Source organism: Cajanus cajan, chromosome 5 (assembly GCF_000230855.2).
Source record: "Cajanus cajan strain Asha chromosome 5, NIPB_CcT2T_4, whole genome shotgun sequence".
Taxonomy (NCBI): domain Eukaryota; kingdom Viridiplantae; phylum Streptophyta; class Magnoliopsida; order Fabales; family Fabaceae; genus Cajanus; species Cajanus cajan.
This window is the reverse complement of record NC_138521.1, coordinates 3,155,022-3,226,433: the sequence shown is the minus strand read 5'-3', so window position 1 is coordinate 3,226,433 and position 71,412 is coordinate 3,155,022. Positions and strand designations below refer to the sequence as shown.

Sequence of the window (71,412 nt, the reverse complement as noted above, 5' to 3'; positions counted from 1 at the left end):
AAATATATTAATAAAATATATAATATAATATTTATTATTTATTTATAATATTATTTTATTTTAAAAATATTCAAGTCATAATTACTTGATTAAAATAAAATTATGATAATATTTGAAATTAAAGTGACATCAAATTAAAATTTTAAGAATTAAAATGATATTAAATTATAATTTTAGTGACTAAAATGACATAATATTACAAATTCAAGAATTAAATTAATATTATATTTTATAATCATATATCACATGAAACATATATATTATGTGATACACTTACCTGACACATAAAACTTTACATATATATCATGTATATATAATATAATATTATTAAGCTACATAGACACTTTTAATTATAAAAACAAAACTTATTTAATAGAAAGATTTAAATGAGAAACATATTAAATTTTAAATTTTAAATTTTATTAAAATTAGGAATTAAATTAATAACGACATAGAGTTTCAACGATTAATTTTACCACCTACTTAAAAAAAAATTGAAGAGTTCTTGAAGGGATTAGTTTATTATGCTAATCAATTAAAGTGTGTTACTTTCGTTATTTTTTATTTGTTTATTTTATAAAATATTTTTTTTTAATCTTTTAAAACGTTTTAAAAGCACTTATCATTATATTTTAAATAATTAAACATTTATGATAAATTAGAAGACAGAGGGGCTGAATCGCTTAATGATGAAGGCGATGAGCGTGAAATGGAATATGACACAAACACATTAACGGATATAATAATAGTTTAATGACAAATTGACAATTGCACATTTAAAAAGACTGAAAACAATAAAGTAAAACAACGGTTAAAGTTAAAATTGGTCACAACAACCAATTTGTCAATTATAATAAATTAATATTTTTATTTGTACAATACATAGAGTAAATGCTCATATTCGGCTAAAATTATAAATAAATTTTGTACATAAATAAATACTATATTTAAATATAAATTATTTTTTAAATTTATGATAAATAATTTAAATTATAGTACAAAATTATTTTTATTTATTTAATATTTATTTTTTAAATATTAAAATTTAATTTATAAATAAGTGTGATAAATAAAAATTAAATTAGATATAAAACTAAAAGGTTTCTAAAAAGTTTTTTGTCAAAAAAAATTCCTAAAAATATTTTCATACAAAATACTCATTTATAGTTTATATATAAGGGTTTATTTTTCTTAAATGATGGATTTATAATAATAAAAATATAAAATTAACTTAAGAGAAATGACAATGTCATTATATCAAATAAAGAGATGAAAAATAATCAAAATTTTCACATTTTTTATATTTGTATTTATTAATTAAATATTAAAATTTGATTTTTTATTTTGTTTGTAAGAAACTGTAATTGAAGATACTATTTTTCCTCTATCAAGATTGACTCATGAATACATTAATTACTACTTTATAAAAAGTTCATTTTAATAAAGAAAAGATTCATAGAATCACTATAAAAATAATAAATAAAATTGTTGAGATACATTCAATTTAGTCAATTTTCCCATCCATAATCATTAAATAATAATCCAATAAAAAACATGAAATGTTAGTGTAAACGAAAATAAAAAGGAAAGTTGAACCGCCATGAATTCTTTGGCATTTTTTTTTTTTTCGTCCCTGGAGTATTCACCGCCGACAGTAGTGACTAATCTCCTCGCTACGTTGGAAGCACCTCAAAGGGTGAGATAGCTGGCCCCAAGATTTAACGCGACTGCATACACAAAGCAGGATTCGAACCCCTGACCTTGCTTAAAGGTGGATCAACCCCTACCGCTGAACCACACGCTTGGAGCATTTTAGAAGGACGCATGGATGATGTGGCGACAAGTTGTCATCATAAATAAATCATGTATTGAATTGCTGTAGATCCTCTATGCTAAGATTAATTAATATTCGAACTTCCTTTGTCATGTTTAATTTAATTGTTTTGTAACTTGCCGCAGTACTATATTTATTAATTCCACTCATTACAGCTCCATCCTTTCTCTTCTAGGATCTCTCTGTCTTACATTCATGCTTCAGTCAATTTCTAGCATTCTTTTAATGGAAGGATTATTTACAGTTTAAGGGATTAATTCATACTCACTAATCATTTAATTTCTTTACTTGTTGTTATTTTTTCTACTATTATTGTTATTATTGATTCACTTACTCTAACAATATTATTCTAAGTAATGTTTACATACTTAATGAGTGAACGAAGCAAAATGAATGAGATAAAAAAAATTAAATAGAATCACCATATAATTATTGAAGTCATTTATGAAAAAAAATACTTTTTTTTATCTAATTATTTGAAAATTAATAGTCAGAACGCGTTAGAAGGGGCAAATGATGACCTATATAATACATTTTAATTTTCTGTATCTAATTAATAATTAATTTATAAACAAGTTTTACTATAAATATATGAATATGTGATGTTTTAAATTAAGAAAACATGACTTTACTAATGATCCGTTAGGATATTAATTAAGGAATAAAAAAGTTAATTCAGAAGTGAAAAACTTTTAAGTTCTTAAATTATAACTTTCCACTGTCTATCTATCCGTTGTTTTCTATGAGCGACAGTTAGCAAAATCATTTTAAGAAAATCAATAATTAATGTAAGAGTGCATTATACTTTTTAACCTCTATATATATATATATATTAAAGTAAGAGTATATAGTGCATTAATACATCCAGTGAAGCTTCCAAGCATTATAGCTTTATATACTACACTACGTACTACATCAATATCATATGTACAAGCACGGAGCCAAGGGGGGACCTACGGGTGCCACGGCCCCCCCAACAATTTTAATTTTTTTTTATATACATATATATTACTATATGGCACCCCCTATTTTTAATATAAACTCATATGTATAATTAAATGAATAACCCAAATTTATTTTTTTATTCAACTTTTGGACTTCTGGTACGGCCTGCTATGTGGTATCACTTTTGATACTTTAATTTTCATTTATTATAAATTATATATTATTTATTCTCGGCCCCCCAGTATTGAAATCCTGGCTCCGTCCCTGCATATGTATAACGTGTTTTTTAATCATAGTTTTTTTTAAAAAAATAAAAGTTTAGAGTAGGATAACTTTTTTTTTTTAATATAGTTGGTATCTTATTTATTATAGCGTAAACAAAAAAATAATCTTTAATAGGAAAACCAATTGAATTTGAGTAAGCATCAGAATAATTACTTAATTTGATAGGGGCATGTATATTTTGTTTTACTAGGAGTGTGATTTGAAATTCATTTTGCCTACGAGACTAGTATACTAATACTAGGTAGTGATATATATACATCAATTTAGTAAGAAATTGGGCCATTTAATTTGCTAACTTGTGTTTAATTAAGTTTTATGTTTTAGAAATTAGAAATTTCACAAGTATGCTAGAATCGTCGTAATTATAACAAAAATAAATTCTCAATTTAGTTTTTAAATATAAAACTTTATTAAATTAGCTACATATGTACACAAGTTTTTATTTAGTCCCACCATGACACCGTCTCTATAGATCTATATTAATGATTATTTCCTTACGTGATTTTAATTTAGTTTATATATATATATATATATATATATATATATATATATATATATATATTATTAAGGGAAGATTCATTTATTTTAAAAGTAAATTTGTTTATATTATCTTCACTTAATAACTTAAATTTTATATTAGATTGTAATGATTTAACTGTTAAATTAAAAGTTCTTAATATACAAATCTAATTTACAATTTTTTAAAAATTTAAAATTTTTTAATACTTCATTTCATTAATTTAAATTAAAATATAATTATAAAAATAATTATATGTTGATTTGAATTAATAAAATGGAGTATTATATAATTTTTGAATGTTTTAAAAATTTGTAAACTTAATCTATATATTAAGAATATTTACTTTAACAAATGAATCATTAAAATTTGATATAGAATTTAAATTATTGAATAAAATAAGTCTAAGTAAATTTATTTTTATAATTAGTGAATCTCTTGTCTATATTTTGACTTTATAACCTATTCTTAATTTGGTTTTTTATATTTAAAAATATATTGAATGGCTAAATTAACGATACAAGAACCAAATTAAATGTATGTGTTATATGTACATAAATTAAATTAAAAATGTGTAGAATTGGCGCGGAGCATAAGATATATAAATACAGCTTTAAAATAGTAGTGACTAATCGGTAATGTTTGCCTATTAAGAATCTATGACATGTACAATCGTCTGTCAAACTTAAAAAAAAAAGAAGTTTAGGGTGAAAATGTGAAAGTATAGTTGTGTAGAGAGAGTAAGTATTTTATTGGGCATTGAGATTTTGTATTTCTACTAGGTAGCAATAGCATAGAAGGAAGAAAGTAGAAAGGGATTAAAGAAGAGAAGTTGGTAAGGTAAGGGTGTGAAATAGAGAGGAGAGTAGAGAGTAGAGATTACAGGAAGTGAAATTGAGAGGAAAAGTGGAGTGAGTCAAATAGAATCCCAAATGCAAATGGGAATCTCCAACTCTATCTGTTGCGGAAACAAGATTCCCTCTGTCTCCGTCTCCGTCTCCGATGGAAAAACCCAACTGTCCACAACGTCAACAAACAGGAAGTCCGTGGCAGAGGAGTCAACGGTGTTGTCTTCGATGTTGGGAAGCTCAACAATCTGGCTCAGCTCCGAAGACTCCGAGTCCGAGGGTTCTGCGACGGGGTCCAATTTAACCATTGCGGCTGCGGCGGTTGCGGCCGCTTGGATGTCACGCGGGGAGCACGTCAGAGGCCGGGGGAGCATGTCCGCAATTTCTGGAAAGTTGAGAATGGCGGAGTGGCCCTTGATGGTCAGAGCCGCCACGTCATGGGCTCGCGCCGCCATTTCGGGAGTGGCGAAGGTTCCCAGCCAGATGCGTGACTTCTTGCGCGGCTCGCGGATTTCGGACACCCACTTCCCCCAGTTGCGCTTCCGCACGCCGTGGTACACCGGGTGCTTGCTGCTCTGCTTCTGGGCCTTTGAGGTTGTAGAATTGGAATGTGAGCCTGAGGATGAGGAGGAGGTTGTTTCAGAAGAGTTTGTTTCCCTAGAGGTTGTTGTTGTTTGTGTTTGTGTTTGTGTTTTTGTTTGTGTCATTGTAACTCCGAGTGGCGAATGTTTGCATATAGGCCAAGTGTCCAACGTATTCGGAGATAAGGGGGAATGGCCAATGCAGGAACACCGATTGTGCCCTCCTCCTTTTCTACTCAATTATATTACGCTCTCCTACAGCGACCCTTGACCTACCATTTTCTATTTTTCTTTATTTTTCACACCTCACTCTCCTTTTTTTTCAACCCTTTTAACTCTCCATCAATTCAACTCTCATCCAACGTGATTTGACTACCTCACATCAAACCCTTCACACTCTCTCACATAGTTTTAAAAACTGGACCGGTCATCGAATCAGTTAAGGTATTGGGTCAGTGGGTCAAAGGTTGAACCGGTGGGTCACTGGTTAAATCGCATGACTCGATTTTTATTTATTTTTATTAAAAAATATTCATATTAAATATATTTATACTTATAAATTTTAATAAATTCATATCTTATTTTAAATTTAAATTTTTCTATCTTATTTAAATTTATTTTTATTTTTATTTTGTAAAAAAATACATAAAAAAAATTACATGTTAAACGGTATATTAATACAAATTAAAAATATAAATAATATGTACATATATAATATGCTCGCAATTAATATCACAAAATAATATATGTAATATTTACATAGATATTGAATTATTAAATATATCATTTAAAATTAATAATTGTTCCGGCCAAGGGATGGACTAGGGTTTCTGCCTAGGTCTAGCCTCAAAGCCAGAGCATTCAAAAGTGTAATCTCCTTTCTCAACTCTAGGGTTTTGGGTTTTATGGTACGTCGTTCATGGGCCTCTTGGGCCCCGAGAATAAAGGGATTTCCCTAACCGTTCTTATCTTGATGGCGCGAGGTTAAAGGGGATAAGTCTAGTCGGGTTCTTACCGATTGGGTCCGCGCAGGGGACCCAGTCGGGTTAATGCCGAGTAGTCTCCTTAGTCCTTTTAGGCGAGAGGAATCGAGTCCCCCAGGTCGAGTCAAGTCATGACCGACTAGGTCTATGCTGAGCCCTCGATCGGGTTGGTGCCGAGTAGGCATGGTCGCCCCACTGCCGAATAGAGGTGCATGTTGGATTTCGACCTGGACGGCACACTTGCCTTCCAGCCCTGAGCCGAGAAGGCGAAAGGGCTTGTGGCCTGATACGATAGTCGGGAAATACCCGAGAAGAAAACCTAATCGGATTTTAACTTGGACAGTACACTTGCCTTCCAGCCTTGAGCCTGTAAGGCGAGAAGGCTTGTAACCGAGCGGCCTGGTCGGGTATTGTCCGAGCAGAAGGTCAAGTCGGATTTCGGCCTGGACGGTACACTTGCCTTCCAGCCTTGAGCTTGTAAGGCGAGAAGGCTTGTAGCCGGGTAACCTGGTCGGGTATTGTCCGAGCAAAAGATCAAGTCGGATTTTGATCTAGACGGTGCAGCCTCCACGACCATGGGCCGGGAATAGGTGTCGGGAGAACGCCGAGAATCAAGTCGTCACGTGGGACCGTGGTTTTCCGGAGCCCTAAAAGAGGTATCTTTTTCTTTCACATAACTTCATGGTTGGCTGTTCTTATATACTCGTTCTTACAAGTTATATATATAAATTGTAGTGTTGCAAAACGTGTCGTCCTAATTCCGACCCTAACGAACGGGGAATTTTTTATTTGTCTAAAAACTGAATCTCAATGTCACTAGTCGGCCGAATACCGACCAGAAATGTCACAATTTTTTCTAAGTTAAGAATTGAATTTCAAAGCATCTAGTCGCCCAAATACCGACTAGGAAAATGCCACAAATTTTCTAAGTTAAAAATTGAATCTCAATGTCACTAGTTGGCCAAAATTTTTCTAAGTTAACCTGAATATCAAATCATCTAGTCGTCCAAATACCGACTAGGAAAATAATTAATTTTTTATAAGTAAAAAGTTGAACGTGATAATAGTCGTCTAAATACCGACTAGGAAAATAATAAATACATGAAAATGATTGCTTCAAAGTTTCAAGCTTCAAAATCAACGGATCAATCGGCCAAATACCGACTGCAAAAGTGATAAATAAATGAGATTTTTTCTAACTTCTAACTTCAAAATCAATGGATCAGTCGGCCAAATTCCGACTGCAAAGATGATAAATGAATGAAATTCTTTCTAAGTTTTCAAACTTCAAAACCAGCGGATCAATCGGCCAAATACCGACTGCAAAAGTGATAAATAAATGAGATTTTTTCTAACTTCTAACTTCAAAATCAATGGATCAGTCGGCCAAATTCCGACTGCAAAGATGATAAATGAATGAAATTCTTTCTAAGTTTTCAAACTTCAAAACCAGCGGATCAATCGGCCAAATACCGACTGCAAAAGTGATAGATTAATGAAATTTTTTCTAAGTTCAAGCGCCATTTGACCATGCAATCGGCCCAATGCCGACTCAAAATAATGAATGAAAACTTCTCCAAGCTCAAGCGAAATTTAACCATGCAATCGGCCAAACGCCGACTCAAAATAGTGAATGAAAAATTTTCCAAGTTCAAGCGAAATTTAACCATACAATCGGCCCAACGCCGACTCAAAAACAATAAGTGAACCTTTCTTTAGATTTAAAATGAACTAGCAGAATTCAAATAATGGAATAGAACTGTCAGATCAACATTGAGCTGCAATTATATGCACGGGTCGTCCAAGCTCCGACTTGTGTGTCTGGAATCGTCAAAATTCTGATTAACACGGGTGAATAAAATGTGCTAAGTTAAAGAATTGCTTGTATCGTAATCTATGTCTTCGAGTTATTTATACTCGCCCATCCGGACTATTGCCGACAATCACGAGTTTTATCAATCGAGTTATTTATACCCGCCCAGCCGGACTTTTGCCAACAATCACGAGTTTTATCAATCGAGTTATTTATACTCGCCCAGCCGGACTATTGCCGACAATCACGAGTTTTATCGATCGAGTTATTTATACTCGCCCAGCCGGACTATTGCCGACAATCACGAGTTCTTCGAGTTATTTATACTCGCCCAGCCGGACTTTTGCCGACAATCACGAGTTTTATCAATCGAGTTATTTATACTCGCCCAGTCGGACTATTGCCGACAATCACAAGTTCTTCGAGTTATTTATACTCGCCCAGTCGGACTATTGCCGACAATCACGAGTTTTATCAATCGAGTTATTTATACTCGCCCAGCCGGACTATTGCCGACAATCACGAGTTCTTCGAGTTATTTATACTCGTCCAGCCGGACTTTTGCCGACAATCACGAGTTTTATCAATCGAGTTATTTATACTCGCCCAGCCGGACTATTGCCGACAATCACGAGTTCTTCGAGTTATTTATACTCGCCCATCCGGACTTTTGCCGACAATCACGAGTTCTTCGAGTTATTTATACTCGCCCAGCCGGACTTTTGCCGACAATCACGAGTTTTATCAATCGAGTTATTTATACTCGCCCAGCCGGACTATTGCCGACAATCACGAGTTCTTCAAGTTATTTATACTCGCTCAGCCGGACTATTGCCGACAATCACGAGTTTGCCTACAAGTCAGAATCAATTTGAAAATAATGATTTTATTATTTGATGGTACCTCATTAAAAACCTTTTTAGCATAACACCCTCGCAGCAGACTCCCATGCTTCCTCCACGAATTGACATCTGAGCACGAAAGTCCATTAGATGTTGACTAGGATCCTGTTTCGCGTCAAACGGTTCCACCTGCTGATACGAAGCTGTTCTTTGACAAACCAGTCCTCAGATTGACAATCCGAACGGTCAGAATGAAGACCCTCACTTCCTGAACCTATAGTCCAAAAATCAGGCCGATCCAACGGTGAACGACTTCACACCGATTAAAACACAGTACCAGCTCTGTTTTGTGCTGGAACACTTTCACCTACTGATATGAAGCTGGTTTCTCCCAAACCAGGCCTCCGGTTAATAATCCGAACGGTCAGAATGAAGAACCTCACTTCCTGAACCTATAGTCCAAAAATCAGCCCGATCCAACGGTGAACGACTTCACACCGATTAAAACACAGTACCAGCTCTGTTTTGTGCTGGAACACTTTCACCTACTGATATGAAGCTGTTTTCTCCCAAACCAGGCCTCCGGTTAATAATCCGAACGGTCAGAATGAAGAACCTCACTTCCTGAACCTATAGTCCAAAAATCAGCCTGATCCAACGGTGAACGACTTCACACCGATTAAAACACAATACCAGCTCTGTTTTGTGCTGGAACACTTTCACCTACTGATATGAAGCTGGTTTCTCCCAAACCAGGCCTCCGGTTAATAATCTGAACGGTCAGAATGAAGAACCACATTTCTGGAACCTACAGTCCAAAAATCAGCTCGATCCAACGGTGCAAGACCTTACACCGACGAAAACACAGAGCCCACTCTGTTTTTGTGCGGGAAACTTCCTCTCCTTCTCTCTCTCTGGGTCGCGCTCCTCTTTCAAGCCATTGATCAACGCCATCATCTCCTCCATGGTAGGGTGTTGTTGTCGTGGTTGGATGTGCCGCCTCTCGCCATAGTAGAGTGTAGGTTTTTTGTATTTGTTGGGGCGTTGGAAAAGTTTTACCGTAGCCCCACGGTGGGCGCCAAAATGTTCCGGCCAAGGGATGGACTAGGGTTTCTGCCTAGGTCTAGCCTCAAAGCCAGAGCATTCAAAAGTGTAATCTCCTTTCTCAATTCTAGGGTTTTGGGTTATATGGTACGTCGTTCATGGGCCTCTTGGGCCCCGAGAATAAAGGGATTTCCCTAACCGTTCTTATCTTGATGGCGCAAGGTTAAAGGGGATAAGTCTAGTCGGGTTCTTACCGACTGGGTCCGCGCAGGGGACCCAGTCGGGTTAATGCCGAGTAGTCTCCTTAGTCCTTTTAGGCGAGAGGAATCGAGTCCCCCAGGTCGAGTCGAGTCATGACCGACTAGGTCTATGCTGAGCCCTCGGTCGGGTTGGTGCCGAGTAGGCATGGTCGCCCCACTGCCGAATAGAGGTGCAGGTCGGATTTCGACATGGACGGCACACTTGCCTTCCAGCCCTGAGCCGAGAAGGCGAAAGGGCTTGTGGCCTGATACGATAGTCGGGAAATACCCGAGAAGAAAACCTAATCGGATTTTAACCTGGACAGTACAATAATATACTATAAAAGTTATTTAAGTTGTATATATTGCAAACAAATATATTAGAACAAGTAGTCATTGTTATATTTAATAAGATCCTTACTTTTTCATTAAGAGATTCAATTTTCATTATTATTTTTGTGATTTATGGTCCCTTAAAAAAATTAATAAAAAAAAGTGGTTGAACCGGTTTGACCCACCGATTCACCGGTTGAACCGGAAAATTGACCGGTTCAATCCGGTTTGAAACGGGTCAACTGCATAACCGATCCAACTTCAGATTTGGACCGGCTGGACCACCGGTTCCCGGTCCAAACGGTCCGACCGGCCGGGTCGGTCCGGGTTTTAAAACACTGCTCTCTCATATACCCTTTTTTTTTTTTTTTTTTTTAAATTTAATTCCTCCGAAAACTTGAGCCGAAAAAATAATAGTCGACTCATTTAAAAACTTACACCTGTCATTGCATTTGATTATAAATTAATTAATTTTAAATTTTAAAAACTTTTATCTTTGGTCGGAGGATGATTCGGCTTATTTGATTCGAAGGATATATTAATTTTCTTTTTTTTTTTCTTCTTAATTTTAAATTAAATTACTTCATGCATTTCGTTATTGTTAAATTACCTCATTACAAAATTAATCTTTACTGCTACTTTTTAAAATACATTTTAGCCAACTAGCCGAGTACAACTAATGCGGTCGACCCAATCGAGAACACTTAGTATGGTTGACCCGACCGACTCGGTAAGATCGGGATCGGCCGACTCGGTCAACAAGATCCACATATTCGACGATACATAATTAGGTCAGGTGAGTTAAGATGAGATTAATTTACATAATACGTCGGTTTAATTTCTTAATTTTTTAGGACTCATTTCCTAATCACGGCCCAACAACAACTAGTATAAATAGACCCTCAATAAGGCACATAATCGATTCTGAACTACCGCATTTAATACGCCAATCACTTATTGACTTGAACATCGAAGTGTTTTTTTGCAGGTACCCCCTCCTTTGACTACCTAGAACAAAATGCGAAGACTTCAACCGAGAATTAAGACTGTGGTAATTGAGTGATTTATAAGGTGTGTCTCCTAATATAAGAATACGTTCCATTATATATTGTTAGAACTTATAATCTTATTTTTCCATTTAATTATGATTGACACAAAAAAATTGATGTGCACTTCATCAACTACCTTGGGTAACCCTTTTATTAGCGAGAGACTAGTATAGAAACACGTTAATAACGTTTTACAAATATTTGGAGTAAAAATAGCGACTTTTTTCTACTTATTTTGTTTGTCGTTTTATAGTTACATTTTTTTTTTACTTTTCATTTAAAACAATGCATAAATATTAAGAAAATAATAAAGTAAACTAAATTTCGTAATAAAATAACTTTATTTGACTGGATGCTTTTATTTATTATTATACTATATAATAACAACGTATATCTATCAGTATATTTATTTCTTAACGGTATTATTGAAAAAGTAATTAATATTTTTCCAATGCTTTTAAAATAATGAATAACTTGAGATAAAATTATTCAAAAAATAACAGACAAAATATTTATTTGTCTCGGATAGACCAAGTCAACATGTTTAAGAGGGATTGTTGACTAAAACTGAACTAGATGAAGTATGAGATTCTTTCATGTGCCTAAAATAAATGCATGTATATATGATCATAAACACTTAACTAGAATCAAGCTATAGTAAATGATAAAGGGGTTTTCTTTAGAAAGTGGAAATAATATATTGAGTTATTGAAATTTTTTTATCTAAACTTAGATACTCCCACTTTTATTTAAACTATTTTTTTCTTTAACTATTAATCTATCTCTAGTGGTGATTTTGATAGATGAAAAAAAATCTAATAAATGAGTCCACTGGATAGATTGAGTTTTAAATCCAATCTAAAACAAATAAGAAATTAAAAAGAAATTGCAGCAATTTTTTCACTTCCACGTGTCTGGTTTTTACAATAATTTAAAAGGATGCAAGGAGAGTAGTTTAAAAATAACATTTTTGTCAGTGGAATATTAATTTTGACAAGTACTAGTGTCACATAGGTGTGGAGGATGGATTGGAGGAAGGTACAAGTGGCCCCACACAAACATTGTAGCGCCAACGTTCATTATATCATTTCTGGCTAAGTCTCGTAAAAGTCCACATCTCGTATTTCTTGTGCCCGTTGCTATTGCGATCAAATTGTCTCTTCTTTTGTCCAAACCCCATTCCTCACTCATCCAACAAATTTCACTAACCCATTGGTGTTTCTTTTCCACCTTCTTTTTTTATCTTATAGCCTTGGACAAAGTCTTGTGCACCATCACTTACTTTTTCCTTCTATCTCGTTTCGTTTCCTCCTCCTAGTTTTTCAATTATCGTGCATTGATTTGGGGACAATGACTCGGGATGAAAATCAAGGAATTTGAATCATAACCTTCCATCCTTTTGTGAGAAAAGAGGAACGACCATATCCACCCTAGCCCACACTAGGATTTGGGTTGTCTAATGCACCAAATTAGTGTCTTAATCATCCTTTCTAATAACGGAGGAAGAAACATATCTACCATCTGCATGTTTGGCTTCTATTGTTCCCCACTACATACCAATAGCATTACTCTAGGATTAATTTCAATGCCCTAGATGTTTAATTCATTATTAGATGTAACACAAAAATGCATGGTCAATAATTTGGAGCCAAGATTCTTACCGTGGAGGTTGAAAAGAAAAAAAAAATCATATCGATTTTCCATACAACTACTTGGGGTGTGTCTATTGTCTAATGGTAAATATATAAATAATAAAACGTGGAATTTCCACTTTGGTAAACAACACTAGGAAGGTTCAACCACTGATATAAACAGTAGTATTCAAATAAAGTCAGCTCTATTTTCACAGTTAAAATTGGCTCGTGGGATGGAATGGAAATCTTATTTTTGTTGCTAATTAATGAGCTAATGGCGACAAAAAACAAACTATATATACTAGTAATACAATCCTTTTAATGGTACGGGATAATAATATAATTATTACTATTAACTAGGTTCCATTATCATTCACATTTGTCTTTCATATATGTGATCATTATGGGGGCCTCGAAAACACAAAAAGGAAAAGGACAAAACATGGGAAAGAAAGGGTTGTATAGTTATTTATGCACAAGCATAAAATGATATTTATATTTATATTATTTTTGTGGTTCAGCACAGAAAGGTATTTCTAGAAACGATGGTCGCTAACACGAGTCATCAGAAAAACTTTCTTTTTAATTTGTGCTAAGTCTTACACGTTTGCTTGAGGAAGAAACGGATCTGGGTTACATAAATAGTCTTTTTCTATTTCATATTGCGGTTGGTTTGCATTATATTATCAGTAGTAGTACATATTAGTATACAATAATTGAGAGAATTCGTTGATGTAAGCCCTATTATTTTGCTGAATTCACATGCCGTTTTATAAATATAAATTACACCATAAATATCTTTCTCAAATTGTCATTAAAATTGTGTTAATACATGGCTAACATAGGTACGGACTGGATTTCAATATAGGATACCCGTGGGTGAGGCATTTCAAATAATATTCGAATGCACGAGCTTAAAGTAGAGTCACAATTCACAATAACCCTCACTGTCATGGTCTTAGAACTACGGATTTTAATAAAGACATTTTCAGAAATAAATTACTAATTTTAACTAAAATATTATAGTTTGTTCAGTGATGAAGTCTTAGTATAATACATACAATATTTTATACTCAAATATTTTTAATCGTAATTATCATTGTTATCGATAAAAAAAAATAGAATGAATTTTTTTATACATGACCAGTAATTTTTCATTTTTTTTAAAAAAAGATGAGTTATATTATTTGTATAATATATTTTTGCTATTATATATTACTTTTTATTATATCACTTATTTTATATGTGATTGATAAAATAAGAGCTCTCAACAAATAAATTATTAGTTCAAGTGAAATTGATCTCAATCTCATAAAGCATGATCTTTAGTTTGAGTCTTGTTGATAAAAAAAAAATGTTATGGTGGAGATGTTAGATGTAAAAGTCTCACATTGGTGAGAACTTCTAATTTGAGCCCCACTAAGCTATAAATAAAGCCTAGTGGTCCCCCTCTTAAAATCATCCCAAATCTTCCCCTTCTCTTTATCTACTTTGAGAGTTTTTTCTATGTAGTAGTATTCTCCTGTTTTAAGGAGTGAATTTTAGAGTGAGAAGTAATGTAATTTTCTCTTAAGTAAAGTTTTTCTATTGTGTCTAGTGTCTCTTTTTACTCTTATTTTCTCATATCTTATTTTAGTTGTGTTATTATTTAGTTATTCTAATACCCAACATTGGTATCAAAGCCATAGGTTGGTCTTATTCTACTGTGATGAACACTAATATAGTGTTGGAGAAAATTTTTAGTATGTTTCGCGATTGCATTATTGTTTGATATGCTACATTAGAAAAGAGTTATTCTTGTTACTGGATATAATGTGGGTAGTGTAAAAGTGCAAATTTGGAAAAAGTTTTGGCAAGGAAAGACTTGGTATTTAAGTGTGTCCATTAGTGACCCACCTCTCTTTCCTAGGAACTTACCTAGTGTGTACTAGTTTACAGTCTACCGTTGTTGAGACTACTCGAAAATCAGGGAAATCGAAAGATGTACTTATGAAGCTAATCGAAAGATGGAGGAGGATGAACACCTATCTGGAACGTTTTAGGAGTTGTATGTATTCGTGCTAGAAATATAGTCGAAAAGTTTGAAGCATACATAAAACTTCTCAAAAAATATTGAGATCAACTCCTACCAATAACAGCTGATTCGAGATCGAAGACAATTATTTCGAGTTGAACAATGTTCGAGATTTGGTGAAATTGTGTGGGTGCTTAGGATCATACAAAGACAGTTAGCGTCCAAGTCGAGAAGTTAGTATACGCGAAGAACGGTTATGAGAAGTTACACTTTAGAAGCCACATAATGAGCATAGTGGGTAGCGGTTATCTCATAGTGGCCTACGTGCACGAGCGTCTGAGTGAGTTAACCGTCATTGATTCACTCTATAAATTCAAGAAGCCTGCATTGTCACAAAGGTCGGAAAAACTCATACTTGAATAGAGCTCTGAAGTACTCTCCGCCTGCGCATATGGCTTTCGTGCATGGAATCGTGTTTGGGTATGGTTGCTTCTTGACCACTTTTCTTTTTTCCTTTCTAGGTTAGGATTAGTTTAGTCTTAATGTTTCTTGTAATTACTTAATTTTCATTCATGTAATTTCTGATAACGTTATAATGCTTGAAGACCATGAACTATGATTTGTCTAGGAATTATATCTATCGTTCATTTTGTTTATTTAAGCATCTATGTGCATGAACACTGTTTGTTGATAATCGTTGATGAATATCTGGAAACTAGTGATTATTGAACTTCATACCTAAATTGAAACTGTCGTAGTGCTAGTCCGAATATAAAGAATCCGTAAACAAATTCCACCGTAAACAACCGTCATTGTTCCAGTAAGCAATATTATTCATGATGAAAGTTGCATCAATCAATTTAATTGAGAGAAAAAAAATATAAAGAAATCATGGCAACAAAATATGAGATAAAGAAATTTAAAGGGAGTAACATCAACTCCAACTTGGTACATGACTCGACACCAAGACTATTTTGCACTAATGACTTAAAGAAAAATCTATTGTCCATTGGGCAATCGGATGACTTCAGGTTCAAGATCCACAATGAAGGTGGAATCTTGAAGGTATCTAGTGATGATGAAAGTATAGAACATCACAATCAATTTATACATGTTTTTAGAAGATACGCTGCAAGAAGCAAATGCATCAATTACAATAAGAAGTCAAGAGGAAGCAACGATGATGTGGCATCGTAGACTTAGTCATATGTTAAAGCAAGGCCTAAAAATTCTTGTAGAATGCAATCTTTTGTTAGGGTTCAAAACATAAATTTACCATTTTGTGAACACTATGTAACAAGCAAACATCATAGATTAAATTTTGCCAAAGTAATTATGAGAAACAAACATATACTTGACTTAATCTATTCTAATGTATGGAAATCGCCGAAAATATTTTTGAAAGGAGCAAAATACTTTGTATCATGCATTGATGATTACTCTAGGAGTTTATGGGTATTCCCAATCAAGAAGATGTTAGGTGTGTTTCCAGTATTCAAGGAATTTAAAACACAAATGGAACTTGAATTTGAGGAAAACATTAAGTGCTTGAGGATAAACAATGGAGGAGAATATGTAGATGGTGACTTTTTGACATTTTGCAAGCAAGGTGATATTTCAAGGCAATTCACAAAGTCACGTATTCCCTAGTAGAATGTTGTAATAGAGTAGATGAATATAACTCTTTTAGATAGAACAAAAGTTATGCTAAAAATAGCGAGAGTTGTTAAATCTTTCTAGGTAGAAATAGTTAAAATCCCATGTTATGTAATAAATCGATCACCATCAACAATAATCGGTTTGAAAACACCAATGATGATGTGGAGAGACAAACTAGCTGATTATTCTTCCTTACATGTGTTTGGATGTCATGTGTATGTGATGTACAACTCCCACAAAAGAACGAAGTTGGATCCAAAATCTAGAAAGTTTACATTATTGGATTATGTTGACAATGTTAAGAGGTATCATTGGTGGAATCCCATTGTCCACAAGGTTGTTGTTAACATGGATATAGTGTTTGTAGAGAATGAATTGCAAAGGGAGAAGAAAAATGAGAACACTACTAAAAATACTATTATAATGGTGATAGAAAAGAAGTTTAGAAAAGATAACACTTCTAAAGTAGAACAACAGTATGAAGAACAAGTACTAGATGAGACCAATAACGAAGAAGCTTAATAAACAAGATGTGAGATAAGGAGACCATCTTGGCACTCAGATTATGTCATGGCAATGCCATGATGTATATTATCTTCCAACTAAAAAAGGAGAACCATCAACCTTTCAAGAGGCTTTGAGGAGTTCAGATGCTTCTTTATGAATGACAACAATATAGAAAGAAATGGAGGTCTTACATAGAAATAAGACATGAGAACTTGTTGAGTTTCTAGAAGGTCGAAATGCCATTGGGTGTAAATGAGTCTACAAGATCAAATGAAGTGGCAATGATAAGTGGAACGGTATCATGCAAGATTGGTGGCTAAAAGGTGTGCTAAGAAAAAGTACATTGATTTCAACGAGATATTCTTGTCAATTGTTTGATTGACCACAATCAGAGTCGTTCTAGCTATGTGTGTTGCATTTGAATTACATCTTAAACAACTTAATTGATGTAAAGATTTCTTCATGAAAAACTTAAAGAAGAAATATATATGCTCCAATCATTAGTCCCCAGTTTTTTTTTATATAATTCTATAGAAGGTGATAGAAAGATGAGGTATTATAATACTATTAGATGAAAGATCAAAGATATGCTTCAACAGAAAAACAGAAAGTAAAGGTTTAGCTGAATAACAAGCATGAATCACAAATAATTTCATTCAATTTTAACTAGTCAACTAATCCTTAAGTATCTGAAATCATCTTAAAAGGGGCTGTTAAAAAAAAGTAATATTACTTATACATATTTTTCAAGTTGATTGTATCTCACATTACTCATTTAATCATTTTATCACATTTTTATTTTTATTATCTCTATTCTTTATATGAGATTTGTGCAAAATTAATCACAAGTACATTTTAATTCTTTAGCAACATTTTATTTCTTATATTTGTTAAAATGTTACTATATATTGAATAAATAGGTTATTTTACAATTTTTTTAAATGTTACTATAGATAGGATAACTTTTTTTATTTTAATATTATTCTTTCTAATTGTTTTCAAAATCAAAGTCTCATATCGAGTAAAAAAAATGTCACATTAGTTATTTTGCAACATTTTTTTTGAAAAATGTTACTACACATAAGTAACATTTTTTTTATTTTAACAATATTTTTTCTAATTGCTTTTAAAATCAAAATCTCAAGTAAAAAAATATATATTTATCTCATTTATAATTGTTACCCATAATTATAATCACATATCGAATAAATGAATGATTCATAAAGAATATATATAATTATATAGTTATACTTAAAATAAATGAACTTTGATATTTAATATATAATTATTGGTAACTAATTAAAAATGTCTTCAACCCTCTTTTAACTCCTAAGAGTTTAAGAAGCATAAAAATATAATAATTGATAACAATATCTAAATTAAAATTAATTATCATTTTATAAAGTTAACAAAAACTTTATAAAATATTGCCTAATTGTATAAAAATGTCATTAAAAGACTTTAATAACATGAACTATACAACATGAACTATATATAATATTTGATAATATGTTATAAAAATAAATTAGTAATATTTATATATAATTAAGTAATATTTTTTAAATATTGTTAAAAATTTATTGTATTGTAGTAGATGTACGATGAGTATTATTTTATATATGTGGGCAAGTATTATTAATAAAATAATATTTTTATTTTATCAGCACATGATAATACTATTATATGATGGCGCTCACGTGTCTTTCATATATATATATATATATATATATATATATATATATATATATATATATTTTACCTAAAATGATTTAAATTCGATTTGTTGGATGACTTGCGAATGATCTGTATTAAGAGTTTAGATACAGATTTAAAAAATATTTTCATTAAAAAAATCTTTATTCTTATAAAAAGAACTTTGAAAAATATTTGTTACTTATATGAAAACAAGTTGTCTTGTAAAACAAAAATGTGATGAACGTGGTAATACACTAGACTTCATGCTTGGCAGGTTGGGCACAAAATTAATGTCTTTAGTAGCTAACGTATGCATGATGGGTCCAAGCCATCTCCCACTGTGTCTTGCAACCATTAATTAAGCAAGTCCAATTTGTCCTCCAAGAACACAACAAACCTGCTACTGCTGCATACAATTCTGCAATGTAGTATAAGCAATTCTGCAATTTGTCCTCACCAACTCTTAGAATAGTGGATTATCGACGTAGGATTTGAATTTTTTCCAATATACTCCCCTCACGTCCAACATTTTCAATGGTAGGACTTGAATACACCCTCTCATGTCTATGGTACATGTATCAATGAATGGTGAGTGACCTATTTTTAATATCATCTTAGAATAGTGGATTAAGCTTAACTCAACCTTAAAAAATCGGCTTGTAAAGTGAAGGTTACTTTAGTACATATTCATTCTTCGAATTGCTCATCACTAACTATGATTCTAACATCTAAATATCAATGGATCCACACGAGGGCCGGTCACATATTATTATATTAAAACAAATAATAGTATAAATACTAAAAAATATATATATTTTTGGAAGACCTAAAATAAGGAGTTGTTTAGTTTTAAGGTTGGATCGATCCTATGCACACAAACAATATAAACATTATAATAGGATTCAAATAAGATCGCATATTATTTTAACTTTAACTACTAGGGTTTGATTTAGTGAAAAAAGTTAATCTGTCTTAATGACAAATCAAAATTGATTAGAATATTTTCTAAAAGATTTGTATATATTAGTATTCGATAGTGTTTTTTATATATTTTTTTAATAGACAAATATTAATAATTAGTTATTATGTTAATTCACTATATTCTTATTATTTAAGTCCTATGGCCCTCACCCAAACCATCAAATATCAATACATCTTATAACTTAAGATATCAAAACCAAGTATATATCTACTTATAACTTTAAAAATATCTTTTTATACACTTATGCGTGAAGGTGTGACTGTGGGCCAAATTATCAATGAATTTTCACGTGTTATGACCTTCTTTTCTTTTTAATTCTAAAGCTTCCAAATTGCCATGACTTGTTCTTGTTTTAAGTCATTAGTATTACTATTTTCTTTCGAGGCAGTTAGTGATTGAGGCTTTACGGAAACATTTTTCTTTCTAATTCATAGAAGAAAATTATAACAACAATAACAAAGGTTAACATGGAATTTTATTTATACTACTTCGACTTTCATACTAAGTCGATCTTAATTATTCGCAAAAATAACTACTTAATAGTTATTAAGCATAGTTGGCGAAGTTTGCTTATTAACTGATTTTTTTTAAAGTTTGTTCAATTTAAAATTTTAGAAAGTACAGTTCAAAGCATTTAAAAAGTTTTTACTTTTAACAAACTGTTCTATTTAAGTAAATACAAATAATATAAAAAGTACATTAAATTTTCAATATATATATATATATATAAAGTCAATTCAAATTATTAAATTCATTGGCCTGCAGCAAGTTTAGGTCAATTAAATTATTTAAAAGTAGATTTATATTTATTTAAATGGTTCTATTATGACACAGTTTTTTAAATAATTTTCCAAGTTAATTATTTAAAAAAACTTACAAAGTATAAATATATTAATTGTTGACTTATAAATAATCTTAATCCATTAAAAAAAAAATTTTCTTCAATTACTACAGTTTAACAGTGTGTTTGATTTGCCGTTCGTGACCAAAAGAAATTGTAACATTAATTGTTGTTAGACGTAGTTTTAAACGAAAATAAAACATACACTTTATTTATTTATTTATTTATTTTATATGTGATTGTTTTCTCTGCATGTATAGAGATCCTTTTTTTAATTGACAAATGGACAGGAAATCAACTAACTAATATACATAATTGAGATGGTATAAAACAAAATTTATTGTTGTTTTAATTTATAAAATCCAAGGTTTTGCAAATAATTTTGGTAACGTCAATTATTTTTCATTCTATCACTTATTTATAAAAATGTGCAGAATTGAAGCCAATGATCTATCGTCAATGTTTATAACAAATGTACTAAAGAAATACTCAATTAAGTATCAATGCGTTGTATTTTTCTTAACTTATATGAATCAAAGTCTTTGATTAATATTAAGATATAATATCGTTCTCAATTTGCATCGCTTTCAGTTTTTTAAACAATAACCAATTGGGTAATTAAGAATGTTGCCCTGCTTAAATTCCAAATTAATTAGTAAAATAAAGAAAGAAAAAACTGATTTGTTTCAATAATGGATTAAGTAATTATCATGAACAGTTATATACCAACGGCAATGCGTTGCATGATCCAATTAATTAGCATTTTCCTTTGTAGGATGTCATTAAAGATTGAATTTGGTAAAAGTAATGACATTTGATAATTTTATTAGACCCACATACGTACGCGACGCGATCTTTCATAATATACGCAGAATAAACTTTCTTACCTAAAACCTTACCAAATCTTCCAATTATAATTCCAAGATTTTAATATAGGTGAAGAATTTGGGGTTTCCTTTACATGAATTGTCGTTTCCCAAGTAAAAATGCTTAATTTTATCTTTATAAGATATAATATTTTTATAACATTTTTTTTTCTTTTTTACTTTCCAAGAATGAGAAAAATTGCATACTTTTTATTTTTAATAATAAATATGAAACTAAATTACATTTCTTATAAAATATAAAAATTAAATATCATTACTTACAATTTTGATCTTATAACTATACCGGAGTGGTGTAATAAAGAGAAAAAAATTGAACATTTCTCTAAAGTCTAAAAGATTATTAAATGTGTTATAATCATGAATGATTTATTCTATAGGTTTAAATTGAGCATAGTATAAATAAGAATGTTTAGAAAGAAAAATAAATACCTTTATATTTATCAACAAAAAAAAATTACATTGATATATTTGGATTCAAAGGCTAATTTAAACAACCCCAAGCGTGTGGTTCAGCGGTAAGGGTTGATCCACGCTTAAGCAAGGTCAGGGGTTCGAATCCTGCCTTGTGTATGCAGCCGCGTTAAATCCTCGCTCATAGCGAGGAGTTTAGTCACTGCTGTCCTTCCGATGATAATAGTTGAAGACAAGGAGAAGAATATCTAGGCAAGGACTTAGAAGATGATGATGAAATCGATTAAATTACTGATGTACCCTTGTATAGGAACAATAACTCTCAACTAAGTAATTCAATATGTTTTCTTAATTGACTACTTGAGTGAGAGTTATGAGTTCATTTGTTTGATTTTTTGTTTAAAAAAGGTTTTTTAATAAAATAAATAATTTTTAATTTTCATGAGTTTCTCTAAACTATTTTATTAAAAATAATTTTCTCTATTTTTTTAAGAAACAACTTTTATCGAAAGAATTATTTTTTAGAAACACGTTTTTAAAATTTAAATAAACGGACCTATATTTACCACATGCCTGGACAGATATTGAGCTACAACACGTGTTCGTGTCAGGCTCGGTAAATTCTTACTGTTTATGCACAAGTTAGATCGTCAACAAAGAAAAAATCGAATAGAACGATTTGTTGGAATTTTTTTTCTTTTTTTTTGAAAATAAAAAAAGGTAGATGGATCGATTTTATTTTTTTCTGCGGTCAACAAAATGAATTCAGTTTAAAAAGATGTTTCGGAAACGATTTAGAAACGATGTTTTGGCCCAATCATCCGAAGTTTGGTTCATCATATATACACCTTCTTTTTTCTCTAAGTACACTCTTTTTTTTTTAATAAATAATTAAAATTTTAAAATATTCTTAATTTTTTTTATTTTTTATTTTAAATTTTACATCCACAATATTTAATTTAGTATTTTTTTTCACGCATCTTTTCTTTTTTTTTTTTAATTTTTATATGTACTCATTTACCTTTCCTCTACCTTACCTAATTTGGTAGTATGTCAAAATTAAAATAATAAAAAAATATGTGTGAAAAAAAGAAAAAATGTAACAAATTGAAAGTTAGAAGTATAAAATTAAAAAATTAAAAAAACTACAATATTTTATAATTTTAAAAAAATAAAATAAAAAAAGTATATTTATAAAAAAAATAGATATATATATCATGAGCCCCAAAGTTTTGGCAATAAGTAAACGGTCCTTGTCGGCCGAAAATAACTACCCAAGGCACTGAAACGGATCAAGCAAGAGGTAGATTTTGGCACTTGGACAAAAACATTGAAACATGGCTCAAGATCTACACCTCCTTTTTTTTTTCTTTTTTTTTTTCCCTTTATAGATACATTTTTTTTAAAATAAAATTTTAAATTTTTTTTTTATAATTTTTAATTATATACTTCTAATGTTTAATTTAACACTTTTTCATTCTTTTTCACATGCCCTCTTCTCTTCTCTTTTCAATTTTTCCATGTACCTTTTACTTTCCATTTCTCATCTATTTCTATAAATAGTTTTGATTCTTTCTTTCAGTTTTCACACTATTACCCTCTCCCTTACCTTTTTTAGTTTTCACATGCATCCAAGATGTATAATTTGATAGAAAAGAATGGCACAATCCAAGAGGGGGGGTGAATTGAATTCTATGACCCTTTAAAAAATTATCAGAGTTTCTAGGATCTTTATTTCACTTAAAACTTTTCTATAACTGAATTTCCAAATGAAACTTTTCTAAAGACTTGTTATGAAAATATGAATGCAATTTGCCCACTTGATTATAACATAATGAGGTTCAATAACAATGCACTAATTCAGATTTAAACCATCAAGATTCACATACACTTGTTAATCAAGTTTTATCTTCTTTAAAGTTCAACCAAGAAATTACACAATGTAAAAGATAAGGTACAAGAAGATTGCACAAGTCGTTTATACTGGTTCAGCCACTCCACATGTGACCTACATCCAGTCCTTAATCAACACCTGATTAAGATTTGTTCCACTATCTTTAAGCAAGAAGGTTTACAAGCACACACACATGCATATACTTCAACACTAAAGATAACCACTTTCTTGACCCCAAAAAAGCACCCCTTGTAGAACCCACTACAAGAAACCTTACCACTTGAGAAACCCTTCTCAAGATTTTTACAAAGATTCACAAAGAATAAAGGAACGAATTCACCTGGAATTCTTGAACAAATCTTTATCTTCCCCTTTCAAGAATATGATGATGATGATTTTCTAACAAAGCTTTTCACAAACGTTTTTACTCTTGGATTTCACAAAGAAAACTTCTCCAAGATGTCACAAAGACTCACAAAAACGCTTTTCACAGAATGATTATCAGTTCAAACTATTTATAAAAGTTTCAGACGCAGATAATCGATTATTTTAAAGATTAATTGATTATTTTGTTCTTCAGGTTTTCTGGAAACCAACCAAGAACAATTTAATCGATTATTTTGCTGGATAATCGATTATTCTAGAGAGTTGTTCCTGGGATAATCGATTATTTTGACAAATAATCGATTATTACAGCAAGGCATTCCACTTAGCCTATTAGCTGGAATAATCGATTATATTTAACGATAATCGATTATTTTGAGTTAGTTTTTAAAACTTCATTTTATACCTCAAAATAAGTTTCCAATCTTCTTAATTCATCATCATATACTCTCTACTTAGTTTAGACATAGATTTTGTTTATGCACAAAGCATACTAAGCACACAAAATATAAAAACACATTCAAAACAATTTATTTCCTAAGTTCTATTACACAGCTCCAATTCATAGCATTTTCTTGACTCTTCTTTGACTTTTTTTTTGTGCTTCCAAGTTGTTGTTTGTGTTGTGATCATCAAAACTCACTTAGCTTCAACAGCATTAAGCTCAACATAATTGATATTCAATAGCGTTATAGGCACGCGTGTGATAAGTGTCTAATTAATCTGATAAAATATAAATTTGAGACACTTGTCTAGCACAATTTTTTGTACATATTGATATAATTTTGGCCAATATACTTAGAATCAAAGAGGGACTCTTATTTTATGTTATTACAGGGAGTATTGAATCTTTTGATCAGATTTTGTGCTTATTTTGTAAGTTTTGAAGTCTGGAGGCAAACTGCTCAGCCCTTCAAAAGGGTTGAGCGCTTTCAAGTCAGAGAGCTTAGCAAGTGCGCCAAAGTAGAGACGCTCAACCACTCCCAAGCGCTGAGCAGTTTTGGCCCTGAAAGAATGAGTGTTCTCTGCCTCTTAGGCCCTCAACGGATTTGAAGCGCCCAACCCTTTTTGCTTGCTTAATGGTGAAGAATCATCTCAGGCACTCAGCGGATTTGAGGGGCTCAGCCCTTCAGATTACTTCATGTTAAAGAATTTTCCAAACCACTCAGCCGTTTCAAGGCGTTGAGCAGTTCCTTCTCTTTCTTGCCTACTCTGTTTTAATTCCAACACCTATAAAAGGGCAGAAGAGAGAGAAAATAGGGATTAGAAGTTGCACGAGAGAAAAACAGAGATGAAGGGACAAAATAGAGCACCTTGGAGCTCGTGGGAACACGGTTCTTCGGAGGATCTCTTTCTTCTACCTTTCCTCTTGTTATCTTGTGCTTTCTTCTTCTATGGAGAGCTAAAGCTCCAGGGTTGGGATTGATGTAATCATTGAACTCCTTTGTATTCCTCTTTGATTCATATATATATATATATATATATATATATATATATATATATATCATCTATTACTCAATGTCAGTAATTTGTATTCTGTTCTTAATGCTTTGATAAATTGATCATTTATCTTTGATATCAGATTTGTAATTTGGTTGGAAAATATTTTCTAAATCTAGACTTGGAACAAATCACCTATTAGTTTTGAAAGTCAGAAATGATTTTGAAATTAATAGTTGTAATAAGTTTTGACTCTTAATGCAGGATATTTAACTGAATGAAGTGAGGAATCATTCATTGAGTTAAATATCTTAGAATTTCTTATGCCAAGGAATTGGGTCTGAATGGATATAGAGAACTCAATGACAATGAGTAATGGAATCATTTTAAAGAATCAATAGGAATGCATAGGAGGGAGATTGATGAAATCTAATCCCAACTATTTCTCATGTCTGTTTTTCTTAATTTTAACTTAATTTTGGTTACTTAGTTTAATTTACCGCTCACATCAAATATTTAACATGTGTGATCATTCAAGCTTTGAATTTACAAGTAACAATTAACATAATAGAAATCAAAATCTACTTCACAAGTCCCTGAGGATCGACAACCTTTTAACTATATTACAGAGACTTGGCTGCGCTTGCTTGGAAAACCAACAATGTGACTGCCTCGACAGTTTGAAGGTGTTGAGCCAAATGTGTATTTTTTCTTCAAGCTCAACATACAATATTTGACAATGCTGTCACACACCAATTTTATGATCTAGGTGCATGTAAAAATGAAAGAGATAAGGGAGAAGAAAATAACATGAAAACCAAAAGAATTAAAACTATCTACTGAAATATGTAAGAAGTAGGAATGTAAATTGGCCAAATCTTGAACAAGGCTTATGGCCTAACCTCTTTAAAATTTTATTGTTTAATAAAAAGGTTAGGTTTAAGTTTTTAAAAAATCCTATTCATTTAAAAAAAATTGGACTTAGACTTGTAAAAAAGTCTATTAGGTCTGATAGGTCAATCTATTTATCTATATAATATAATAAAAAATTAATATACATATATTATTTGAATAAGATTATTCTCTTTCATCATAGTCTATATGTAAGCGTACATGAATGTACATAAGCTATCCCTTTAATATAAAACAATTTCATCTAGTTTTTCTTTGTGATATTGTATATGTCCCTGGTATCCCTTAGACCATTTCATGTACAATGAATTTGTTTTTAGTTTATAAGTTGTTATCATAATTATTTTAGTTTGTTAAAATATGAGTTGGTTATTTAGAATATGCCAAATTAGATATAGGAGATGTTCTTACTAGGATCAGGTCGGTTTCCTTAGTCGTCTTTTTGATCTTGGTCCACAGGATTGGTCTTTGTTCTGCAAGCACCTCGGATGTACCTACAAAAAGGACTCCAATGATCAAGTTAGTCTCCCTTGTTAACATTGTCCATCGTTTATATAATTACCTGTCTTTTCTCGTTATCGTCTGTTCTCTTTTCATGTAATCGTCATAGTCGTTACTTTGGAGAGTTATTAGCGATTAAATTGGTCATCCTCATGATAAGGTACACATCCGATGTCATGAGTGTGCCGAGGTCCACACTTGACATCATAAGTTCAATCCAATATTCCCATTTTGAGGTCCGCGTCTCCTGTCTTGGCTCCGGAAAGTTGAGCTATAAACTAAACTCAATTTTATCATAGATAAGACTGGTACAAGAAATATTTAAAATATTTTTTTATGATTATCCTTTTTCATTATAAATTTATAAACTTACGACTTATGTGTATGTAACATATATGACTGTACATGAATTGTTTCTCTAAAAAAATTTACTTTTTCCTCTTTTTGTGAGATTGTGTATATTTCAAAATTTTAATTTTAATAATATTGAGTAAATTATATATTATCATGCAAAATAAAAAATAACTCATAGTAACATATTTAAAAATAAATTTATTGATTTTTAAAAATTAAATTTATTGATTTAATTAACATTATTAACATAAAATAAATTTTTAAATAGACTAATAGGTCATGTTAGACTTGAAATAATCATATTATACCCGGAAAAAAGTTTATGATAGATAATAGGTCATGGATAACTCATGATCAAAGTGAGGGTGAATGTGTATAGTTGTATTTTCTTGCGTGAAAAATTTACCTAATTGGGTCTCATGACACTATTCTTGCCGGTATTCTTATTTCAATTTTTGGGCATGCTCTTTGTGGATGTCATTTGGGGTGTATGTAACAGGGGGTGCTAGTTCAGATAGCTGCTTTTGTCTCCTTTTTGCTCATTTCTCATGATTATTGCATCATGTGTGAGTCTTTTTTTTAAATGAACCTCGTTCAACTGCTGCACTTGCATGTGTCTTTTACTCACTCTAGTTGGTTACAAGGCTTGTGTGCCATACTTCTCTGTAAGTTTTTCTTAGCTGATCTATATAATGTGCAAGTTAACTGGTAAAAATTGTTATATTTTTTATTAACAATAAGTCTGCATGATTCTTTGATGCTAATTCATAATTGATCAAATGTGCAGGTTCTTCTGCTACTAAATTATTTTATTTCATTCTAAATAATATTCCACCATATATCCCAAAATCTATTAGTGTTGCAAGAACAATTGAGCATTATCGAAAATGAGGATATTCAAGCAATGCATGATGCTGTGTATAAAAAGTACACAATGTTCAAGTAAGTGCCATATATCTGAGAATTGTATGAGTAATTTCTTTCCAAATGAATAGATATATTTCACTCATGCAGCCAAACAATAATTCATATTTAAATAATAATAGTCGACATGCTTTCCTTTGTGTAGGAAATTTCAGGGTGCAATGCAAATAGTAGCTGCGGTAGAAACTGTGGTATTATTATTCGGGTTTCTATTTATAAACTTAAACGATCAATGATATATATAAATATATGACTTTGACAAGCTCATCAATTTTAGATATATATGAACATGGATGAGTCTTCAAAGAATTACTGGCTTCGTTTATTGATCAGAGAGTGGGCACAATCCTGCATATTTGCGTAGATTAATTGGGTGTGTATATCTGTGTTCCAGTGCAATAACACTTGAATTCTCTGAACTTTATAAAATTTGTTGGCAAAAAACCACTCAATATGATTTTCCTCCAACTATATGATCATTTTTCTAACCTTAAATAGCTCTTAATATATTCCTTTACCTACAGATGGATTTTCAGGTCACAAGATTTGGCACCAAACTTCTCTGTTATGCCTACCACAAAACGTACAGGCGAGACCCTGGTGCCTCCCATATCCAGTATTGCAAGTTTTCCATCTTCACATGGTGCAGAAGTTAAGATTGCAACTGTGCCTCGGAACATTTATAACAAAAATGTTTTCAATATATGAATTCTAAACATTCAGGTATAGTCGTAAGAAATCAGTTGTAAATGATGTTTGCAATCTAGCCTCTCTTTAGGATTGAATCCCCTACTTGTTCTTCTGTCAAGCCTTATTTTTTGGAAGACAAGGATCCCAATTTATACCTTTTAACATAATCACTTTGATAAGCTTAGAATGCTAGGTCTCATTCTCATATTCAAAACAGATAATTGAAGAATTAATCTAGTCTAAAAGTTTGCAAATTTGTAATTGTATAAGCTTTTGCTGGCTTGATTTATCTTCCTGTGTAGCCAACTTCTACTTCTCACAATGAAAGCTTCAAAGATGAAGTATTGGTAATCATTCAGCATCCTCGAGCATAAAGGCTAAGAAAGCTCAAAGCTTTTCCTCATAACGCCGACCGTTTTGTTGTGTCCGGTCTTAATACAAATTCATTCATCTCCATGGGAAACACGATGAATACTACTAGATGATCAATTATACCTGCATTATATGCTTATGCCTTTTTCCTTGCAGTTGGCATGGGCACGATGATTTATATCTTTAATTATTACACCATGAATATTTTTTTCTTGACTTAGGAATCATGGGCTAAGGGAGTAAGGGTAAAACAATGAGTTTTAGCTCGTTTAGCAAAGTTAGAAGTTAGACGTAGCTGCAGATATGTAACAATACATTATCATAGTGGTGATAAATGTTTATATTCCTCTTGATCCCAGTGTTGGTTACATTCATTTTCAAGAACTGATATGTCAAAGGGTTTTTAATTTTTGTCTGATACCAGGAGTCTTGGACACTATATATAAGCCCAAACTGGAACGGGCCGTTCCCAAAGTGGAACGAGCCGTTCCAAAATACTAAAATTTCCTACAAATTTTGATGGAGAACGGGGCGTTCTCATTTGGAACGGGCGTTCCAGACATGGAATTTATGAGTTAAATGTAACAACAGAACGGCCCGTTCTGGTTATAGAACGGGCCGTTCTGGACGTGAAATTTTACACATGACGAAGAGTCCAGAACGGCCCGTTCCGGATTTGAAACGGCCCGTTCCGGACACTCCTGATGCCTATATATACAGCGTTCTGGCACTCTTTTTACATTTTTTGAAAATCAAGGGAAACCTAGAGAAGTAGACCAACCAGATCCTGCTCTAATTTCAGCTGCTGCTTATTGAGGTACGGGTGGAGAAGAGTTCTTGTAGAGTTTTTAATAATTTTATGATATTCTGTATATGTTTAGGATTATGAATATATAATTAATTTGTAAAAATGATGATCTGAGAGAAGAAATTGTATAAAAGTGCGTGTAAGTTAGGTTTTGAAAAAAATAGGAGATTTTACTATTTGATTTAATATTCTATTAAATTAGTGAATCAATTGGGTTTTATATTAATTTATAAATGTTATTGTTATATTATATGATAAGAATTGATCATCTAGATGTGGATTCATGGTGATTTGCTTGAGGGATATGTGAATCCTTTGTGTGGATTTAGTGTATGTGTTGTGTGAATGTGAATGTGAATGTGGTTGTGGTTCCTCACACTTATGACCAGGGGTGGTACTACCTTGGGTAAGTGACGCTACAGGCGTGGCGTGATCTTGACATAGTGTGGGATGTGTGAGGCAATTAATATGTATCACTTATGTCAGGAGTGACACGACCTTGGGCAAGAAATGCTACATAGGTGACGTGACCTTGGCACCCTATTATATCAGGGGTGAGCACGACCTTGGGCTACTACAGGGGTGGCGTGGCCTTAGCATAGTATTATTTGCAAGATTTATGATGGATTGGTGTGATTGTGAAATTGTGATGTGAAGTTGATGCATGATTGATAGAATTATGATATGTACAAATGATTGTAAATATTTCATTATATAATGAGTTCTAATGAGATTACATTGTGGTGTGTTTGTATGTGTTTTACATATAAATGTTTTATTTTCTCACCGTATAATTTGTGGATGTTTTAGGTGAGGAAGATCCAGTTTTGAGTGGCATCTAGAATGTCAATTGAATTGTGGGTATGTTCTAGTATTGTGACATCGGGGTAGAGAATTCTAGGATATAAATTTTTATATGTATTTAGAGTTGTACCTTTTCTTTTGAAAATAATTTGTAAACTCTTAAGTTTTACTTTTCAAGTTTTATTTTCAATTATTTTGGATATTAAAGAACAATTATGAAGGTTTTATGTGAACCCTTCTACCAACGTTGAAAATTTTATTCTTTAGCTTATTTACATTGTTATTATATATGTGTTGAGGTGGTAAGAGTTTCACAAGAAATATGTTTCATAATAACTATTGTAATTAAAGAATTAAAGAATGGTTTATAAAATCAGTTGAAGAATAAAATAATCAAAAAAAAATATGCATCCTAAAGACTATAGAGAAATGTGTAGTTTATTGTATGTCTAGGTCTATAGATAACAGATATTTTAATATTTAACCCCCAAAAGGTAAAAGAATATTGATGCTTCAAAACTTGGCTGCTGGTTGTTGCAGGGTGCACCGTATTTAATTGAATCGAGTTGAAATTTGTGAGACGCATGAAACTCTAGAAATGAGTGGCGCAGGTATGTGATTCTCCTTCACTTGAAATATTGTTATTGCGATGTTTACTTGTTGGGTGTAATTATGGTGCAGGCGGTGCATTTGGTGGCAATAGGGGGCTCCGTCCAGTGCCTCCCGAAAAGGGGATATTCCCATTGGACCACATGCACTTGTGTGACTTAGTATGCTATCTTAACTTATATCTTTCTTTTTTCATTATGCCTTTCTCCTAATTCCTCTATTCGCCTCTTTTTAGGAGAAAAGAGAATATATCAACTGTCTGAAGACCGCTTCACACCAGTCTGAGAAATGCAGGCAATTCTCCAAAAAATACCTCCAGTGTCGCATGGACAAGTCAGTTCTTTTTAATATAGTCACAACTTCTAATGCACTTTTTTTCCTATTTCGCGTTAAGTAGGCTACTCTTTAGAAATCAAACTTGTTGTGTAACTTTATGAGTTACCACTTAGTAGATTTGAATTGATCATTCTAAATTTGAGTGTGATTTGTTCGAGTGAGCAGTGCTTGTTTACATTAATTGTGACATTAACTATGCAATTAGATCAAATAAAAGAAAATACACGTACAACCATATCTTTATACCCAAAAAAGACAATAATAGGCATAGGGTCACTGTATAGAGGATTAACTCCTGTAATTCCTCTGGCATCCATTATTAATCTTTGTGCCTAGGTAGTAGTTTTGTCATTTGTTGTTCTGTAATGTGTATTGTTTTTATGACACTGTGGGAGCTTAACAAGATGGTAGTCTTTAGTAGAATCCCATTTTGTATAATTTTGTTGTCCGTTTTGCAATGAAATGATGGAATCTCATCTTATATAATCCAAAATAATTCTTAAGATGAAATTTGAAGTAACAAAGTTGGTGATTTTAGTGGATATCTTTGATCTGTTTTCTTGTTCGTTGTAAAATATTGATATGTTGTGCTATGGATATTGTTTTTGGTGTATATAGTTCTTAGGTTTGTTTTGACTAATTTTTTTATAAATGGTTGTCCATGAACTATATAATTGGCATCTTACAGGAACTTGATGGCAAAGCAAGACTTGGCTGAACTTGGTTTCAAGGAAAATAAAGTAGAAACTCCTTGAGGGAAAATTACCGAGAGAATTGATAATCAAGACCAATGAACCCGAAGAATTAAGAATGAAAGTACTTTTGAGGTTAAGTTTTAATAGTGCCATTATTTTCCTTTGTCTTCAAATTTCAATTATTTGATAAGTAATGTATAACCATGCACTGAGTATGCAATGGTGCCATTCGAATAGCATGATAGTGAACAAAAGATGATAGGTTGTTTGTCTCATTCCCTTCCCTCTATCAAAAACGTGGTTATGATTATATGAAAGAAGATAACTGATGCAAAGAGCATTTCATTCGTGGCTTTTGTCCTTTAAAAACTATGCAGTGAGTGAAAGTAAAAGTGCTTAGCAATGATGAAAAAATTGGACCGGATTAGATTAGTCTATTCAATCGATAAATTGATGAACAAGTTAGTTATTTGGTTTATTCAACCAAAAAGACCTGTTGAGCCCGTCCTTGAATTGGTTCGAAACAAGTTTTTAATCTTTTTTATTCAATCAAAAGCATTTTATTAGTCAAATAGACCTAATGTTAAACAATAAAGTTGGCGTATAATTTACTATTACTTTTTGGCATATTTTTGTCAATTTTTCATCATGCAACATGTATAATATGAAAAATTCGTGTTAATTTAATGTTTTGTTATACTCAAGCTTTTTATTATTTTATGTTAAACTATTATTTTTATAACAGGGGTTTGCAAACTTACACCGACTTATATTTTTTTTTTATAGAAAGAATAAGTTAACAAGTTATAAATATAATTATTTTAAAAATCCACCCAAATGTAGTATTTTAACTTACTCATTTTAAAAAATTAGCAAATGATTGTGGAGTTTGTTAATCTACACTTAATTTTTTTTAGTTAGAATATATTAATAAATTATATCTAAAATATTTTTTAAAAATATACTCGGTGGAGTTTGATAAGTTCCTCTTTTAAAAATATTGTAAGATGAGAAACATATTTCGAATTTTCTAAGTTAATACAACTTTGTCAATAGATACTCATTTATAATTTCTTCTCAACTGTAAAGAATGATATTGAAATGTGTTCTTGAATAAGATCTCTTATGTCGTGTAAATATTTGGCCATACAATACAAGTCGAATTATTTGCGCGGTTTAAATTGAATATGATATGATATTTAAAAGGTCAATAATTTATTAATTTTTAATTTAATTACAAATGATGTTTACTCTGCCTGTATAAAAAACAGAGAAAAAATCAAAATAAAAAATGTTTACTAGCCACGGTGACTGCAAATGGTAGCAAAAGGCTGCATCCAGTTTAATAAACTCGGATCTTTCGCATCTGCCAAATGTTAGTGTTTTGTTTAACTCAAATTTTAAAAAATAGTTATTATTTAAAAAGAAAAATGTTAGAAATATATCATTACATTTTGAAAAAAGAAATTAAAATAAACACGAAATTGGTGTTTTATGTACGACTATGGATTAATACAATTTTATAATCATTTGATATCTCAAGGGGAACTTAATTATGTAAAATTAATTTTAATTAAAAGTTAAATCGAAAGAAAGAGATTTGTCTTTGAAAAAATGTAGTTCAAATTTAAGTAAAATCATGTTGTAGTGTTTGAGGTAGGTGCATTTGAGGTATTAAACGCAAAACCCCGAACATAATACGAATGGTTATGAGAATAAAGACAATGTTTGGTGTTGATAGCGAATATGTTTCCAATTCCACCTGACACTTCATTAAGAACAATGTTTGGTGTTGACTTTGACTTGCATGAAGCACCCTTGAGTTCAAGCTTATAGTTTGTTTCGACAACTTCATATAAGTTACATTAATTTTGTTTTGTGGTTTTATGTTATGGTTTTTGTTGTTTGCAAAGTTAGGAAGCAAAAGGAGCTAAATGCGAAGGGCATTGGATAATGATTTGTTTATAAATTTGTTTTTCTCTCTTTCTGTGCCTCGATGACACCGCTCCTTCATTATTTATCTGGTCGAACCGATGTTTCTTGCCCTTTTCTCTTCTCTTTTCCTATTTCCATGGCTACTCACTTCAATCTGCAACATCAACTATTCAACTACTCGTAAGCTTCCTCTTTTTTTATTTTTTTTTCTTGCTTTAACGTTTGTTACAAACGCTTCAAAATGATAGTATGACCCCTTACGTCCTGTGAAAGAATGAATAATAATTTATGTTTTTATTAAACTCATTACATATTAATGTTAAGATGAAGAACAATCTTTTCCATTTTGGAGATTTTGCTACTTCAATTTGCTTTTCATCATACAGACATTAGGATTTGTGCAGGTTATGAAGAGGATAATTACTAACTTTTTGAGTTTTGAGAATGAGTTTCCATATTTGGTATATATTCTTTCGCTACCCCTTTTTTGCCTCCTTATGAATTTAAGCTTCTCTTGTTTTTATTTCCCCATTCTACTAAAACTTCTTCAGAAATAAACCATTTATCGTTTAATCAGAATGCCAAATTTTTTGAAAAGAAAAAAAAACACCTGTTATTGAAACTTGAAAGGTGACCTTTTCTACAAAATTCAAATTTTATCTTGAGTTGCTGCACTTGATGTCCTGGTAATAATGCGTTATTGGCAACCGACAAGTTTGTGAGTTGTATTGCCCTATAGTAACGATTTAAAAATAAAAATTCATTATCATAAATGTATATTGTCTCAGTGTCCCTGTGTGTGAAATCAAGTAGCAGCTTCCTATATTAGTAGCTACTTTCAGCTAATATCTTTGTATTATTATCTACGATGTATGTTACGTAGTTATGAATTTAAGACTGCATATCATGAAAAGTTCATGCATCCCTTGCTTTTTCTTGCAGCAGATCCGTGGGATTAGATATCAGAAGAAAAACAACTGCTCACGCCCTTCAACATGTCAATTCAAATGGATTAGATGAGAGAAACAATACTTCTTTGAACAGTGGCCTGTTAGTTGGATCTTTTTCTGTATGTTACACTTCCTTAAAGAAGTGTTCCTCATTGACAGCGTCAACTAAGACTCATTTTTCCTGTACTGATCAAAGCAAAGAAGCAGATGAGATTACCAATGTTTCATCCAGTACCAGTAGTCAGCGAATGGAATTTAATAGAGTGGATTGTGTTGTGTGGTTATTGCATGAATCTTCTAGGAGCTTTTCGCAAGCTATCAACTCGCTTGGACTAGCAAGGAGTGGTCCTGCTCTTGCAATGGCTTGGATTGGGAAGGATGTGCATGAGTGGCATAGACGTATTGCTTATCAGGTACTCTCTTTGGACCTGTATATAAGCAAAAAAAGACCAATTTCACACAGATTAAAAAAGTTAATTAAATGTGTTTAATTTTCATGATTCCTTAAAAAATATATACTACATTTCATAAAATATCGTTAATCACATTTATTGTAGATAGTGCTCTTATGTATTATCTTATAATTATTTTTTGAATTAAAAGTATTAAATAAAGTTGATTTGATTGAAATTTACATATATTCTAGTCCAAAAAATTTAAACATTTATTATTTATATTTAGTTCCAGAGGGAGTATATGCCGCAAAATGTTCTTTAGTAAAGAAATATGTAGTTTTGTCCAACAAGTTAATTTTTTTTTTTTTATATACATTATTAGCCAGCAATTTGCATATAAGCCTGTTAATGAAAAGGTGCATATACTTATTTTCTTCCCTGAGAAATTATCATGAATAGTTTATTGGATCCAATAGAAAATATAACTGATGACATGTTCACACAGGTTGCAGTTTATGCTTTAATGAAAGCAGCAATTGATTTGGAGATATTGCTTTCACACGACCGACTAAATGAATCTTCCCCTGTTAAAGAGATGTAAGCTTTTACTGTTTTCTCTCTTGCATACTTACTAAATAACATTAACTATGAAAGGTTTCTTTTCTTGTAAATGATAAAGTTGACATATATACAAGAGATGTAACAAGTTAAACTTTTATCAACCCTATGATTGGAAGAATAATTGTGCATCATTTTATATTATATTTACTATTTCCACTTTTCCCTTACAAGTTATGACTAGTAATAGTAAACGTGACATTGTCAAATACAATTGATATAACTCATATAAGCATCGCTCATATCTGAGTTACTTTTTCTCCCTGGTTTCAGTTTGAGTCCATTAATGAATCAAATGGGAGAACACATTGAAATTCGACTGAAAATGAAGCATCCATATTTGGTGCAGTGGTTTAGAGACACTGAAATGCCGCAAATAGCAGGATATTTTATTGCACTTCTAAAAAAGTGGTCCGTGGAATATGCAGGAAGGTTTGTTTGAAACAACTTAGTTTTCAGAAACATATATTTGAACCTTGGATTGAAAATCCTTTTTCTTAGTCAACAAATGTGCGCATTGGTTTGACTTCCAAAGTTATTCTTCAAGTTGATGGTGTTATATTCATTTTTGTTAGATTCGCCAAATATTCAGGAGAAGGAATTTAGCCTGACAGAAAACTATTCAGCGGTATTGCAGGAATTATTGTGGCTATAACCTGTTGTAGTGCAGTGGTGAAATTGAGCTCTAGGCGCAGCTGCTGCCACTTACCTGTATTGTCTTTCGAAGATGTTTTGGTCAAGCTCATGGATTTTTCACTCAGTCTTGCATCTCTGGACAAGTTACATCAGTTAGCAACTGAGGCAGGATTTGAACTAAATTTCTTGTCACATTTTGGTGGGAAGGTTTTTCCCAGTGATAAAACTGAGGACCTAGAGTTTTGGATCGGTTTGGCCCATAGGAAACTATTGAAAGCTTTCAGTGAAGAAAGCATGACTTCAAAGAAGCAAAATTTTCAGCAAAAGGTCAACTTGCAGACTCATGCAGAAATTCATGAATTGATAGAACTTAATCTGAGTATAATATCTACTTAAGAAATTTTGCTCATACCCGGTGATGGCAGAAACATTTAAGCAATACATATTAGTCCTGTTCTTTAGATGGACATTATGAAGAACATGCTTTATCATTGTGCATTTTTCTTTTTCAGTGTTATGAAACAGAGAGAATACATTCCTAGTCATGATTTACATGATCGCATGCCTGCTAAATACCCTGTCTGTTAATCTTGTTATTTTATAGGTGCAGTGGTTATATATCATTCTGAAGTCAGATAGTTGTTTATGGTGTACCTTCTACAGATTCCAACAGATAGTTTGGCCACATTAGGACTTTTTACATATCTTGGAAGAAGGACTAGAATATTTTTATCAGCAATGGGCATTAAGGATCTTGACGGAATAGTTAAGGACTTCCTCAGGTTGACCTCTTTGCTCGTTTGTTACATTTTAACCATTTCTTTTTTTAAGATACTGATATGAAGATTCAATGCTTTGGTTTAAGTTACTTGGAATGTGGCATTCTTTTCATTTATCCTGAATTTTCCTCAATCCGAGTGTATCAGTGTTTCATGGAGGTTAGTTTGTTAGTTCAGCCAATGTTGAATACCTTTTCTATGTTGGGATTAAATGTCACTAATTTTAACCTGTACTGTCTTTAGGTGGTAACTGATGAGATAGGATGGCTTGATTTTTATGCTTCATATGTTCAACTAAACTGCAAGGAGCAAAGGCCAAAACATAATGCACGCCAGGCAGAGAAAGAGATAATTTCTTCTGTAGTTTTTACTGTGTGCTATGATGTTTTCTCTGGGTTTGCGCACTTCAATCGCTCAACTCAACAGTCATTGGGCATAGCTTCACGGATGTACTTGCTTCAGTGGTAATATTTAATCTATACATCAGTTTTACTAGTTCAAGTTTCTCTGTCTGCCTATAGTTATTATTAACCTTGTATGTTTTTCAACATTCCTAGTCAGGGTCTGCTAAGTATTTGTCTGCAAGATCACTGGGCTGCATATGACAAATCAGGGTAGGCTGGTTTCATAGGATGCTTTTACTTGTTATATATTGTGGATACTTGAATATTGCCTATTTGCAGTGAATCACTAAATATTGTGGATCATGCTGCATTTGACAACACGTCATATATGGGAAATATAAATGGACCCAAGTTACCTCTGGTGTATGAAGTGCAGCAGATGTCACATGATTTAACTACAGAAGGAAGTCCAAAGAGTAATTCTCGAAACAGTTGTATATTCAAAAAGGTATCTTAGGTAGCATTATTTGTTATAACATGATAGATACTAAGTTAAGGAAATGCATTATCTTACTAAACTAGGGATGTAAGTTGATGCTTTGTGTGAGTTCACTGCTCAAGTTTAGAATTCATTCACTAGGTTTTGAATTGATTTTTGTTTTGTGTTGGGATTTCAGCTCATCTATTTTGATAAGAGGATCGGTTTTATTGATGTAAATTGCATAATATAGAATTCAGAAAATGGCGAGCTATGTTACTGCACATGCTTTTTGCATGTCATGGATGCATGCTACATGCTAAGAAGATTCCCTATTCTGCACCAAATATATTTGCACAAGATTTGGTGCGTAACAATCCATAGGAAACCAATAACCTACATTTTTTAACTAGTGTTTTTGAGTGTCAACTTTGGGAAACATCAGTCATACATATGCCTTCCTTTTAGTAACCATTTTTTTTTTCTCATTTTTTTGATCATAGGCTCCAATTCCAGCAATCACAAACAAGGAAACATATGGGAAAGATTCCTGCATTGACAAGCCAAATCGTCAGCGTGAAAGTTTTATCAAGAGATACAGCACCAAGTTGGCATCCACAAGTGCAGTAAGATTTCTAATCATCTTTTCTGGTAAATGTACTGCAGATTGTCTTGACTCTAGGCTCTTAATCTGTGGAATGTTTTACTAGGACCTCCGGATGGGTACTTTGTTGCTCTTCATAGACATCATGCTTGCCTTAGAGCTACTTGTAAGGAAAGTGCATGGCTACAAGCCTTCAGGAAGTCAACAAAAGAGGCTGAACAGAACTATCACAGACATAATTGTGCTAATTCCGGTGACAATCTTGATGCTACTTCCGGTGAGCATCTTTACCCTTTCGGATACTTGTGATTTAGTTTACTTGTTTCCTCTTATTTGAATGTAATATCAACTAGTTTATCATCTTGGTGTGTAGAAATATTAGACTAGAAAAGGACAAAAGCTGTGTTTAAGATAGTGAACCCAAAATTACAAAACTTGAATGTGGATGTTTTGTTAAAATGCAATTTGTTCAATTGCTTTGGTTTGTTGAATGTTTTCCATGTTAACATAACCATACATAAGGGGGATTTCGAATTCTGATCTTTAGCAGTTGAGAGAAATATCCTGGAGACAACAACCAAGCGGTACCACTGTTGAATAAATAATTATTGTTAACTTCTAGTTGCTAAATGTATTAATAAACTTTAGGGTTGTTGAAATGTGGAGATATATATATATATATATCAGCTAATTTTTATTTTATGTGTGTGATGAAAGAGTTTACACTTAGACTTGGTAGAATGCAAGTTATTTAAGGATCAAACGCTTAAAAATGAGAGTGAAAAATTGAAAGATGAATTTTCAATGTTATTTTTCACATGGCACACACACCACCCCACTTTTAAAGCCATGCTAAACTACCCATTAATACGAGGTATAATTCTTTTTTTAACATATATTAACATTTTTTTAAAACCCACTTTAGCATTTTCTGAATCGATGATCACTTTGTCTGAGAAACAAAATCTGGTGAGAAAGAAAGTGCGACTGAGAGGAATAGAACAAATTTTCCTTCCTCCTTTGGAATCCAAACAAAGGGTTATATGATTTTAGCTAAATGTGCAATCATAATACAGTATAACTAATAGTTACACGTAGAAGAAATATGCCGAAGTATTTCAATTAAACGTTGATATTCATCATGTTAACAGGTAACAGCTATAGGCCATGCAGCTATCCTAGCAGCTATAAAGAAGTATATGCCATTCTTGGTAACTTTTTGCTGCCTTGTCCATCATGATTTTTATTTCTTTTACGCTACTGATGATGCTTGCTACTGTCTGCAGATACCTTCCTCTTATTCTTCAGAGCGCTTGGATGTTGTAAAGCAAATAAAGCAAACTAGAGAGATGGCTGATCAGTTACATTTGGCACAGTTTGACCTTGAAGATCAACCAGCAACCATTTCTGGACTATGATCAAGTCTCAGATATATTTAGCTTAGTGCTTAATCATTCCAATCAAACTTCATAGTGGTTTAGTTCAAACCTTAAAGAGGACAGTTAGTTCAAAGGCATTCCAAGTTTCAACAGTGTCCATAGCAGTTAGTGTCGCCTCAATGGCAGTGAGAATACCATAATTAGTGACCGAAGAAAAAAAAAACACTTCATATTCACCCCTGTTGATTTTCTAATCACGTTATTTGAACGTTAAAATGGATGTTACAATACTGAATTTAATTGCCCTCACAGCTTGCTTGGCAAAATGCAGATGCAGATTCATCCCTATTGATTAATTGCTTCAGTCTATATATCCCTGCTATACTCAATTCAGTTACCCTCAAAACTTGTTTGAGAAAGTTCAAATGCAGATTCATCCATGTTGATTAATTACTTCAGTCATATCCACCCTATTTGCCAGCTCCATTCCCCTCACCGAACCTCGTATCAAATTGATTTTAAGATTACGTATAGGGTTCATAAATAGGAGTTCACCCTAATAATTAAAGATGCTTATTTTGATTTCCTAAGTCGATATTATATTTTAAGCTATATGAAATACTGATTTATATAGCAGCAGAAAATATGAATCTAGAAAGTACGTATTCGTATCTCCACTGTTTGGGTCATGATTCGCATCCGCATAAACTATCAATAATTTTCTTGATATCGGAGTTCATCTTTATAATGAAATGGTTGCTATCAAAGACTAATCTAGAATTTGATTTGATCATGGCATTCAAAACATTAGAGAATCTGATTCTTCCAAAGCTATAATCCATGGAGCTTCTCATTAGGAGCAGTATAACATGTTTGAGGATCATCCTCATTCCTCAAGGCTTGTCTTTTCTAATAGTTTTGCTGTTCTTTCTCCTATACAGCTTGAGCTCTGGTTTCTTTTCCTGTGCGCCTATAAAACTATCCATCACACATAGTTGACACCAATAAATATGAATAGACATTTGCAAAATCTGAGTTGTGTTTTACTTGACGCCTGAATTACAGTTGCAAAATCTCAACCATTGACTACAAACGCAACATACTCGTGAAAATAAAGCATTCTACACAACATTCCCATGCTAAAATCTAATTAAATGACAAAAAACAACCATTTTGAATCTCTTCTTCCATGTCCAAAATGTATTCTCATTTTATTACTTTGTTATCAACATGGACATGTAGAATTCTCATTTATAATGCTCCATCATGGCAAGAGAAAACCAACTTTTTGCACAGGTAAGGAACTATAAAACGTTTGTTCTATTAAAGTCAACCGAGCAATTCCACACCGTAAATATCATCCACAACAGCACAAGATCGATAGTTTAAATCATTCTCCTTGAATCACGTGCGGAGGCAATATGATCCTACAAGCATAAACAATGTGATCATGTCAATCCAACAAACGCTAAACAAAGCATTCTATGATAAATATATATCATCTCAATCAATTCTGCCCAAAGCATACTTTATGTTTTATTAAACTTAAATGCATTAAATATTGAAAATCACCCATCCGATGCATAGATGGGAACCGACTGAGAATTAGTGACATTATAATAATCCAGATTATTAAATCAATTTTAACAGATTTTACCCTAATATACTTCATTCATCAGCAAAAAAGGCATGATATAACCAAAAAAATGCAAACCAGCAAAAACACCATGATCTAACAAGGTAAATTATTCATGCGTTTCTATATGTTCAGTCATGAATTTCTTGTTTCAAGCCTATGATTTCATGAACAGCCTGTAAAATACCAATTGGCTTCTTTCTGAAGATAAATCAGACTTCAATTTCATTAAACTAGCTAAATTTAATATTAACAAATCTGTATTTCACAAAGCATTAAATTCAAACCAGACCCTTAACAAAAGTTAAACCAACAAAAGGTACTTGAAAAGTACTTACAAAAAACTTACCGAGATAAAGTCAAATGCTTTAGTTTCTTCTTTCTTTGAAGTGTTGATCATTGAGGTAGGTGTTTGAGTTTGCAAATTTGGTTGAAATATGTCTGGCAAAGGTGAACTTCCATTGGGTCCAGCCATTTGAGCAAAACCATCATCTCGCGCATTGACATTACTAAGGTGTTGGAAATTAGCCATTGTAGCTAAGAGTTGCTGCTGGGCCAAAAGAGTTCCCATGGCACCGTAATTAAGAGGCTGGGACAAATAGGGTTGGTTCAGCATGAAACCAGGCTGTAAATTATAAGGCAGAGGACCAGTAGAAAACATGGGATTTGCATTGAACCCCGCTGGCTGAGAGTTCAATATGCCACCTGAAGTATTGTCAGCGATGTGGTTATTTAAACCTGAAAATAAAGATTCAGATTGCAGGGAAGGAGATGTTCCCTTCTGCTTCATACTTGATGTATTTTCATCCATTGACAGACCAGACATTAAATCAGTAACAAGCTCCTTATGGTTTTCTTGCTCAGAATTGGAAGAAAAAATGTCAATAAGTTGAGGATCACTTATATTCCCCTGCCTGTGACTCTCATGATCATCCTGTTTATCACCACCAACAGACATCCCAGAAAAGAGATCATCTGTATGTTCATTGTTCTCACTAGTGTGAAATGACACATCAGCAAAAGGATCATCATCACTTTTTGATTCTTGAACAGCACTAATAGAGCCACTAAAATCTCCAAATAAATCATCAACTGGAGGATTGGATGATGTCAAATTTGCTATATTTTGATCAGCTGTACTCTTTACAGTGTCATTGGTTCCATGATAATCATTTGAATCACCCGTGTCTATCAAGTCAGGCAACTCAGCAACAGTAGCATTTTCTGTTTTTACAGCCTTCTCTGAATTAATTGCCCAGCTATTTGGTTGGCCTCCACCTAAAAGACCAGTAACCTGTTCATCAAGGAACCACGTGCTAAATTAAATTACAGTGATTCCTCTTAAAAGATTTTAGGTCACATTTACAAAGAAGTCTAATTATTATTGTTAAAATATTAAAAAATTATAAATAACACTTAGATTTTTTATTTAAAAAACACTTACATATTTGGTATAAGGTAATTCATTTCTTGCATAATTGACAAAGAAAAAGAAACATCTACACAGTTACAAGGGTTTGAGATTTAGAATAAATCCATCACCAGTATCTATAATCCATGGCTATCCACCAAATATTTAATTATAAAGACTGTTTTGCAATTAGACTCCATTTTAATAATCAGCATCCTACCTTCTCAGTCTAACTAGTTTTCACATGACAAACCATCCGTAACCTGTAAATACATTCTTCTCCAATACCTTGAGAACAAAAAACCTTAGGGTCTGTTTTTGGTTTAGGTATTTTCTGTTTTCATTTCCAAAGAAAACAGAAATTAAGAGAAAATACATTTAGTTTTAATTTTAGAAAATATTTTCTTTGAAAATATATTTTCAAAATAGAGCTTCTTTTGAAAACAAAATTATATCGTTTTCCTGGAAAAGCTCATATGAAAACAAAATTATATCGTTTTCCTGTTTAGATTGTGTGCAGTTCTTTGTCAATTTTCTGGCAATTTATTTGCAACACTTATTCTTATATTAGTTTATTTTCTCATAATTTTATTCCAATTTCTTTCTGGTAACAATATCACAGTCAAATGCATTTTTTAAGACAAATGGTACTAATTATATTTATATATTATTTTGTGATACTTAAAATAAAAAGTTAGTTGTATTTATTTTTATTTACTTTTGAAAGTCTATATCTATTATGGAGGAAATACATTTTAGCAATTACTTTTTTTTATTTCCATTTTTTGATTTGACACGTCCACTTGTATGTATTAAATAGGATAAGATAGTGTTTTTAGAAATTTCTTTTTAGTTAGAGTGTTTTTAACCACTTTTTTCAATGAGAGAACTTTTAGAGTTTTTTAAAAAAAATTTATCTAATTCAATTTTTTACTTATCATATTTAAGTATAAATTAAATTTTAATATTTTAAAAATAATTTTCAATAATTAAAAATAAACTTGTATCACAATATAAATTATGTATCATAAATCTAAAATATTATTATCTTAAAATATTTATTTATACAAAATTTATATATTTAAATATAGAATTTATTACTATATATAATTTATTATAAATTTTAGTTATATATAATAAACATGTCGCATGTGAATTGCACATGCTAAAATACTAGTTTATCTTTAAGCTCGAAATACACACATTATAATTTTTGAAACTACTCATTCTCTGCAGTAAAAAAATTCACCTAATTACCTACTTTTAAATCTTAGTTCTTTTAGAATCATCTACTTCCAAAATCCCTCAAAAACAAATATACAGGGACACGAAGTGTCTTTTTTTTCCTACACAACAATAATTTTATTACAAATTGTTAAACTAAACAATTTTCATTTTTTAAAAATAGAAATCAAAATTTCAAACCAAACATATTTTTTAATTTTCAATACTTGAAAATGAAAATGATTTTTAAAAAATAGAAATAGAAAATGAAAACAGAAAATATTTTCAAAAACCAAACAGACCCTTAGTGATCTCCAAAGCCACATAATCACTAAAGGCATGCTACCAAATCTATTCATAACATCAGCTTATAATCCTTTGGTGATGTCCAAAGTACCACATAAAATATATAATCAGAAGAAATTCAGTACAAATTAGTAGACTCTAAATGACCATTTTTTTTCTTCTTCCTAGTTCACTACTTTTTTCATTACTGCCATTAAGGGTAACTTATTTGAAATAAATGTAAAATGTAAAAATGATAGAGAAGATGGAATTTTCAAAAATTAACTATTCATTTAGATTGGTAGTGACTAGTGAGGGTACCTTCATAGCCCTTTCCCTTAAAGAGGCTTGGGGAGATTCAGAACATCTCAGCACCACATCTTTATTTTCAGTGAAGTAATATTCCACCGGTGAAAAATGATCATCATCCTTCTTTCTAAGGATGGCCTCAAGGACACAAACAGCTTTCATGCGAACCTGAAAATGATTTCACTATAAGTTAAAAAAAAATGAAGGTAATGCAGCAAGACTCCTAAAAATTCTTAGTCTCCACTTGTATGTAAACTGATATAGCAAGGCAGTATAATACTAGGGGGGAAAAAGGATATAGCTGCTTAAATTAAGAGACATAAAAAAAACCCATTAAAGTTAAAATGTTTTATCACCAGAAAAGGTTCATGTAATGTCCCACCATATTGTTATCCCAAAATACTTGAAAAAAAATGTTAATCCGCAATTTTATTTTTTTTGATAAATAAACAAGTGCATGTTTGTAAAGTTTATACTTTATATGGTCTTTCATGTGTGAATTTATATTTTTATAGAAACATCAACATAACAGACATGCCTGCCAAATTGGAGATTGGAGCTTTAGTTCAATGGCATGACATAAAGCCAGTGCATCCAATTTTGCAGCCTCTGTTAGGAAAACTTGAATGGCATCTCGTGTGGGTTGCAGGCGAACACCTCCTGAAGTTACAATTGTCTCCAACAACTTTTCCTCTCTTGTCTTACTCTCTACAGAACTTGCACCAGATTCCCCATTTGTTGTTTCCACCTTATTTATTCTTGAATCCTGAATCCAAGGACCAGTTGATTGATTCTTTGATACTCCAAAACTACTTTGACTTTCATTGCGATATGCGACCGGTTCATATCTGTCACTGTGTTCTGCTTCATTGGTCAACGACCTTCGAAGATTTGGACTCTTGTAGCTTCCAGGATCATTATTCTTCATTAGCGAATGCCCCTGTGTTAAGCTATTAAGTCCTTGCTTAATAGAAGCGCTTCCAATACCAACAACCTCACTGATAAAAGATTTCTTATCTTCTGTTGGCGGTTCATAGTTTGTATTCCCAAACCCTTGTATCCGCCGGTTTAGATCTTCAGAAGGTGCTGGCTTATTATTGTCTTCTGAAAATATGGCAGATATAGCCTCATGAGCAGTGTCTCTCACAGCCTTATTTAGTGCATCACCTTTCAAAGGATCCAACTGTCCCTTGTAGTGAAACAATTGACGAACTGCCACTGAATGTCTCTGCATTTCCCTTCTGAACTCAACACCAGACTTCGCAACAGCATACTTTATCAATCTTAAAGCCTGCCAACATAAACAGAAATATATATAAAGCACAGCTTAAAGAGTAAAGACAAATAATTAATGAACTTGTAATGCAATTTCCAAGCTCTGACCTCAAAATCATTATGATCATTTCTCATATGGACAAAACTTGGATATAGTTCATTAGGTACTTCGATGGTGTTCTTCTATTAGAATTAAAATTTCAACTCGGTAATATATATAGACATGTAATACAAACCTTTGTTAGGCCAATTGTCGAGACAACACTCCGATTCTGATTAGAAATCAACACCGAGGGTACCTAAAACTGTATCCAAGTTTCTATCCTTTTCATATCCCAACTACAACTTTCCGCTGTATAATTACAAAGCTAAATCCAAGTTTCCAACTACTTCAAATTCACTATCTCTTTCATGCCCTATGCTAACACTAACAGCTATTTCTAAAAATTCCCCACACCCCATTAAAAAAAAAAAAATTTGTAGTACCCAGATCCAACTCATCCAACCTCAAGCAGGAAACATTAACCAAAAACAAATGAGCTTTTATGTACCTTCTGTTTCACAATTGGGCTTTTATGCTCCAAACGTTTTAAGACAAACTCCGAAACCTCCTTCACAATACTAACATGCGAAGTGCGCAAAAGTTCGCAGATTTCCTCCAATTTGTAAACGGGCGTGATTTTATCTTCGTCGGACGTAGCTGAATCGATCAACCGCGACCTCCAGTACGATTCCACCGCTCTTCGACTCGATTCCATTTTTTTCCCCAAATCACAACAACCCTAAACCTGCCCACTCAGATTTTAAATGCACCAACTTGATTGCGATCAAAGTTGATGCTATTCTCTGAATATCAAACCCACGGATCGATCAGGGTGAGGTGAATGGAGGACCCGATGGAAAAGTCAATAAGGGGTTTGAAAAGTCGCCAAATTTTGATGTGAATTTAACCAAAAACACGAACCCCCCACGACGGAGTTTTGGGATTTGGGGAAGAAAGAAAAGACAATTTGTGGCACCAAATTGCGAATACAAACCCGTGGAATGAAGTTTCACAGTAATTTGATTTCCTCTTCTTTCATCTGGGAAAAAAAGTTATTTACTTAATGCTACTTATTATATTATTGTATACACTTGTTGTACTAAAATTCAATCACAAATTTATATATACAATAATTATTTTAAAGTTATATTTTAATATTTTTTAAAGATACTTAAAATATATATCTTTTCGAGTGAATCACAACCTAATAATCAAATCTCAATAACATACGTAAAAGATATATTTTTCTGTCAATTATATATATATATTATCTTTTTTAATCTTTATGACATTATTTATCATATTTATATTTCTTATATGTTTTTTTAAAATTTATTTTTCTTGACATACCACTAACGCATATTTTTATACATTTTGTGTTGATAATATTTTTATTTCAAAAGAAAGTAAACTCATAAATGTAACATTCAATATTTTATTAATTATTGTTGATTCTATTGTTTTTGTATTTGTGGTGATTTTGTGATTTAGTTGTTTAAAAATTCTAAAATTTTAGAATTTCTAATGAGTTTTAGTTGTTTAGGAATGACTTTGAGCAAAAGTCAAGTTAGACCTATAGGAAAAAAATATATAAGGTTTTCATTAAGATTTGAGTTTCATAAATTTATTCTTAAGAAATCATATACAGATGGATTAAAGAGAAGGGCTTTAGAGTCTAAGAGAACCTCTTATTTCCTAAACCTTCTTTTGAATGAGTGATCTTCCCCGGAATGTGATTAAGTTCTTGGGAAGAGATTCAAACTTGGTGAGCTCTACATCAGAGACCTCAAAGTTATGGTTGTGTTCCGTGCAAAGTTAGCTCGGGATAGTCTTCTTCTCCCTTCAACTTTTTTCCCTTTGATTCAGAGGCAAGGGAAGTTAGAACTCGTTTCCTTGTTGATTTGTGATGTGTATGTTGTTAGAAATTCTTAGAATTCATAGTTGTTTAGATTAAAAATGGTGTATGGTGAGCTTTGGCATTTTGAAGCATGTTGAGGTGAATTGATGGTTTTAATCAATTGGTGGTTATAAGTTGATAATCTGGTTGAATTCGAGTTGTTTATGATGCTTATGTATGGTTTAGTACATTGCATGAGTGGATTTCCTGAGTTTCAAGTGTGGAGAGCCAAAATCTAGATTCTACCAAGTGTAGAATTCCTCATCACGTCAAGTGCAACTTCAAGGCATCAACCATGACATGGGTTAAGGGTTCTCTGCTTCACTGATGTTGGGCGTGGGGTTGGCAGTGTCAAGCGTGAGTTTGAGGAGAGTTTTTTGACTTCGTCATGTCAGATGTGGAAGCCTTGGAGCTTCCTAACTTGGTGACATTAAACCATAGTTGAGTAACATGTAGCATGATAAAGAGAAAAGCTCTCTATCTAAATGACATCGGGTGCTAGTTTAGTGATGTAAAGTGTAAGTTAGACAAAGACTCTTTGCTTGAAATAAGGTCGGGCATAGGTTTTGACCACGTCAAGCTTGAGAGTAATAGAATCTTTTTGTCTCATCCACCCGTTAAGCATGAGCAAGCTAAAGACTGTCTATCTCAATGACGTCGAGCGTGAGAAGAATGACCTTGGTGTGAATTGCTTAATGAAAAATGTGTTGTTTTCTAACCTAATGTTTTGTTTGGGAGAGAGGGAAGAATTGAAGGGAATGAAAGGGAATAAATAAAAAAAAACTCATTTGATAGAAAATAGGTAAGAAATAATGTGAAATTTGTAGTTATTTTGGTAGAATATAATAAGGTGAGAAATTGAGAGGAATTGATATTTTAAAAATGTATTTTATATAGTTATATTTTCATGAAAAATATATTATTTAAACAACTACTTTTTTACCTTTTACTAACTAACTATTTAGACAATAGTGTAGGGTAGTCTTGTTCACGCATTTTTTGGTGAAAAATTTCACACAAATTCACCCTTAGGATAGTAGAATTAAATCCACATGAGCCCCACCACAATCTTCTCACAAATCCACTTAAATCAACTCCTCCAAACACACATGTTTTTTTTATTATAAAAATTCCTTGATAGTCCCCCCTTTCTTCTTCATTCCCTATTAAATCACTTCCCCAAACACACCAAAGTTTTGAACATGTATAGGTTAGTTAAATTTATTACATGTTGTATGTTGCTAGTTCTTTATACATTGATCTAAGTTAATCTATATTGATGATTAAATTGTTGAAATGTTGAGATGATGGTGTTGAGAATGTTTAAGACATTAGGTATGTTGTATTGATTGATTTAGGATTAGAGGAGATGATGTTTTATAAAGTTTAATATCCCATTGTGTGAATATTGTTGTGGTATTCTAAGAGTCCAATTATTGAAAATTCTTTTTGAGAAATTAAAAAGTGGATAATTAATTGAGTTTTTTCTAGGACCTTAGTTTATGTGGTATGGGGGTAAATTTATAAGTGACCACATTATAGAAGCCAATTTGAGTTATATTGATTATAAAGTGACTAATGTTAATTTGTATGGGGGTCATGTTGATTCATACATGTATAAAGTGACAAAATCGAGTAAGGTATGAGGTTAGAGGTCAAAATCTTTAACTAAGTACTGAAAATGACGTAGTATTTAGAGGACAGTCGGTGGACTAATCCCATAAGAGACTTAATTATGCATGCTAATGTTGTGTCCTACCTTGACAGGAATATTAGACTTTCTTAATTTAAGTAGCAAAATCTAAGGAAACCATGCTATTGATTTTATCCAAATTAGTTGTTGATTTAACAAGTGTAAAAAGATTGCATTTGTTGTTGATTCACTAGGGTTAAGTCACTAAGATTACTCACTTAAGTTATAAGAGATCTCTTAGTTGAATGCATGCAACGCATGTAGTTATTGTGTTATGCATATGATGTGTTGATTTTGGTGTTGTTCATATGCTATGTTGAATTGTTGTGGTGAAAGTTGAAATTGTTGTTGTGTTACTAAAGTTGTAAGCCATGAGATATGGTGTTGTGTGGTTTGCATAATAATGATGTTGGTAGTATAATTATTTTTACTCCTATACTTGTAATGTGAATATTCTTTTGAATACTAGTTTACCATTACATGTTTTTTTGTAATTGGACTATGATGATTATATTTATATAGAAATAGGATAGGGATAGGTTGAAAGTACATGTTCGTTGAGAGCTATGCTGAATTGGCACTGTAGATTGATGCTACCCTTATGTAGATATTTTGTAGTGTTGCTTGATCGATAGTATCGGTTATATTTTCAATTTTTAAATCATATATATGTATACATGTATTCATGATATGTTATAATTCCATCTATGAACATTTAAATTTTTAGTTAATTTTATCTCTATACACTTATTTTTATAAGTATATTTCAAAAATCATTTGAATGTTAAAGTTAAATACTTATTATTTACTTTTTTATTGCGAATAATTAAGTACAAAATATAATAATTTGATAGGTTGTTACAATAAGTTTATAATATAGAAAAGTGAATTTTAAAAATAAGTCTTAGGTATTCTGTTAAAATATTTATATGGAGTAGTTATAAAATCGTCTAATTTTAATTAAATAATATTGTATTTATAAGCTAATTTAATGTATAATTATATGGTGTCATATGGTGTATATATATATATATATATATATATATATATATATATTATAGTAGAGTAATATTCCTCTAGCCAAAAGACAAAACTAATTCCATTAATTTTTTATGGTCGGTTGAAAATTCTGTAGATGTATAAAAAAATATTATATTATTTTTCTTAGTCCATAAAAATTGTTTTGAATTGATGGAACGTAATAAATTATGTTATGGTATAGATTAAATTAATATTTGAGTTTTAACAGATTAAATTGCTATTAATTTAGTTTTTTAATAGTAAAAGTTGATATTTATTTATTTTCTCATTAGTTGCCTATTTAATAAATATCACCGAAATTTTCAATATAAAGCAATGGATTTTTATTGATTAATTGTAGTTATGCTCAATTCAACCTTGATTGATGATAGAAATATATATTTTAGAGAAAGATTATAATATCAATTTTATTTATTTATTTTTATAGAATGATTTTACATTAATAATGTATAGCCTATTTTCTAAAGAAAATTATAGGAAATAATTTTTTGGTACAGATGGAAAAAATTATAAAAATGGTGTAGTGAAGTCTAAACTTACGTTTATGATTTTATTATCTCAAGTCTTCCTCCAACCATATTAGGCATAGTTTTAAAAACCGGACCGGTCATCGAACCGGTTAAGGTACTGGGTCAGTGGGTCAAAGGTTGAATCGGTGGGTCACTAGTTGAACCGCATGACTCGATTTTTATTAAAAAATATTTATATTAAATATATTTTATACTTATAAATTTTAATAAATTCATATCTTATTTTAAATTTCAATTTTTCTATCTTATTTAAAATTATTTTTATTTTTATTTTGTAAAAAAATACATAAAAAATTACATGTTAAACGGTATATTAATACAAATTAAAAATATAAATAATATGTACATATATAATATACTTGCAATTAATATCACAAAATAATATATGTAATATTTACATAGATATTGCATTATTAAATATATAATTTAAAGTTAATAATATACTATAAAAGTTATTTAAGTTGTATATATTGCAAACAAATATATTAGAACAAATAGTTATTGTTATATTTAATAAGACTCCTTGTTTTTTTATTAAGAGATTCAATTTTCATTATTATTTTTGTGATTTATGGTCCCTTAAAAAAATTTAAAAAAAAAATAAGAAAAAAAAGTGGTTGAACCGGTTTGACCCACCGGTTCACCGGTTGAACCGGAAAATTGACCGGTTCAATCCGGTTTGAAACGGGTCGACTGCATAACCGATCCAACTTCAGATTCGAACCGGCTGGACCACCGGTTCCCGGTCCAACCGATCCGACCGGCCGGGTCGGTCCGGGTTTTAAAACACTGATATTAGGGTGATTATAAATCTGATCCAATTTGATAATTTTTTTTGTTTGGCTTATTATGAGTGTCATTGATCTGTGAAGTTAAGTATTAATTATATATTATGATTTTTGTGATATTTATTATAACACTTCAAATATTTTATTCGATTTGTAATATTGAGGATGACATGATAAATTTATATAATATGATGTTGAATTTATTTAAGTTTTAATTTAATGATATTGATTAGCTTTTAAGTTTGTAACTTTTAATGTTTTAATTAGTAATTTAAAATGTTGATAAATAAGTTTATTATATTGAATGTTTTATTAGATAATAATATGAAAATATATTTTAAAAATTGGCTAATGTGATTTTATTTGTCATTTTTTATTTTTATATTTAAAAAAATCTAATGAACCAATCTAATCTAAATTAAATATAATTGGATTGAATTTTGAATTGATTTGAATAGAAGATCTAATTAAATCTAATTAAAACTGATTAGATCGAATCATACAATAATATATTTTAAATCTAATTCAATCCAATTTGTAAAATCTCCTTAAAAAAATATTATAAATTCAAAATTAAATAAAACTAGTTAAACTAAAATATTTTTAGGTTGATTCGTTAAGGTGTTCATTAGTAATTGAAACATAATTTATTATATAATATTTATTGTCAAAAGTTATAAATCTAGACGGAAATGGTAAAGAAAATGGTGATTAAATATAATATAGAGTTTGAGTGAACCAAATATACATATAAGTTATTTAATTTTAATGTTTCAATGTTTATAAAAAAATCATTTCACTAGCTTCAAATATCTTTCAACTTATATGTGTTTTTATTTGGTAGATACGCGTGTTTGTTTCAATCTAATAGAATAGTATTAAATAATTAGTACCCCTTTATTTATTTTTAATTAATTTTAAAGTTTATGTACAAAAATTAAGACAATAATTAATATGTTAATTTTTTAAAGTATTTATTATATATTTTTCTGTTATATTTTTTAAATAGTTAAAAAGAAATAAGTATATTAAAAAATAAATAAATATATTATTAAGTAAACATATATTAATTATCAAAAATAAAAATAAAAAATTAATAAGTTATTAATTTTAAAAAAATAAGAATAAAAAATAATAATAAAATTTGACAAAACGATTATAAAAAAATCGGAGTATAATTTTTAAATGTTTTGTGCACTCGTTTTTCATGCGTCTTTATGGGATCCGTAGCCAGGGGCCGATAAGACAGAAAAGTAGGTACGAGACTAAATTGATTACGGGTCACATGTTTTACACAACTACTTTTTTTTTTTTTTTTTTTAAGTCATTAGATACGGGTTAATTAATGAGTAAATAGAATTTTTTTAAGAATATATTATAGTATATTATTATAGTTTTAATAAAAAATCATTTTTATTCTTTAATTAGTGTCTTTAAAACATTTTATAACTAATAAGTTGTTACTTCAAATAGAACTAAACTTAATAAGCTAATTTTTTTTAAAAAAATTTACTTCTTTGGTGGAGTCATTGTTGGATGGAGAGGCCATCATTCATTAATGACTTGGTGATAAAAAATATATTTATTACCAGAAATATATTTTATTAAAAAAGAAATTATTAGGTTGCTTAAAAAATTATTATAATTTTTTTCTGTAAAAAGATATTATAATTTTTACTATTTTTCGCGTGACGCAGTCACATTTTTTTTTTTTGGAAAATTGAAAACCTGCATGTTTTGCAAAAAAATTTACTATTTTTCACATGATATATGTTGAAAAATATTATTAATTTTTCTTATAAATTAAAAGCTTGATTGTGTTACATAAAGATTGGTTGAAGTTGAAACGATGAAAACGTGGTAGTTCAAAGTTCAAACTACTTAATAATTTCTTTAATTTTTTGTATACAGTAATGAAATAAAGGCAAGAAACTAAAAACAAGTCATTATCATAAGCCACTATAAGATGGCACCTATATAGGAGTGCTCCAAAGTTGATTCCAATGAGCATTGCGTGTTTCCCATCGAGCTAAAGTGTCTGATACTATATTAATTAAAATCCCACGAAACATGTTCTAACATGCAGGAGGACCGTTGACATTGCATAATCTCCTTGACCTCCATCAAAAAATATCACAGTGACTATGAAGTGCAACTCTCCATGGGTTCCAAACTTTGAGAGTTTCAACATTCTCAAGATTATCTAACTCGTAAAGAATTGCATGAAATCCTTTCTCCCAACAAAGTTGAAGCCCATGTTTAATAACCAGAATCTTAGTTAACAAGTGATCTCCTATTCCCATCACACCACAGAAGCCACCAAAATTGAAATCTATTGTGAAAGGATGGCTTTAGCCCAAGATTGCACATTATCACAAGAAAAGAGCGAGATAGGGGAATAATATTTTAGATATGTTCACCCAAAAAAACAAGAGGTGCAGTGAGATGGAGAAATGTGAGGAAAGAGAAAAAGATAGGGGAATAATATTTTAGATATTTTTAAAACTGAAAAGAAAATATAGTGTGAAAAAGAAAAATATAGGGGTGCAAAAGGCAGCTACTCCCTATGAGAATGGAATTTTTCCTTGCTGCAGGCTGTGAAGTGAAAGTCTGATGATGAGGCCCAACTTACAAGTTTCACCCATTTTGTTCCACCTTGGGCCAAACTGTGAAATCTTCAAATGCAATGCCTCTCACTTTTTATAAATAACCATAAGTGCTCCCAAGTTTCTGCCAAAGAGACTTCTCCCATGTACACCTTCTCTTTAATTGTGGGTCATCGATGCACTTTGCACTATACTTGTCAGTACCTATCCAATTATAGTTCTTTTAACTGCCATAGTTGATTACTATTTAGTTGACTGTAGTAGAGAGGTGAACTATGAACTCAACGGTGTGTTTGGATGAGAAATTTTACAAATTCAAGGAATTTGAAATTCTTAGTATTTGAATTACTTTGATTTCAATTTCTATCATTCTTAAAATATTTTTTTTTGGATAAGTCAATTCAATTTTTTTAAAATTTTAAATTGTTAATTTAGATATGATAATTTGATTCTATCATGATAAAATTGATTTTAAAAATATATTTATATGTTGAGATTTTTAAATAAAATTTTATAAAAAAAAATATTAACCAATTTTTAAATATTTAATAATTTTAAAAATTAATATTAGATAATATTTAATAATTTTTAAATTATTTTTGAATATTCAATAATTAAAAATATGAAGATATAAGATAAAATATATAAGTGAAATAAGGGAAAAAAATATGAGGAATTTCAAATTTTTATCTTTTTAGGAAAATTTGAAATTCTACTATTTCAAAGAATTTCACAAATGCTTGGATTTCAAATTCTTTGTAAATTCTCCATCTAAACAAAGTATTTCACCTCAAAGAATTTGAAATTCTTCAAACAAATGAATTACTCCATTAAAATTCCCCATCCAAACATATTCCAAATGAAATTTACCTGTAATTTGAGGAATTTCAATCCTAGAATCGCCGATACGCACGGGAATACTACATAAAAGAACAAAAAAAAAATTAATTTAATTACCTATACACTATTAACCAATCATATTTTTAATAGTGTCACGTTAGTTGCTTATTTAATAAAATAATAATAAAATAAGTAACTTTAAAAGATATGATTAGTTACCCGTGTAAAAAACTTTATACTAGCAATATATAAATGATTAACTCAAAAAAATTCTTATATTATGATTATCGATAAAGAAAAAAACTTCATGTCTTTACTAAATAAAAAAGTATTTATTATATTAGGTTAGTTTGCATAAACTTTTTTTCTTATAAAAATATTTCTTTTTAATAAGAAAAAAGTTTATTTTTTTGTGTTTATCTAAACTTTATTTTAAATAAGCAGTTTTTTTTTTCTTTTCAAGAAGTAACTTTTATCTATTTTTTAAAGAACTAATTTTTTAAAGGTACTGATTTATAAACAATTTTCAAGTTTAAACAAACTGACTCATTATTTTATTTATTTTTTCATGTATTAAAAATAAAAAATAATTATTCAGTGAGTAGTTATTTTTCAGTTTTAGAGTAAAACAAAAAAAATATAAATAATGAGTATATATAGTATATATTTATTTGAGAAAAAAAGATTAAATAAATATTATTGTTTATTTAGTAATTAGTTAAAATTCAATAATATCCATTTTAATCCATGACTTCATTTATTAAAATGAGATAAAAAAAAGTTCATAAAAAGAATTTTACCTTTGACATAAAAAAATCTCTTATTAAAACAGTTTTACACAATCATCTAATTACAAATCATTATTTAAAGTAAGTTTTCTAACTTTTAAGATAGTTATTTTAAGTCATATAAATGATGATCTTTTATTGGTTTACAATGTAAAGTTTATTATTTATTATTTATTTATTTTTTATTTTATATTAACAATACACTACCATTAAACTCTATATTTTTTTCTTTTTGCCTCTATGTTTTATTTTTTTGGCCTCCCATTTTTTCATACACGTAGCCATGCCTAGCAATAATCAACAGAAATATGAGAAACCATGATTGATTACAGCCTAAAGGATATATACACTGTCATTTTGTTTCCCACTTCCATCCATATTGTTGTCTGCTACCGAGACCCATTATTGCATAGGTAACTCCAAACCTAAAACCCAACCAAAGCAGATTTCTCTAGTTTAATGATAAAAGATAATTAGTGATTGCAGTACATCCTCTTGTATATACACTCTTTCTAACATACCCTTATAATTAACTAAAACTTATTGAAATTTACAAATTTAATTAACTTATGTTCTTGTTATACTCATAATTTTGTAATTCCAAAAAAATTTAACTAACATTGAAAAATATATTAAAAAAATATGTTGCTAACACTTTTCATCTTAAAATTATTCTTGGATTTTAATGTAAAAGAAAAACAAAACTCTTCATGAAATAATATTTTTGCTGTTATTTTCCATGTCAAATAGCATGACTTTAGACGAGAAAGTGATACTTCTAAAACACACGGGACATCAAAATTGTCCACCTTGAAATTGAAAGGCAGAGAATCCCTCCTATATTATTTTGATTTTGACGTATATTGCATAAAATCAGATCTGGCAATAGAGAGTGCCATACAGAAAAAGAAAAAAACAAAAGTGAGTTCATCTGAAACTGAGATCGGAAATTACTTCGTCAAATGTTACATCCAATTTTATTAAGATGCAGGTTCAGTTTTATCTTGGAACATAATCTTCAAAAACTGGAAGGGAAGTAAACGTACGTTTTACTAAATTGGGTTCTGACTATGTACTAGTGGTTTTTTTTCTTCTAATAATAACAACAGTTGGCAGATAAGGATTCCAATTCATTAGTTTCTTTAAAACCACTTTTAAGAGAGAAAATAGGAAAAAAAGTGAAATAATTTTTTTTACAAGTAAAAAATAATTTATGCATAACTTAATTTATAAAAGGTTTTTTTTTTCCTTTAAAATCTTATTTTTAATTCATATATAAACCAATTTTAGCTTAAAATATTGTAAATTTTTTTTTTCTTTTACTTGGATAAGCTTATCCAAACATACACATGTAACCATTTTACACAAAACATGTCCTGCTGCAATGGCATCACAGAAGCACATCAAGTACAAAACCACTTTGACTAGCATCCTTGGGTTGTGCCTAGCTCTCTGGTTAAAACATTCACTTAATTTTTTTTAAAGATGTGTGAGTTGAAAGGATATTCTTTTACCATTCTCTTTTTCCCTTCCTATCCTTGGATCCTCTAAGGGGGGATCCTTATGTACTTGTCACTTTAATAGTGGAGCCTCTCTTAAATCCTACTAGAGTTTATAGCTAGAGACCAGTTTCTGCTTAAACGCTGTTGGAAACAAAGCCATTGGCACTAACCACTTCATGTTCAGCTTTGACAAAAGCATTACCTATAGATATACAAAAGTGCCTTTCTTTTTCCTCATTGATAACATCAACTAATTAATAATGGGTTTGTTGGTTTATATAAATTAATGATCATACCATCATAATTAACCAAACCTTTTATTGAGAAAGAAAAAACTTCTAACAGAAGCGCCAAAAAGTCCAAAAGATTTCTTTGCTTGGCACTAATTGGCCGACCAACTTATCCATAATATGGACCTAAACAACCAATATGTGACACATTAATTACTTAAAATTTTATGCACCCAGGAAGTTGTGATCACTTATTTTCAAATTCCACAACTTCTCTGCCATTTTTTAGAGCATGGACGGTGCTATTTGTGGCCCAAAGCTATTCATGTTCTCCACTCCTACTTTTCTTTTATGATTATTTCCTTCACATTCTACCCCACCACCAAACATCACCTCTACCACTACTCTCTCTTGCTCACATGGAGGAATCATTCATTAGCTTCCGGACACTTCTAATAAAGCACGCCAATGACAGCTAAGTTTGCCTGATTGGATATGCATGGATATATATGTTGCACATAACCATATTTCCTTTTATCATGCAAACAAACATACACTAAAATAATCTTATAACTGTATTCAACTAATTAAATAAACCTTAATACTGTATGTGACAACTTCTGCCTCATATATATATATATATAAACACCATAGAAGCTTTTGTACTACATTTCTTATTTGGAACATTTCCTTACCTTATCCTCCCCTCCCTCTTCAACGGTTCCCCCATAAGCTTCTGAAGATGGCTGGCATTGCATTCGGACGCTTTGATGATTCTTTCAGTTTAAGCTCAATCAAAGCCTATATTGCTGAGTTCATATCAACCTTGCTCTTTGTTTTTGCTGGTGTTGGCTCAGCCATTGCCTACGGTTAGTTTTCTTTGCTTCACAACAAAATTTAACCTAAGATCTTTGTCTCAAGTCTCAACCCCTCAATCCTTATCACTTCAGTTACATTCAACATGTTTGACTTTTCTTTTCTTTCTCTTTGTTTGCAGGTAAGTTGACATCAGATGCAGCACTTGATCCTGCTGGGTTAGTAGCAGTTGCTATTTCCCACGGTTTTGCTCTCTTCGTTGCAGTTTCTGTTGGTGCCAACATCTCTGGGGGCCATGTCAACCCTGCTGTGACTTTTGGATTGGCTCTTGGTGGCCAAATCACCATCCTCACTGGCATCTTCTACTGGATTGCACAGCTTCTTGGCTCCATTGTGGCATGCTTTCTTCTCCATTATGTCACAGGAGGCTTGGTAAGTTTAATCTGAACACATCCACAAATAGTTCAAAATCACTTGTGGAATCAACATATGGTTACTTGTCAAATCTTTTCCTTGCATAAGAAGCTTTCATGCATGTAAATAACCAAGGACATATATACATGCCTTTTTTCTATCTATAATTAAGGTACCCTCCATTTAGTATTATACTATAACAAACACAACCAACCTCCTACGGATATAGAATTGTTCTAATTTAATCATGTATTGATTTTGAGTTCAAACTTTGAGTATGTAGACTTTAAATAATTGGAATTAGAACTTTGTTAGTTAAAATAATGCTATCTGATTCGAATAAAATTGTTTTTCGTTAAAGATATACCGATATCTCTTTCTGAAAAAAGTTAAAATAGTAGCATAATGTTTAGTTATTTTTTGTTGAAATTATAAACTGAATTGTTGTTACATGTTGTCAGGCAACTCCAATCCACAGTGTGGCTTCTGGGGTTGGAGCTGTTCAAGGAGTTGTTACTGAGATCATCATCACATTTGGTTTGGTGTACACTGTGTATGCCACAGCAGCTGACCCTAAGAAGGGTTCATTGGGGACCATTGCACCCATTGCCATTGGTTTCATTGTTGGTGCTAACATCTTGGCTGCAGGCCCATTCTCTGGTGGGTCAATGAACCCAGCACGCTCCTTTGGGCCTGCAGTTGTTAGTGGTGACTTCCACGACAACTGGATCTACTGGGTTGGGCCTCTCATTGGTGGTGGTTTGGCTGGCCTCATCTACGGCAATGTGTTCATTCGCTCTGACCATGCACCTCTTTCCAGTGAATTTTGATTTGATTTAGATCATGGCCTGTGTAATTCATGTTTCTTGATAATAAAAGGAAGAAAAGCAATTCTTGCTTTTCTTTCTTTTCTCTCTCTTTCTTTCTTTTTCCCATTTTAGCCTTTTTTTCACTTTTAATTTATTTGTAAAGTGTGCTACATTCAGTGGTTGTTTAATTTGGTAAGAATTGAAGAGGTTGGTGGTGTGCAGTAGAAGTGCTTTATTGTTTCCAAAGGTTTACTTTTTCGGTTTTCCTTTTAATTTGGATTCCATGCACTAGGACTATTGTGTCACCGGCATTTATCACTATGCAGAAGTTCACATTCTTGTAACACTGAAAATTAATGCATGGATGGTTCAAGAAAATCAAATCAGATTCAAATAAAAAACTATATCTATAAGGCTATAACTTATAATTCTTTTGAAATTGTCCATAGTAATAATGGTTAAGTGCCTCACTGTGTTGATAAAAACACAGGGAAAATGCCAATAATTAGCTGTTGAATACCGTATGTACGATGGAGAGTGACGTGACTATCACTGTCTATTAGTGCTTAGAAATGGGAATTCTAGCAACCAAGTGTGTGTTTGATTTTATTTATTTTTTTAAAAAAATAATCATTTATTTTTGTCAAACTTTTTGGGAGAAATTTGAAAACATTAATCAATTGTATCTTAGAAATAATCTGTTATTAAACATGCACAATCAAATAGTATGTTGGTTGATGCTAAGTGTCAACATAAGTATTGAATTCCATGGAGATGGGATAGCCTAGACTTTATGTTTGTCGCAAATGTCTAAAAGGTGTTGGTGAGGGCCATAAAGTGAGCATTATTAATCTTCAAATGTAAACTTCCAATCAATACAAGCCAGGGAAAACCATTTGAGAGTCACGTGCTTTTAGATCATGATGAAGAGAGAGAGAGAGAGGACAAGACTATATTCAATCCTCATTGCTCCCAGGGTTTGGACTTTACAGTATAACACACGAGACTGCATGGGATACATAAAATCATAGCATACGAAATTAACATAAAACTGAAAGTTCAAATAAGAAAAATAAGAGAATTTCACATAAATTCGAAAGTGTCAGAAGCAGTGTGACATGAATACATATCCCATATTCACCAAAAAAAAATAAAAAATGAATACATATCGCATGCATTCTTATCCTTTGCTATTGGGCCGACGTATTTGAGCCCATAACGTCTTTCCACTTAATATTCCTTATTTTTAACCTAAGGTATCACTCCACCAGAAGTCAAGTATTAATTTTTCGAGACAGATATATATTTAAGGATTAATCTTTTCCAACAATAGAATCACCATGATCGGTCTAGTGATGAAGAGTTAGAATAATATAGACAGTAACATAGTCCTATGTTCTAATGCTGGACTTTTTCGACATGCTTATAAGGTAAGATTATCTTTGTATTGGGTGCTGTACGTTGCTACTGGAAAGTAAAGGTCAATGAACACAAGGGACAAATCAAATTCACAGGAAATAAGATCACTACTTCACTTCCAAAGATTCTCATTTCTCAAGGAAAAGGGCTGATTTGCACCTTATCTTTGCTTCCCAGATCAAAAATTCTAGCCTATTCAAGGCTTAATCGGAAATGCCCATCAAAATTAAAATATTGGTCAAAGTACAAAATGTTTATCATTTTTATATTTCAACAAATGCATATTAAGAAGAATATATTAGGAGGTTTATGAAACATTTGAAAATTTTGAAATAAGTTCTTATAATTTTTTTTCTTCTTTCAATTGGATCCCTAAACTTAAAAAAAAAAAAACCTTTAAAGTTAGTTTTTATGACTTGCAACGATAAAAAATGACAATTTATAGGGATTTTAAAATCCCCAGAAATTCAATTAGAAACTCACATAAAGAAATACTCAATTTAATTTATTTTTAGTTAAAGGACCTATTTAAAAAATTTAATCAATTCAAAACTTTTAAGAAATCAGGGAAGAATCGTCTACAGGGAAACAGGAAGGAAAAAAAAGCAATTCTTTTATAACTTGATGACACGAATCCAAAAAAAAGGTGCACCACAAAGGTAAATGTGAGACCCGTGAACCCCTTACTCATTTTCTTCTTCTCAACTCACTCTCACTTTCACCCTCTCCTTTTTCTTGTTGCTGGTTTTCTTCTTTGGGGTGACCTTGGACTGAAGGTGTTGACCAAGCTTAGGCAGAGCTAGCTGAAGATTGTCTCTCTTCTCCGTTCGTTTTCAAGTTTCCTCTTCTTCTCCGATCTCCGTGGTCCCGAAGCTCGGATTTTCGCATCAAGGTAAGGGAAGCTAGTAATTTTCTTTCTTTTGTCGCTGTTTTTGGCTGTGGATGAGTTCTAGAAACTCATTAGATGCTTATGGATGGTTGATTCGTGACTGTGTTGAATGAGAACCTGTTTTTGGGGGTTTCGGGGTTTTTGAGAAAATTTGGGAAATCCGTGATTTGTTGTTGCATGTTGAAAAAGGTAGTATTTTTGGGTTCTTGGATGGAAATGTGATGCTTTGGACCGATTGCATGTGCCTGGAAAGTTGATTTTGCAGGTTTTTGGATGGAATTTTCGAACTGGGGAGAGTTGCTGTTTGAATTCGCGCTGAGCGCAGTTCTTCGCGCTGAGCGCGACTTGAAATGGGGACTCACTGGGTGAATCGCGCTGAGCTCGGGGAGAACCGCGCTGGGCGCAATAGACCTTTGTAGGTCTTTGGTTGAGACGCGCTGAGCGCGCACTTGAACGCGCTGAGCGCGCATTTGAAGTTCCGAAATTGACTTCATAGTCTTCATGAAAGTTGTAGCCTTGGATGTTAGCTTTCCAATGGCGCTGGAATCACCCAAAAAGGAGTTTTAGAACTCCAGTTATGGCTGTTTTAGTAAAGAGAGGTCAAGCTGCCAGCATTACGTATAGCTGTTGCGATTTTTAGAATTTTTAACAAGGTAGAGGAAAGAATTAGGACTTGGTGTCTTCATGAGAGTTGTAGGAAATTTGATTATCTTTCATATGAGATAAGGATGAGCATGGTAGGAGTAGTATAACTCATGATGTGTTATTTTCTGTGAAGGTTGCCATTTTCCATTTAGTGATTTGGTTAAGTTTAAAGTTGTTTTAGGTGCTTAGGTTGATTGGTGTTGTTTGGGTGGGTAATTTGACAAGATAGATGATTTGTAAATAAGAGGATTGGGTCGGAGTATGTGTTGAACATGTCGTACGTTGTGAAATTGTTGATCATGCTATTTTATGTTGTTGATGATGAAATGCCACACTGTAATGGATATATATGTATATGCTGATATTGATGCGTTGCGCTGAGCGCGACCCTTGTCGCGCTAGGCGTGAGACTCCTTGGGAGTCCCTGCCCTGTGGGCGCTGGGTGATGAAGATTTTCGCAAACCTATCACTTGGCAAGTGAACCAAGTTTCGAAGTAGTATTTAAAGATCGTCCTCAGGGATTTGCGTGTTTAGTAACTCTCGCTCAAATGATTTAAAAGAGAATGAGTTTAAAAATTCAATTGAGTGAAAACAGATTCAAACAACACAATAAGACAAATGTAGTAAAGACAATGATTAAGAAACAAGGATTGGCTCAGATGCACTTGCTAACTCATAGATCTTCTTAGCATAAATGCAATTCTAATTTCATTATTTCCACGTTCATTAAATAATCCAACAAGATTCCTCAAGGTTGAATCCTAAAGTCATTAAGCTCAAAACATGATTCCTCAATGTTTTGAGTCTAACACTTCGCATTAAGAACAATAACTTGAACAATGTGACTAACCAAATCAAGTCTATTCCTAGAACAAGAGGTGATTAGGTGCAAGATTCAGTTCGGGTTTTCGAAAGCGTTTTCCAACTGGATTCAAAAGCCAAAAATCATACAACGGTTGATCAAGCCGATATAAGCGTTAAGCGAAGAATCATTACACAAATAATGAGATCAAAATGCATATATTTAAGAAGAAGAGGAGTTAGTAGTTACATCTAACCAATCCTTAAGAAGTTTAGCCACCCATGGCCATTACAGAATCAAAGAGTGAAAAGAAGAAATTACAAAGCAAAGGATGAAGAAATGGAGTTGATCTTCGTTCCCAAAGGATCTAGCTTCCAAGTCTCTGTTCTTCCTTCGTTCTTCCTTCTTCACAAGCTTTTCCCCTGTTTTTCTCTGTTAAATTCGTGATCCGTATCATCCCCCATGTTCCCTTTTATATCAGCTTTAAAACAAGGCCAAAAAGTAACTTTTATTTCCACGGCTACAGCTGCAGATCCACGGCTATAGCTGTGGAGAGTCCTTCAGGGTGAAGAAACCTCCAAGGCTGCAGCTGTGGGTTCACAGCTATAGCTGTGACAACTCCTTCAATCTTAAGGAACTTCTAACGCTCAAGCGGTGAAGCCACAGCTATGGCTGTGAGTCTCTGGAGTTTTTATTGGGTCCTGGGTGCTTCCACGGCTTTAGCTGTGAGTCCACAGCTTTAGCTTCAACTCTCTGGAGCTTCAAAGTACATTTCAGATTTCCACAGCTATAGCTGCAGATCCACAGCTATAGCTCCAACTTTCTGGACCTCTATATTCTTCCCAGACTTCCACAGCTCGAGCTCCAGATCCACAGCTATAGCTTCAAGTCTCTGGAACCAAAAATGAGCATTCCAGATTTCCACAGCTATAGCTGCAGAACCACAGCTATAGCTGCAGAACCACAGCTATAGCTGCAAGTTTCTGACCTTCACAATTTCTCCCCAGATTTCCACAGCTCGAGCTCCAGATCCACAGCTATGGCTGTGGATCTCTGCCTTCCTAAAAAACCTGCAAAAAATGAGAAAATTCCTTAAGATTTTGCTACTACTCCTCTACTCTTTTAGTATAACTTGATTCTTTAAATAAAGGGGGGTAAAATAACATATATAATATCTACAATTACCAAAAAGAGTACCAAAAGTTGAGTGTAAATCATACAAAAAAGACACTCAACACTGGGCGCAATTTGAATTGCGCTGGGCGCGAGACCAAGGGGAGGTCTCTGCCTTCCCTGCGCTGGGCGCGGGTATGGGCACGCCGGGCGCGCGAGACTCTTGGGAGTCTCTGCCTGACATGCGCTGGGCGCGTGTGAGCCTTGGGCTCTCTGACTGAGTCCCTCCAGGCGCAGGCATACCTGCGCTGGGCGCGCTAGCCCCTGGTGCTCTCTGGTTGTACCGCGCTGGGCGCGACCATGAGTGCGCCGGGCGCGGAGATGAGAAATTTATATATGTTGGTTAATGTTGTTTTATGCTTAGTTGAGTTGTAGATGAATATAATGTGATGACTAATGGATGATGTTGGTTGATTGATGTTGAGTTGTACAGTTGAGTTGTGTCGAAAGTTGATGTTGAGTTGTACAGTTGAGTTGTGTTGAAAGTTGATGTTGAGTTGTCCAGTTGTGTTGTGTTGCAAGTTGATATGTTGAGTTGCAAAAGTTGTGTTGTGTTGAATGCTGATATGAATTATTGTAGGCCATAATGGTTGAGTTGTTGTAGGCCATAATGGCTGAGTTGTTGTAGGCCGAAAGGCTGAGTTGTTGTAGGCCATAATGGTTGAGTTGTTGTAGGCCGAAAGGCTGAGTTGCTGTAGGCCATAATGACTGAGTTGTTGTAGGCCATAATGGCTGAGTTGCTGTAGGAGATCTCCGAGTTGATATGCGTGACGACGCATTGTGTGCTGATTGCTGATTATACTGTAAGATTGATGAGGTGTATGCTGAAGATGTGTGCTGTTATGGCTAAATAATGTGGTACTTTAAATGAATTTTGTTAAGTTGATTGATGTGTTGAAGTGCTGTGCTGTGCTGTGCTGGGCTGTGCTGAGTTGGGGGATATTATAGCCGCTAAGTCGGTGCTGTTTTTAGCCACATATGGGTGCTGATTCTAACCGCTAAGGCAGTGCTGATATTGCCGCATTGCGGTGCTGATATTGTTGAGTGGTATAAGCTGTATAAGTGTGTTGATAATTGTATCTATTGTTTATTTATGTTGAATATATATATATATATATATATATATATATATATATATATATATATATATATATTTGTATGTTGAATTTTTAATTACACTAGCTTACCCTTTTGTTGTCTCCATGATATTGGACTGCGATGATCATACTATGTATGAGAGCAGAGCAGGGATAGGTGGGCGTCTAAGGATGAGTCTTCGGCGGACCAGTAGAGCTGATCATTTTTGTGACTATTTTGTTATGTAGCTACTTGGGATAGTAGCATTGATTGGACTTTGTGTTGTACACTCTAACTCTAGTCGGATAGAGACTTTGTATATATTTATATTCTAGATCTTATATTTATATACTTGTCCTTTCTGTCTGGCGTTTTTGGTGTACAGTGGTGTGTGTAGTGACCAGCCGGGTCGTTACAGTAAAGAGAAAAATATTTTATTTCTACGCATTCACAAGGATACTGAAACTTATCAGTGTTTCTAAACGCACAAAAATTGAAACGCTACATGACGCAATACGCATGTTTTGTTTTATTTATTACAGAACCATAAACCCAAATTCTCCTTTATATGCTTCCCAATGATCGAGCAGAATCTCCCACTAGTTTTGGCTCCTACATTTTTCCATGGCCCTTGGAGCTGCGACGAAATTCAATTCACAACATATTTTTAGTTAATTAATCTTCCATTTAAAACATAAAAAAATTGCCATAATTGAAAAGCGAGTTTAAAGTTTATATGTACCTAGCCCGATTGCCTCAGAGCCTTTCATTATCCTTAGTTTCTTGCATGACTCAGTGAACATCCTGTAGTGACAAGTTATCACAGCATTAGGCAAGGAACATGATTCAAGACACAAATTATTACAGTTGTAATGGAATGATTCTATGAGATTTGTAGCATATGACTAATAGCATGTTTTGATCACTTTTTTTTTTTAATATATTTTTTTTATAAACTATAATATGATTAAAACATAAAATTGAACTCATTGACGTTACTATTTAAAAGAAACAAGTTTTTGATGATTGAACAAAACTAAGTCTATGAAAGCAATGTAGGAAACAGTTGAAAAGAAAACTACAGTTGACCGGTTGAAGCACCAACTTTTATGGTAAAAAAAGATGTCATTTATTGACGATGAGGATTTAGAAACAAAGAAGATAACTTACTCCCAAGGGACATCACCCATGAGCATCCAATCTCCATCCTTATCTTCATATGTAAGAACATACTCAGAGCCATGAACAAGATCCCTGAAAGCACTCTCACTTAATCCCTCTTTCCCTGGAACTGCACCACAACCACATTGACCTGATTTCATGAACAAAAATTTCGTCAAAAAGGGGACTAAATATTGTTCGTACACAAGTTTTTACTAGCTTAAACTAGTTTGATCATCATTAATTCAGTAATGACACTTGAGTCATAATTGGTTAGCTAGGTGTCCGATTCGTTCCATATAGGTGTTACAACATTTTAATTAAAGTAATAGACTAGAGAATCATACCAATGGTAAAGCAGCTGAACATTTTCTCAAGAGCAGAAGAAAGTTGAATATAGTTGGTGTAGGTTTTCAGGTCAACCTTTCTGAGATATGGTGCACCATCCATGCTCACCTTCACATACAGACAACCAACCTCACCTTCGTTATTCATTTTTGCCACATTATACGCCATCGTGTTCTTACGAAAAGATCGAATTGGTGGCCACCCCACAACTTGTGCTCTACAACAAAAACTTTCATACTTCACTTATCAATCCATAAAAAAAATTAAAAATTAACAGCCAATATATTTAATTTAATTTCAGTAGAAAACTTCGTCTTCAACAGACAAACTATATCAGCAGGCTAAAAATAGAATAAAAAAAATCAGTGAAAAATGAACAAAACAAATTTAGTGATTTTAGTCTATAAGAAAAGTTCAATTCATTATTTTCTTATTTTCTTTTTCTATAGATGTTAATTTGTGGAGAAAGCTATTGGATTTTATGAGTGAATAATACCGTGGATGACCCTTAATGCATCTAGAATAGACACTGATAATATCTTAGTTTGTGATTTGGAGCCAAACTCAACCCTAAGACTAGTAAGGTTAGGATTATCATTACTTCTATGTTCTATTTTGGCCTTATTACTATATTTTTCCGTATAGTATATGATGAAAACTTACTTTGCAGCAGGAGCAGTGGCATGGTCATTGATTGCAGCAACCTGAGGTGGCTTCTCAGAGTGAGGAAGAGGGACCATAGCAACCTCTTTGTTGCATCTTGCAGAAGCATTTCCAAAATCAGCCTCATCCGTTGCATCATCACTGGCTGAGAAGATCCATCTGCCAGAAGAAGAGGAAGAGCTAATGGCATCGGAGAAGCCCCTCTTGAGGTTCTTGGAAGAAGCAGAATAGCCACTATGCTTCTTCTGCAAATCCTTGCCAAAAAGAGAGATCCCTGCACCTGAACCTGAACCTGAACCTGAACCTGATCCTGAGTTGTTGTTCTCAGGAGACTCACCACAACCTGGCAGACCAAGCCTCAGCTCTGTCTCCTTGAAGTTCAGAGATGAAGTGTTCTCATCCTCAGAGGAGAGGTTGGAGGAGACTGAAGAGGATATCTTGTCACAGCTTTTCTCCATGGATGGACCCTCTGTTAAGCCTATGTAATCATGTTCCAATTGTGTTGACATCAAAATCGCAGAGTGAATGGTTCCGAATTATGCAACAGGAAATTATTTAAACAAGTGACTGTGCGTATGTGTGTTCAGTGTTGATGTATTTATATATACAAGAACAGAACAGACGAAGAAGTCAGAAATGAGAGTTTAAACTACAGTTATTGTATGGTATGCTACCAACTTTTTGGGAGCTTTTTTTTTTTATATATATATTTTTTTATGTAGTAAAGAATCTTCCCCAAGTAATTCTTTCTTTTGGCCATTCTTAAAATATACATTTGCTGCATTAATATATTTTTTTTTCGGACCTATGTCCTAAAGTAGGTTTTATCAGATTAAGAAATTCGGTTTACTGTATCATTTGTATACCAAAATAAATAGTAAAATAAATTCACTCACAAAAACTTGTATGACAGCACTGTTGAATATTTCCACAGACAAGAATTCCGGGCAGCATTTTACTCATACTCATGGTTATTACCCTAATCATCATCTAGTGCAATTAAAATCATTGATTGTATATTTATGAAGTTATTAAGATGTTAATAAGTAATTACTAGTACTATAACTCCATTGGGTTCTTTAAAATTCATCTCCATCACTTTATTAATTCTAGAATTTAAAAAGCACCCCGGCGCAAGTTAGACGCACACCATAGCATACCACGACATCCCAAGTTGAAAAACATTAAGAATAAGAATAAATAAGTTTGTAAGAGTGGATACACGACATAGATGATAGACGAAAGGGAGGTGAATCTCCATTCTTTAGTTGAATACAAAGTGAGACCCTAACTGGCAGACAATTCTGCGTATCTTATCATTTGTGTCTTCAGATATTTTCTTTTTTCTCTTGTTTTTCCGAACAATGTCAAACAAATTAAACCATAGTTAATGCCATAATGGGTTGCGAATATAAGACATGCATGGAACTCATTAGTTCTCCGAGTTAAGAACCACAAAATTTGTGTGCGCTAGGAAAAGTAAAGATGTATCAAGATCTGCTAGGAAATTCCTAATCTCATCTTCACTTGTATCTAATGGATAAGTAGTAATACTCTAATAATGTCATTTGGTTATTGCCACGATCATATAAACATCATCCAAAGAAAAACACGGGAAAAATGTTTTGAGAACCTTAATGTATAAATCATATAAATATTTCTTATAATTTTCATATCAAGTGATTGATATATTATCTAGCAAGAAGTAATTATTCAATATCAAAATAAAATATATTTTATTTTTAAAATTTAAATTTTTTTCTTATGTACTATTTTTATATTTGTTTTAATATTTTTCAACTTTTCGTCTCTTTAAATATATAATTTTTATATTTATTTTAATAATTTTTAAAAAATTATCAATAATTAAAAATAAGTTGTATCACAATATAAGTTATTTATAGTAAATCAAAAGATAGTTTATATGTTTAAAATATTTATTTATTATAAACTTAGTTATATCAAAATAAATAATTATCATATGCATTGTAGATGGTAAAAATAATAATTTTACAACATTGTAATATATATATATATATATATATATATATATATATATATATATATAAGTTTTGATTTACTAGTATAAATTTTTTTTATTAGTGAATTGGATAATATGGTAAACTAATTAAATATTATTAGATATTGATGTAAAGAAATGCACCAATAATAATATAAATGATTTTTTTAATTGATACCTAAATTGATTTACTTATAAATTTATAAATGTTTTTAGAAAATTGACACAAAAAAATACTATGAAAGCCACTTATGTAGGATAGTCATCACTATGAATTTCGTTAATGGAAATAGA

At 32.0% G+C, this 71,412-nt stretch overlaps 7 protein-coding genes across 13 annotated transcripts; 4 read left to right on the top strand and 3 right to left on the bottom strand.

Annotated features, from left to right (window-relative positions):
• Nucleotides 1-4,125: 4,125 nt before the first annotated feature.
• On the bottom strand, nt 4,126-5,255 carry LOC114916492 (ethylene-responsive transcription factor ERF036). Its single transcript, XM_029273260.2, has one exon. It carries the CDS (start codon nt 5,134-5,136, stop codon nt 4,498-4,500), a length of 639 nt encoding a protein of 212 aa, XP_029129093.1. The 5' UTR covers nt 5,137-5,255; the 3' UTR covers nt 4,126-4,497.
• A 22,617-nt stretch (nt 5,256-27,872) lies between these two features.
• Nucleotides 27,873-31,797, top strand: LOC109809332 (uncharacterized; the record flags this gene model as incomplete). The annotated part of the gene is given in 10 exon segments (XM_083074746.1): nt 27,873-27,926; nt 27,928-28,003; nt 28,006-28,050; nt 28,053-28,093; nt 28,216-28,370; nt 28,498-28,543; nt 28,630-28,727; nt 28,877-30,231; nt 31,567-31,637; nt 31,708-31,797. Coding segments are annotated over 8 exon segments (699 nt in total), but the record flags the coding sequence as incomplete, so codon positions are not given.
• On the top strand, nt 31,033-33,013 carry LOC109809418 (uncharacterized). Its single transcript, XM_083074745.1, has 5 exons — nt 31,033-31,083; nt 31,567-31,637; nt 31,708-31,796; nt 31,871-31,968; nt 32,660-33,013. The coding sequence occupies exons 2-5, from the start codon at nt 31,625-31,627 to the stop codon at nt 32,724-32,726; spliced, it is 267 nt and encodes an 88-aa protein (XP_082930871.1). The 5' UTR covers nt 31,033-31,083; nt 31,567-31,624; the 3' UTR covers nt 32,727-33,013.
• Nucleotides 33,014-33,149: 136 nt separating this feature from the next.
• LOC109807252 (uncharacterized) lies at nt 33,150-41,132 on the top strand. 5 transcript variants are annotated; one of them, XM_020369772.3, is made up of 14 exons: nt 33,150-34,781; nt 35,547-35,964; nt 36,452-36,543; nt 36,838-36,996; nt 37,191-37,527; nt 37,864-37,982; nt 38,066-38,138; nt 38,223-38,443; nt 38,537-38,593; nt 38,663-38,831; nt 39,305-39,427; nt 39,512-39,682; nt 40,557-40,616; nt 40,692-41,132. In XM_020369772.3, exons 1-14 carry the CDS (start codon nt 34,663-34,665, stop codon nt 40,821-40,823), a joined length of 2,250 nt encoding a protein of 749 aa, XP_020225361.1. In that variant the 5' UTR covers nt 33,150-34,662; the 3' UTR covers nt 40,824-41,132. The 5 variants fall into 5 exon arrangements, 4 of the variants coding, with proteins under 4 accessions (XP_020225361.1, XP_020225363.1, XP_020225360.1 ...); XM_020369774.3 differs by having other exon boundaries at nt 35,544-35,964; nt 40,557-40,600; XM_020369771.3 differs by having other exon boundaries at nt 35,544-35,964.
• A 647-nt stretch (nt 41,133-41,779) lies between these two features.
• On the bottom strand, nt 41,780-48,015 carry LOC109807253 (protein MODIFIED TRANSPORT TO THE VACUOLE 1). 2 transcript variants are annotated; one of them, XM_020369775.3, is made up of 5 exons: nt 47,476-48,015; nt 46,188-46,940; nt 45,662-45,817; nt 42,770-43,714; nt 41,780-42,211 (listed from the first exon to the last, which is right to left on the bottom strand). In XM_020369775.3, the coding sequence occupies exons 1-5, from the start codon at nt 47,680-47,682 to the stop codon at nt 42,170-42,172; spliced, it is 2,103 nt and encodes a 700-aa protein (XP_020225364.1). In that variant the 5' UTR covers nt 47,683-48,015; the 3' UTR covers nt 41,780-42,169. The 2 variants fall into 2 exon arrangements, with proteins under 2 accessions (XP_020225364.1, XP_082930870.1); XM_083074744.1 differs by lacking the exon at nt 47,476-48,015 and adding an exon at nt 47,161-47,365.
• An 11,220-nt stretch (nt 48,016-59,235) lies between these two features.
• LOC109809900 (aquaporin TIP2-1) lies at nt 59,236-61,142 on the top strand. The gene is made up of 3 exons (XM_020373317.3): nt 59,236-59,751; nt 59,880-60,130; nt 60,574-61,142. The coding sequence occupies exons 1-3, from the start codon at nt 59,625-59,627 to the stop codon at nt 60,940-60,942; spliced, it is 747 nt and encodes a 248-aa protein (XP_020228906.1). The 5' UTR covers nt 59,236-59,624; the 3' UTR covers nt 60,943-61,142.
• A 6,196-nt stretch (nt 61,143-67,338) lies between these two features.
• LOC109808111 (auxin-responsive protein IAA27) lies at nt 67,339-69,749 on the bottom strand. Of its 2 annotated transcripts, none has more exons than XM_029273595.2 (5): nt 69,099-69,749; nt 68,435-68,664; nt 68,097-68,238; nt 67,669-67,730; nt 67,339-67,563 (listed from the first exon to the last, which is right to left on the bottom strand). In XM_029273595.2, exons 1-5 carry the CDS (start codon nt 69,605-69,607, stop codon nt 67,526-67,528), a joined length of 981 nt encoding a protein of 326 aa, XP_029129428.2. In that variant the 5' UTR covers nt 69,608-69,749; the 3' UTR covers nt 67,339-67,525. The 2 variants fall into 2 exon arrangements, with proteins under 2 accessions (XP_029129428.2, XP_020226546.2); XM_020370957.3 differs by having other exon boundaries at nt 68,435-68,652; nt 69,099-69,745.
• Between the last annotated feature and the right edge of the window lie 1,663 nt (nt 69,750-71,412).

What these genes read in the sequence shown, in the direction of transcription:
- LOC114916492 (XM_029273260.2), bottom strand. Translation starts at nt 5,136, where the DNA reads ATGACACAAACAAAAACACAAACACAAACACAAACAACAACAACCTCT.
- LOC109809418 (XM_083074745.1), top strand. An exon ending in ACATGCACTTGTGTGACTTA is followed by an intron (nt 31,797 to 31,870) that starts GTATGCTATCTT and finishes GCCTCTTTTTAG; the next exon opens with GAGAAAAGAGAATATATCAA. An exon ending in CTCCAGTGTCGCATGGACAA is followed by an intron (nt 31,969 to 32,659) that starts GTCAGTTCTTTT and finishes GGCATCTTACAG; the next exon opens with GAACTTGATGGCAAAGCAAG.
- LOC109807252 (XM_020369771.3), top strand. Translation starts at nt 34,663, where the DNA reads ATGACACCGCTCCTTCATTATTTATCTGGTCGAACCGATGTTTCTTGC. An exon ending in CATCAACTATTCAACTACTC is followed by an intron (nt 34,782 to 35,543) that starts GTAAGCTTCCTC and finishes TTTTTCTTGCAG; the next exon opens with CAGATCCGTGGGATTAGATA. An exon ending in AGTTGGCATCCACAAGTGCA is followed by an intron (nt 39,428 to 39,511) that starts GTAAGATTTCTA and finishes ATGTTTTACTAG; the next exon opens with GACCTCCGGATGGGTACTTT.
- LOC109807253 (XM_020369775.3), bottom strand. Translation starts at nt 47,682, where the DNA reads ATGGAATCGAGTCGAAGAGCGGTGGAATCGTACTGGAGGTCGCGGTTG. An exon ending in GCCCAATTGTGAAACAGAAG is followed by an intron (nt 46,941 to 47,475) that starts GTACATAAAAGC and finishes TTATGTTGGCAG; the next exon opens with GCTTTAAGATTGATAAAGTA. An exon ending in TAAGGGAAAGGGCTATGAAG is followed by an intron (nt 43,715 to 45,661) that starts GTACCCTCACTA and finishes CTTGATGAACAG; the next exon opens with GTTACTGGTCTTTTAGGTGG.
- LOC109809900 (XM_020373317.3), top strand. Translation starts at nt 59,625, where the DNA reads ATGGCTGGCATTGCATTCGGACGCTTTGATGATTCTTTCAGTTTAAGC. An exon ending in TGGCTCAGCCATTGCCTACG is followed by an intron (nt 59,752 to 59,879) that starts GTTAGTTTTCTT and finishes CTTTGTTTGCAG; the next exon opens with GTAAGTTGACATCAGATGCA. An exon ending in ATTATGTCACAGGAGGCTTG is followed by an intron (nt 60,131 to 60,573) that starts GTAAGTTTAATC and finishes ACATGTTGTCAG; the next exon opens with GCAACTCCAATCCACAGTGT.
- LOC109808111 (XM_029273595.2), bottom strand. Translation starts at nt 69,607, where the DNA reads ATGTCAACACAATTGGAACATGATTACATAGGCTTAACAGAGGGTCCA. An exon ending in GCCACTGCTCCTGCTGCAAA is followed by an intron (nt 68,665 to 69,098) that starts GTAAGTTTTCAT and finishes GAAGTATGAAAG; the next exon opens with TTTTTGTTGTAGAGCACAAG. An exon ending in CTCTGAGGCAATCGGGCTAG is followed by an intron (nt 67,564 to 67,668) that starts GTACATATAAAC and finishes ATTTCGTCGCAG; the next exon opens with CTCCAAGGGCCATGGAAAAA.